The sequence below is a fragment of the Amblyomma mixtum genome, chromosome 1 (genome assembly GCF_055824585.1).
Source record: "Amblyomma mixtum isolate Tamu chromosome 1, ASM5582458v1, whole genome shotgun sequence".
NCBI lineage: Eukaryota > Metazoa > Arthropoda > Arachnida > Ixodida > Ixodidae > Amblyomma > Amblyomma mixtum.
The window spans coordinates 273,783,731-273,855,819 of NC_143012.1; positions in this window are offsets into that span (position 1 = coordinate 273,783,731).

A 72,089-nucleotide genomic window follows, 5' to 3' on the forward strand; every position below is an offset into this window, starting at 1 on the left:
CGCCCCCCACCTCGATGTGTGACCGCGAACCGTGTGCACGTGAGACAGGGTATGACCGAAAAGGATGAATCACACGCCATTTGCCATGCGTGCTTCAACAGCAAAAAGATGAGAAGGAATAAAATGCAAAAAAAAAAACTGAAAACCTGAGCTCCCTTAGTAGTGGCATTCCCAATATGGGGCGTAGGAACGGCTTTTAAATTCAGCTGATAGCGCTCTTCTTCCGGCACTGCCCAGCTTTGGGCGCGCTGTGCATGCGAAAAAGAATAGCGGGCGCGGTTCGGAATCTCCACCGTGCGTGGCCCCGACGGCTGCGGGGTGTCTATGGATCAAATAATGGGCATTCGTCCCAAGGTAGCTGGGAGCACATGCAGCAGCAGACTCGCCATCAATCACCGCGATCTTTGTAATCACTGGCATTTCTGAAAGGGATGCGAAAAGGGAGAGTTGGAAGGAGACCGGAAAAGTGCAGTGTCATCCTGTGCCTCTACGTGGTTGAGGATGCACCGAGCTGCCTCCGATAATGTGTCGCGCCACTCTAAATATTCCCTCCTTCATTGCTAATGAGAAAAATTCCACAAAATTTGAACGTTTGCGAATTATGAGTTTGATCAGAATTTCAATTACACACGACAATTTTCTTACGATTCGCAGTGGTACCAGAGACAGAACATTGAAACTCAGCTTACGTGATCGGGTTAATGATGTTCATATTTAACCCGTTCAGGTACTTTCCGAGGCTGCAGCTTTTTTTAGAGTTTGCTGCAGCTAGATGCAATTTTTTTTTTCCAGATGAGTACATCGCTCTTCATATCGCAGATAGTGTGCTTTGCATGCTCATAGCACTGGTGTATTTTCGCCGATTCCAAAGCTGCCCTCCAAGGCTTACAAGCTGCTCTTCGCCGTGGCGCCCATGAACGACTGGTCGCGGAAATTCGGCAACTGCAGCACTTTGCCATCAATTCAGGACATGATATTGTCTACCAATGGCTACCGGGGCACAGCGGCATAGCAGGCAATCGTCACGCGGATGAGGTCGCGCGAACTGCTCACCAGGACGGCGATTTTGTGTCGATCCCCCTTTCGAGATCAGACGCAGCGGGCAGGCTTCGCGCATTTGCGCGGGACATCACGATTGCCGCGTGGAATTCCGGCCAATTTTCCAATTGACGTTTAAAATCCTTGGACCCAGATCTGAAGCTCCGGCTTCCATCCGGCCTACCACGACGTGAAAAAACTTTACTGTGTCGCCTGTGGCTTGATGTAGCTTTCACCAACCATTACTATTATACGAAGCATACTACTTTAGCTACCACTTCAGCCCTTCACCGTGGTTATACGCCTCCAAATCACGTGATACATGACGTCACACCACGTGACATGATGACGTCACGACAGTGGAGAAACGGGGGCCCACCTCGCGCCGTCGCTGTGGTTGTGCGCCTCCAAATCACGTGACACGACGTCACACCACAGGACACGATGACGTCACGACAACGACGTCACACCACGTGACACGATGACGTCACGACAGTGGAGAAACGGGGGCCCACCTCGCGCCGTCGCTGTGGTTGTGCGCCTCCAAATTCCGTGATACATGACGTCACACCACCTGACACGATGACGTCACGACAGATGAGAAACGGGGGCCCACCTCGCGCCGTCGCTGTGGTTGTGCGCCTCCAAATTACGCGACACGATGATGCTTCGCATTCTCCAGGCTTAACCAAGTTAAGCCTCAGCCATTTTTTCTTAATCGGAATGACTGATAGCCCAGCCTGTGCCATCTGCGGGTATGACGAGACTGTATCCCACATTCTTTGTGACTGGCCTGCCTACAGCGCCGAAAGGCAGTCTCTCAGCCGTGAGCTGGAGCGTCTGGATCCACGCGCACTGACGAAAATGAAGATTCTCGGCCACTGGCCGCGCCGATCGTCGGTGGCGAATGCCTCCAAGGCACTGCTCCGCTTCTTGCGAACTTCTGGCCTACATGACAGGCTGTGACTTAACGAACGCCGACTTTCCATGTGACTTCAGTTTTCTGTTACTCACCTTTCTCTTTCATTTTTTTATCCTCTAACCCCCTTCCCTCATGTAGGGTAGCAAACCGATTATTCTTCCGGTTAACTTCCCTGCCTTTCCTCTTATTCCTCCTCCTCCTATAGCAGATGCGGCAATTAATAATTAATTCGCTAAAGAGTGGACCCTGTGCACCCAGCAGCGGCAGGCGGAAATAAAAACGTCGGAAGGAACAAATACACAGAGGATATGACAGGACGGGCGCTGTGTATTTGTCCTAAAAGTTAGCGCTGCTTAAATTTTAACGAAGGAAAATGCATAGCCAACTAGCCCCGCAACGTGTTTTACGAAGGAACAAGGTACGTAGAAAGAAGAAATGCGACCAGACATGCTACACGATCTACGATGGCTCGCTTTAGCACGAAGCGAATACGGGCTCCAAGAAACGGCGCTTTACGCTCGCGCGCTCCGGATTTTCTTTCCCGCTACCCGATGTCGTTTGTGAACATAAAGGCTGGTTCTCGACAAAGAAAAGTACGTCAGACCCTGTGCAGCACGCCAGCGCACAATGCCATTGGAGTCTCGGGCATTAGCGTTCGCTCTCCAGCTACCCAGTTCAAACGCATCCACTTATCTTCTGTACGTTACAGTGGCATTTAGTGGGCTTTTTTTTTAAAATACATTCATTGAGCGACATTCTCTTGCACTCGCTCCGATGCGGTCTTGGCGAAACACTCTGAGGGTGGTTCTTTCGAGAGAGAGAGAGGTGAAGGAAAGCGGAGCAGAGGAGGAGGGTATGTCTCTGCACAAAAGCTGGTCCACTTTATCGACACCGCTCTCCTGTCAAAAAGAGGACCTCGTCTTTGTTGCTGCTGTTGTTTGTCACCGGGTTTTCCGCTTTCTTGTCGGAGCCCTTTCTGCCGGGCCTCGGGCATCGCTTGATGCGCGACAACAAAGGCATCCCGCCCGCTCGGACCATCGCGTCCGCCCGCGCTCGTTCGGTCGCCGAGTCAAGCGAAGGCGCACAAAAGCTGAGCGCCTCATTGGCGCTTATCATCGATACTGCGGCCTCTTGTGCGGGTTCACGCATATCTCGCGCTGGGGCTCAACGACGGTGTGCTCAGGTGAAAACGCCGGTCGTTTGCGCCTACTTCGCTCCTCGCCCCGACGCCAGAAGGTTTCGGCGAGCTCTTCAATTTCCTTGCATGTTCACGGCACACTGCGGAGGGCTTCTTTTGAGGTAAATTTACTTCTAGCGAGCACTGGCGGAAACGCTCTTGGACTACTTCCTTAGTAATTATTTCATCTATGTGGCCGCGAGAATACGCACCTCTACGCGTTCAGGGAGTTATTCGATTTTATTACATGCGCCCATGAGAGATTCCGGACTTCTTTGTTTACTTCGTTTTTTTTTTTACGATATAGTGTGAGTCATTTGTTATGGTCTGGCCTATACCGGAGACCCTATATAACCTCATGAGCTGAGAGGAAGCCCGTCAGTCACAAGTTACTTGAGCTATTTATTCGTGAGGCTCATTTTCCATATACCATTTTTTGGGGGAATCAAGTCATTGCTATTCGCCACTGGCATCTAAGTCATTTTAAGTACGGCTCGTGGTATGTGAAGATGAGTTTGCGGAAACGTGACAAATCTGCGATGGACACATGCTCAGCTGTTCTTACATCTATAGATATGATGCCTTCGAGATAACCGCAGTGTGCGCGACTTTGTTAGCATATTTGGGAGTTAGGCTGGGAATAGATCAACGATGCCAGATTAGTTCAGAGCAGGGGAATTTTCGGTCACTTATTTCTGCTAGTGTTGTCGTAATTACGGCATTAAACGTTTACCATTGCATAACACTACGAGACATGTTCCATGCGCAAAAAAAAAAAGAGAAACGTACGTACACGGGCAGAGAGAGCGAGGGTGGACACCACAAACCACCAACCAGCTCACCTGTGTACGCTTGTTGTAGACAGGTATGTTGCAGGGTGACGTCTGTCAGCCGTGGATCCGACTAACCACCTCCACTGCTTCCATATCTTGTTATCTTATGCTCGTCACATCCCTCAACATATTTCTGCGGTTTCATCCGTCCGTCCTGCTATTGTCCTAATGTCCTAATCCTGCCCTACACTTGGCGGACTGCTGTTCTGCTGTTGTCACAACGTTGTGAAGTTGTCAAGCGCAACACATTTGGTTTCTTTTTTAAAGCAATGGCATTAGCGTTGCCGTCACACCAAAACGCCGCCGTTGTCCGGTGTCACTAAGTTCGCTCATTGGCTGAGACAGGTGACGCGACTTTGCGACGTCATCATAACCTGTCCTGATGGGCCACCCTGATTGGTCGAGAGAGGTAACATGAGCTCGTGACGCCATCATAAGCGGCCCACCGGGCTATGTGCGACCTAGTTTTAGACAGTTACCTATAAAGCATTAGAGTTCATGTCGGGAACCACCCGGAGTTGTGCGGTGTCATAAAATTCGCCCATTGGCGGAGAGAGATATGACGTCACAAGGTCTCGTTATCCCAAAGGGTGCACGACGCAGCGACAAATGTGACATCCCGCGCTCTTGATGTGACGCTGAGCGTCCCCATAGTTTGTTCATTTGGTGTAGAGGGGTCTCCAAGACCAGCTGACTGATCCTTGCCACGCCACTTTGAAAAGGCAGACCGAGTGACTATTCCTCCTGCAGACATGCGGCTCCTCTATTTATAATTAATAACACACTTTACGTTCTGGATGGCCATGCACTACCGCTGCCAGTGACACAAAAAGAAATGACTGAAGGCGCCTTGAAGACCTGTACGTTACAGTAGGTGCTTGAAAAATACGGTCCGTTTCATTGCTGGTTGGTCGGAGCTTATTTCGACCTAATTGCTTTGAAGATAGTTAGCCACTGTTATAAGTGGGGCGCACGATGTCCATCCGTGCAGCGCAGAATGTCGCACGACCTCAACAGAGGGAGCTCGCCGAGTCGTGGAAAAACGAGAAAAAGGAATAAAAATGATTTGCTTCTCAAGCTTCGCATAGCGCTGGTACTCTGACCATATACCTCTTGCACGTTTAAAGAACGATGTGGCAGTGCTCGTACACCTGCCATCATTAACCCTCAGCACAGGGCTGATTTAATCAAATGCACTGTGTCGGAGGGGAATCAGGGAATATGAACAACATGGTAGAGCAGGAAAACAAAGAAAACTTTTGCTGTCTGATTCAATACTCAGCGGAAACACGCTGTTCTTTCACGAAACTCTTAAGAAGACATTTTTGGTGGCTTCCGTTGATAGGCCCTGCTAATTATACGAGATGTGTTGTGAGGAAACATGCTACCTCACTAATTATTAATAAGGGTCCTTCTTACGGGTCGCGGGTCTGTCCGCGAATGAATTTTAAGCTGCGTTTGGCAGCTCGCATACTATTTTGCACACGAGCTCAAGTGCTGCTCCTCTGCCCATAAATGCTGTGGAAACCGTGGAGCTGTCAAAATACAGGTACACGATCACAAACTGCAGCTACCGATGCGCAAAACGTGCATCATGGCCGGACTGCGGGATCCAGATTCGCGATAAAAGATTTATTGCTGCACGATGGTTCAAAGGAAGTCATTGAAAGACATGCGTGCTCTATCCCAGCTAACTGGCTAGCGAGACGACGCTGAAATATTTTTTTTTTTTCGCGATAATCCGAGGTCCCAAAGAACAGCTGGCAGTCGCCTTGTTCCCAATTTGAAGGAAGCAGGCACCCCTGTGACAGTAGTGCGTGAGTCGAGACTAGTGTGCAGACGGGACGATTTCCTCGTCGAGGTCAACCAGAAGATTTAGGAAGAGCGCCCCTCCCTTCCAGCTAGTGGCTCTTTCTTTTGGGTGCAGACGTAAATGAAGATCGCCCTTTGTCTTCAAGATAGCTCCCGAATGTCATCGAAAAGCAAGCGCAGAAAATCATTCATTAGACTAAGAAGCATCAAAGTAATCATCGACATGAAATCCAACTGGTTGCGCAGAATTTTCGTATCAGATGCCTGATCGTCCAGTATATTTTTTTTTTTCATTTCTGGCAAGCCATTGGAACGCATTGACGAATTCTGTGTGCGCGCACTGCTCCACGCAAGCGCAAAAGGGGACGGAAGACAGTGAAGCGGGAATGGACAGCAAACCAGATCAGTGCAGCTAAAAGTTGTGCTGAAGTCTGCCGCATGTAGCTACTGGTGACAGTAGAGCAAGCTGACTTCTCTTCTGAATAAATGTCGCTAAAAAAGCTCGGCGCCAATAACTAACGCATCATTCTCACTTGTCGAGCCTTAACTGGGACTGAGAGATGGGCGCTGTGACGGCACTACGTGCTAATGTAGCACGTACAGGAGAGTGGACATAGACTCCGCCACAGGTGTGGTACCCAGAATCCCCTTATCGCGCTGGAAATCATATGTAGGTCAAATTGACCCCTGCATTACTCACTGGCTACGAAAGCACGGCAAAAAATGAAGAAAACAACGACGGAAACAAAAATCTTGTACTGCATGTTGCTTCGTGTGTCACCATTTGCAGGACAAGATTTGAGAATACCCAGATTCTGGGCAGGCGTGGAAATGAAAACGCTGTGCTTCTGCTATAGGCTTATCATATCAAAACCTTGTCTGATCGTTGCATGAGTGTGCTGTCTGTGCACTTTCATTGTGCTGAATTTTTATTTTAAACTTCTTTTTGTTAAAAACCCCGGTTTCTTGATATGTGTGCCTCAACCGACCCTCTCCTTGCATGTTCATCTTTCACTTTATACATGTTCTGTATGACAACTTGAATAAACGGTTGGTAGTAGCGCCGGTGAATGTCTAATGTATTTTCTCTTCAGTCCCTCGCCCTGTTTTCACGCTGACTTGAAAGTAGCACATTTTTTATGAGTAACTTTAGATCCCTAGCTGCCTTTACAGGGCGCCTGAATAGCGGCTCATGACATCAGGACAATAAATTCAAATTCATTCATTTTCCTTTGAGAAGGAAGCTGCCTGGAAAAGCTACCTTTCGAGGCAGCTTGACGGATGGCCGCCCTTACAAGTGATGGCAGAAGCTGCGCTCACGTCGAGACGAAGTTCAAAACAAGCATATGTATACATACAGTTCAGAAACTGCTTACGGATATGCCTTGTACGCACTGATAAATGAAATCAAATAGAAAAGTGTTATACATACATAATGTATTCAAGTACGCAAACTGAGAACAATGTATGCTGATAAGATATTTGAGAAAGCAACAGATCATCACACACAAGTAAGAGAGAAATGGGAAGTGGCAACCATAACTTAAAAAAAAAAACACAAGCTTTAAAACAATTACATTGCAAAAAAAGTATTTAAAAGGTCTTCCTTTGACAGGCCGTAATATCAGTTTTCATATGTTTAAAATTATTTGACATTGATGAAAGAGTATGTGTTAAGGACTGCAATGAGTAATTTTTACGGAATGTAAGAACGTGTCAGTACTCGCGATTTCCCAAAAAATAATTAACGCCATAATGTAACTTCCTTGCTTACCATGACAACCACTGGGTTACAATTTGGATTATAACGCATAACGCTGAGACCCGAAAGGCGAGAAGTAGAGCTTAGCGCTCTAAAAATGTTCCAGGTCGGACCGACTTCGGTGACCGGACATTGAGAAACAGCGGCCGGAACGACTTCAGCAGAATCGTACTCACGGAAGCTAGCTGCTCGGCACCATGCTCTCTTAATACCTTTTTTCATCCACATCAATTACACCAGGCAAAGCACTTTACCAAATCCAGAGTCCTTCAACTGCCTGTTAACAGATGACGCCGCAGTACGATGCTCTTAAATCTAGAGGCCGATTCAACGAGCTATTTTTTGTTTTTTAATCGTAGGGTCTTCGAAACTGGGGGAAAAAAAAAGGAGTTTCGTTAGCGCTCAGTGCAGTTGCTCCTGCAGCAACAGTAGCTGTTCTTACACAGCACCAAGTGAACCAGGGGCGATAGCGCAGCCCGCGCTCGTTCCCCCTTCCCTATTTCCCCAATATGCGCTCTCGGAATGTCCTTCCGTCCTCTTCTGCTGCAGCGGCGACGGCGGAGGAGCGGGGTCCCTGACCTCGCAGCCCGGCCCGGGCACGGGCCGGGATCCCAAAGTTGGCACTGCAGGCGCAGCCGCGGTCGTCCTTGACGGCGATGCTGCGCCTGTTTGGTTGGTTGGTTGGTTTATGGGGTTTAACGTCCCAAAGCGACTAAGGCTATGAGAGACGCCGTAGTGGAGGGCTCCGGAAATTTCGACCACCTCGGGTTCTTTAACGTGCACTGACATCGCACAGTACACGGGCCTCTAGAATTTCTCCTCCAAAGAAATTCCAGCCGCCGCGGCCGGGATCGAACCCGCGTCTTTTGGGACAGCAGCCGAGCACCATAGCCACTGAGCCACCGCGGCGGCCCTGTTTGAACAAGCGCGCCTTTTGCAGCGTTGTCTTTCACGCCTCTTAGACGCGAATGCCTTTAATGTAGTCGCAGCTGATTGGAATCCTGCGTATATAACCAACCTGGAACGGAAAGAGCAGTGATGTTTTTCTCTCTGCAGCAAATTCTCCGATTTATTACTTTTTTTTGTTTGGAAAAATAATAAGGGAGTAATTACTCATTGACATCCACCCGAGCGCAGCCATACGGCTACAAAGGAAAGCTATACAGCTTTCTGAGAAACTTCGTAGTTAAATAAAACTTCATCCTGGTCCGGGGTTCGAACCCGGGACCACCGCTTCACCGGAGCAGTCGGGACGGCAAGCTTATGGTAGGGCGAGAGCGAACTGATCAATAACTCGAAGTGGGAGCTGTGTTGGTCAAAAGTTTTAGGGAATCCCCCAAGGTGGAGTAGATTTGTAATAAGGGAGTAATTACTCATTGACATCCACCCGAGCGCAGCCATACGGCTACAAAGGAAAGCTATACAGCTTTCTGAGAAACTTCGTAGTTAAATAAAACTTCATCCTGGTCCGGGGTTCGAACCCGGGACCACCGCTTCACCGGAGCAGTCGGGACGGCAAGCTTATGGTAGGGCGAGAGCGAACTGATCAATAACTCGAAGTGGGAGCTGTGTTGGTCAAAAGTTTTAGGGAATCCCCCAAGGTGGAGTAGATTTGTAATAAGGGAGTAATTACTCATTGACACCCACCCGAGCGCAGCCATACGGCTACAAAGGAAAGCTATACAGCTTTCTGAGAAACTTCGTAGTTAAATAAAACTTCATCCTGGTCCGGGGTTCGAACCAGGGACCACCGCTTCACCGGAGCAGTCGGGACGGCAAGCTTATGGTAGGGCGAGAGCGAACTGATCAATAACTCGAAGTGGGAGCTGTGTTGGTCAAAGGTTTTAGGGAATCCCCCAAGGTGGAGTAGATTTGTAATAAGGGAGTAATTACTCATTGACACCCACCCGAGCGCAGCCATACGGCTACAAAGGAAAGCTATACAGCTTTCTGAGAAACTTCGTAGTTAAATAAAACTTCATCCTGGTCCGGGGTTCGAACCCGGGACCACCGCTTCACCGGAGTAGTCGGGACGGCAAGCTTATGGTAGGGCGAGAGCGAACTGATCAATAACTCGAAGTGGGAGCTGTGTTGGTCAAAGGTTTTAGGGAATCCCCCAAGGTGGAGTAGATTTGTAATAAGGGAGTAATTACTCATTGACACCCAACCGAGCGCAGCCATACGGCTACAAAGGAAAGCTATACAGCTTTCTGAGAAACTTCGTAGTTAAATAAAACTTCATCCTGGTCCGGGGTTCGAACCAGGGACCACCGCTTCACCGGAGCAGTCGGGACGGCAAGCTTATGGTAGGGCGAGAGCGAACTGATCAATAACTCGAAGTGGGAGCTGTGTTGGTCAAAAGTTTTAGGGAATCCCCCAAGGTGGAGTAGATTTGTAATAAGGGAGTAATTACTCATTGACACCCACCCGAGCGCAGCCATACGGCTACAAAGGAAAGCTATACAGCTTTCTGAGAAACTTCGTAGTTAAATAAAACTTCATCCTGGTCCGGGGTTCGAACCAGGGACCACCGCTTCACCGGAGCAGTCGGGACGGCAAGCTTATGGTAGGGCGAGAGCGAACTGATCAATAACTCGAAGTGGGAGCTGTGTTGGTCAAAGGTTTTAGGGAATCCCCCAAGGTGGAGTAGATTTGTAATAAGGGAGTAATTACTCATTGACACCCACCCGAGCGCAGCCATACGGCTACAAAGGAAAGCTATACAGCTTTCTGAGAAACTTCGTAGTTAAATAAAACTTCATCCTGGTCCGGGGTTCGAACCAGGGACCACCGCTTCACCGGAGCAGTCGGGACGGCAAGCTTATGGTAGGGCGAGAGCGAACTGATCAATAACTCGAAGTGGGAGCTGTGTTGGTCAAAGGTTTTAGGGAATCCCCCAAGGTGGAGTAGATTTGTAATAAGGGAGTAATTACTCATTGACACCCACCCGAGCGCAGCCATACGGCTACAAAGGAAAGCTATACAGCTTTCTGAGAAACTTCGTAGTTAAATAAAACTTCATCCTGGTCCGGGGTTCGAACCAGGGACCACCGCTTCACCGGAGCAGTCGGGACGGCAAGCTTATGGTAGGGCGAGAGCGAACTGATCAATAACTCGAAGTGGGAGCTGTGTTGGTCAAAAGTTTTAGGGAATCCCCCAAGGTGGAGTAGATTTGTAATAAGGGAGTAATTACTCATTGACATCCACCCGAGCGCAGCCATACGGCTACAAAGGAAAGCTATACAGCGTTCTCAGAAACTTCGTAGCTAAAGAAAAATTCGTCCTGGTCTGGGGTTCGAACCCGGGACCACCGCTTAACCGGAGCAGTCGGGATGGCAAGCTTATGGTAGGGCGAGAGCGAACAGATCAATAACTCGAAGTGGGAGCTGTGTTGGTCAAAGGTTTTAGGGAATCCCCCAAGGTGGAGTAGATTTGTAATAAGGGAGTAATTACTCATTGACATCCACCCGAGCGCAGCCATACGGCTACAAAGGAAAGCTATACAGCTTTCTGAGAAACTTCGTAGTTAAATAAAACTTCATCCTGGTCCGGGGTTCGAACCAGGGACCACCGCTTCACCGGAGCAGTCGGGACGGCAAGCTTATGGTAGGGCGAGAGCGAACTGATCAATAACTCGAAGTGGGAGCTGTGTTGGTCAAAAGTTTTAGGGAATCCCCCAAGGTGGAGTAGATTTGTAATAAGGGAGTAATTACTCATTGACATCCACCCGAGCGCAGCCATACGGCTACAAAGGAAAGCTATACAGCGTTCTCAGAAACTTCGTAGCTAAAGAAAAATTCGTCCTGGTCTGGGGTTCGAACCCGGGACCACCGCTTAACCGGAGCAGTCGGGATGGCAAGCTTATGGTAGGGCGAGAGCGAACAGATCAATAACTCGAAGTGGGAGCTGTGTTGGTCAAAGGTTTTAGGGAATCCCCCAAGGTGGAGTAGATTTGTAATAAGGGAGTAATTACTCATTGACATCCACCCGAGCGCAGCCATACGGCTACAAAGGAAAGCTATACAGCTTTCTGAGAAACTTCGTAGTTAAATAAAACTTCATCCTGGTCCGGGGTTCGAACCCGGGACCACCGCTTCACCGGAGCAGTCGGGACGGCAAGCTTATGGTAGGGCGAGAGCGAACTGATCAATAACTCGAAGTGGGAGCTGTGTTGGTCAAAGGTTTTAGGGAATCCCCCAAGGTGGAGTAGATTTGTAATAAGGGAGTAATTACTCATTGACACTCACCCGAGCGCAGCCATACGGCTACAAAGGAAAGCTATACAGCTTTCTGAGAAACTTCGTAGTTAAATAAAACTTCATCCTGGTCCGGGGTTCGAACCAGGGACCACCGCTTCACCGGAGCAGTCGGGACGGCAAGCTTATGGTATGGCGAGAGCGAACTGATCAATAACTCGAAGTGGGAGCTGTGTTGGTCAAAGGTTTTAGGGAATCCCCCAAGGTGGAGTAGATTTGTAATAAGGGAGTAATTACTCATTGACACCCACCCGAGCGCAGCCATACGGCTACAAAGGAAAGCTATACAGCTTTCTGAGAAACTTCGTAGTTAAATAAAACTTCATCCTGGTCCGGGGTTCGAACCAGGGACCACCGCTTCACCGGAGCAGTCGGGACGGCAAGCTTATGGTAGGGCGAGAGCGAACTGATCAATAACTCGAAGTGGGAGCTGTGTTGGTCAAAGGTTTTAGGGAATCCCCCAAGGTGGAGTAGATTTGTAATAAGGGAGTAATTACTCATTGACGTCCACCCGAGCGCAGCCATACGGCTACAAAGGAAAGCTATACAGCGTTCTCAGAAACTTCGTAGCTAAAGAAAAATTCGTCCTGGTCTGGGGTTCGAACCCGGGACCACCGCTTAACCGGAGCAGTCGGGATGGCAAGCTTATGGTAGGGCGAGAGCGAACAGATCAATAACTCGAAGTGGGAGCTGTGTTGGTCAAAGGTTTTAGGGAATCCCCCAAGGTGGAGTAGATTTGTAATAAGGGAGTAATTACTCATTGACATCCACCCGAGCGCAGCCATACGGCTACAAAGGAAAGCTATACAGCTTTCTGAGAAACTTCGTAGTTAAATAAAACTTCATCCTGGTCCGGGGTTCGAACCCGGGACCACCGCTTCACCGGAGCAGTCGGGACGGCAAGCTTATGGTAGGGCGAGAGCGAACTGATCAATAACTCGAAGTGGGAGCTGTGTTGGTCAAAGGTTTTAGGGAATCCCCCAAGGTGGAGTAGATTTGTAATAAGGGAGTAATTACTCATTGACACCCACCCGAGCGCAGCCATACGGCTACAAAGGAAAGCTATACAGCTTTCTGAGAAACTTCGTAGTTAAATAAAACTTCATCCTGGTCCGGGGTTCGAACCCGGGACCACCGCTTCACCGGAGCAGTCGGGACGGCAAGCTTATGGTAGGGCGAGAGCGAACTGATCAATAACTCGAAGTGGGAGCTGTGTTGGTCAAAGGTTTTAGGGAATCCCCAAGGTGGAGTAGATTTGTAATAAGGGAGTAATTACTCATTGACACCCACCCGAGCGCAGCCATACGGCTACAAAGGAAAGCTATACAGCTTTCTGAGAAACTTCGTAGTTAAATAAAACTTCATCCTGGTCCGGGGTTCGAACCAGGGACCACCGCTTCACCGGAGCAGTCGGGACGGCAAGCTTATGGTAGGGCGAGAGCGAACTGATCAATAACTCGAAGTGGGAGCTGTGTTGGTCAAAGGTTTTAGGGAATCCCCCAAGGTGGAGTAGATTTGTAATAAGGGAGTAATTACTCATTGACATCCACCCGAGCGCAGCCATACGGCTACAAAGGAAAGCTATACAGCGTTCTCAGAAACTTCGTAGCTAAAGAAAAATTCGTCCTGGTCTGGGGTTCGAACCCGGGACCACCGCTTAACCGGAGCAGTCGGGATGGCAAGCTTATGGTAGGGCGAGAGCGAACAGATCAATAACTCGAAGTGGGAGCTGTGTTGGTCAAAGGTTTTAGGGAATCCCCCAAGGTGGAGTAGATTTGTAATAAGGGAGTAATTACTCATTGACATCCACCCGAGCGCAGCCATACGGCTACAAAGGAAAGCTATACAGCTTTCTGAGAAACTTCGTAGTTAAATAAAACTTCATCCTGGTCCGGGGTTCGAACCCGGGACCACCACTTCACCGGAGCAGTCGGGACGGCAAGCTTATGGTAGGGCGAGAGCGAACTGATCAATAACTCGAAGTGGGAGCTGTGTTGGTCAAAGGTTTTAGGGAATCCCCCAAGGTGGAGTAGATTTGTAATAAGGGAGTAATTACTCATTGACACCCACCCGAGCGCAGCCATACGGCTACAAAGGAAAGCTATACAGCTTTCTGAGAAACTTCGTAGTTAAATAAAACTTCATCCTGGTCCGGGGTTCGAACCAGGGACCACCGCTTCACCGGAGCAGTCGGGACGGCAAGCTTATGGTAGGGCGAGAGCGAACTGATCAATAACTCGAAGTGGGAGCTGTGTTGGTCAAAGGTTTTAGGGAATCCCCCAAGGTGGAGTAGATTTGTAATAAGGGAGTAATTACTCATTGACATCCACCCGAGCGCAGCCATACGGCTACAAAGGAAAGCTATACAGCGTTCTCAGAAACTTCGTCGTTAAAGAAAAATTCGTCCTGGTTTGACCAACACAGTTCCCACCTCGAGTTAATGACCAATTCGCTCTCGCCCTACCATAAGCTTGCCGTGTATTTGGCTGTCCGTTTCCTACTTGTTCGTTTTTCTCCTGAGTTCCTTTTTTTAGTGTCGAGGAAAAAGTTGTATAAGGATTTGATTAGTATTAGTATGCTCTTCCCCCCGCCCATGTACCGCTCTCTGTATTTTGGTTTACTGGGGCATGAAATACTCAAAAGAGTACGTAAGATGCCAGTCTCGCCGTGTACAAAGACCTTTTTCTTTAAGTTACACACCGGTACGTTGCCCGTTAGAACATGGTTAGATAAAAAAGGGCATTTTTGTGTCTACCGTTAATTCCCGCCTTTGTGATGAACCAGAAACAATTGAGCATTGTTTCATCAGTTGCAAAGATGCAGTACTCTTCTGGGATATCCTGCAACGCACATTTAAAAAAAGAATTCATCTGACTCCACATTCTGTTCGCTATCTCACTGCACTGCCATTTGTTGATGAACCCCTGGACATGTTCTTTCTGATTGGACTGCACAGCCTCTGGAAAACCCGCATGATGGACAGACACTGTGAACCTGTTGTGTCTACAAAGGATCACTTCAGTCGAATGGTTGTTCATCTAAGAGACGTGTATGCCCAGACTGAGTACGAACCGGAGTGGCACTCACTATTAGTGATGTGCTCTGCATTGCCCCTTTTCTAGTGCATGGTCTTTTGAATATGTATTGTTTACCACTGTTTTCATAATGGCTTGTATATAGTTCATGTACATAGAACATTACATCACTGTAATAAATACCATGTTGAAGAAAAAAAAAAGTCCCGGTTAGCTCAATTGGTATAGCGGCTGCTCCGGTGAAGCGATGGTCCCGGGTTCGAACCCCGGACCAGGACGAATTTTTCTTTAACTACGAAGTTTCTGAGAAAGCTGTATAGCTTTCCTTAGTAGCCGTATGGCTGCACTCGGGTGGATGTCAATGAGTAATTACTCCCTTACTACAAATCTACTCCACCTTGGGGGATTCCCCTAAACTTTTGACCAACTAAAGCTCTGATGCTCTTTTTACAAGGATTTGTTTTTTTACTTAATATTTCGTTTCTCGCGGGAGATTAACGGTGGAGTTTCCCACACCCATTCGAGTTTCATACACGACTGAGTGACTCTATTTCGTTTTCCTTTCGGTTGCAATAATCATTGAGTGCCGTCATTTCGTGTGAACGAGGAAGGAAGAGAATAAAGGATTAAGAGAAACGTTTGCAAAACCGCCCAAATTCAGTGCGGCGCACACTTTTTGTGCAGACGTTTTACCGGATGCTCTCAGTGATAATGGGTACTTTCAATAATAATGAAAAGCAGTTTTCAAGATACCGGAATGCTCTCGCCGCGATTGCGATGCCTGAACGCGTGAAGCTGATGGGTCTCATCATTTGGAAAACTGATGCTAGTAGTTAATTTGTTAAGCAATTGCAGTTAGGTTCTGAATTGCAACTGGAAGTTTGTAGCTTGCCATAGGGAATATACAGGTGCCGTCAAAAGTAAAAAAAATGGAAGGCAATATTCACGAAAAAATTTAATCGTTGGCCCCCCAATTCATGCATCCTTGAATGCATATATGCAGCCTAGTTGTGATTTTGCGAATTTCACTGTGCACTAACAAGCATGGACGATTATCCTTTAGATTTAAAGAAATTAAATTTTTTTGACCAAGTCGCCTTCCATTTACTTTTGACTGCCAGTGTACTTGTTAGTTTTGAGACTTTCCAAAAACTGATATTTGATTAATGAATGAATGAATGAATGAATGAATGAATGAAATAATGAATGAATGAATGAATGAATGAATGAATGAATGAATGAATGAATGAATGAATGAATGAATGAATGAATGAATGAATGAATGAATCCTTTATTGCAAGGAATGGGTGGCACTCGGCCGCTGTTGCAAATAATATGTTCGTATAAGACTTGAAAATCCTTTGCAGAAATCAGCAAAAATGGAATTCAGCATTACTCCAGCACTGTCCCAGTGAATCGTGTAGCCTTGGTGAATTTTACACGGAACGGCCTCATACATGAATGCATTGCTCAGAAAAACCATGCCAAAGGTCGGAACCCACATAAATGAACAGGCGCTTTGCTGACACAAGCTTTCCTGAAGATTAGAAAATATAACAGAATCCTACAGTGAACGATGCAAGGTGCTGTGGTGCAAGTGCGCTCATTTGTGGAATAATTAAAACGCAGATTAATTAAATCACGCAGTATGTGGCTGCACGAGCACAGCACCGCGAATTTTAACGATGCTGACAGTATGTCGCTTAAACGCAACAATTAAGGTCGTCCGTCTGCGCTGTGCTACCACAACTGTGTTTCACATTTGCATGGACAGCCGCTGGTGCAGACGGGTGACATGCGGCTTCCGGCAGATGCGATATCGTGCTCACTCTGACGGATTCGCAAATCCCCTGACACAGTATAGGCGTCTTACTGCCCGGAGTCCGTATGCAATATTGCGCGCTTCTCTTTCGTAACTTGCGCGCGCTGGCTAAGAACAGACGAGACTTACGCGAACGAGCGCCGTTGTTAACAAGTGCTACAGAATTTTCAACTCGTTCAATTTATTTGGAAATACCGACAAAGCATGACTATACACTGCATATTCGGGGCCACCTTCTTCAGCACCGATTGTCTTGAATGCTCAGGCAACACCGGCGGTACTTTCACGCATCGCAGTGGCTTGGGTCACGGCTTGCGCGGGAGGGCACACGAAACACGGAGAGGTGGGAAGACTGGCCATAGCTCTCAATCTACGTGGCTTGGGACGACGATAGGGGACGAGAGGCAATCGACGCCCAGGCGCGGGGCTGGGCTGCCCGAGAAAACGACGCCATGGGTGAGGCTCCCTCGGCGTGCGACGCTAGAGGAGGCATCGGACATCCGTCTTCACCTTAACCACAGGTCGCGGCCCTTAATCCCAAGCTTCCGACGCCTGCCTGCTCTTCGGAGAGGGCGGGCGTGGCCCCCGAGGCGGGAAGTGGACTCGGGCAGACTTACGCAGACGGAGGAGAAGAGATCGTAGGGAAGAGTGGAGTCAGCCAAGATCTGCAGTTGGCTGCGGAAGCGGAGACGGCGCCGTGAAAAGACAGGAGGCCAACGCTCACGCACGCGCCAAAGACCTTCGTGTGTGGTCGATGAAACCGTTTCTATTCGAGAAGCGCAGCAACTCCGCTTTTGTAGCTTTCTGTGCTCTCTACGTAAGCAAGAAAACCGTGGTCGAAGATCGTGCGTTCAGAGAAGGATCGGTCGTCGGACCTGCTTGGAAAACGAAAAGGGGTGTAGGCTTGGGACCCCGCCGCAAGAAATGTTTTGCTAAAGATTGGCTTACAGATGCCAAGCAGTATAGTTGAATATCATCACACCTGACTTAGTTGCGCTAAAACTGAAACCTAGAGCGTCTCCTTCGTCTCCACAACAGTTAGCCAGAGTTTGTAAATCTTCCTGGCTATCTGCTAACGGTAAAATATCGTCCGCATACATTAAACCCGGGGTCGCTGCTTAACGACATTTCCGCCTGATATGTACGACGGATTATAACGTAGATTACTTCCTTGTAGCCTTCTGTCCATATTTTTTTCACATAAAGCATGAAAAGCTGCTGTGATAGAGGACAACCTTGCCCTAATCCTTTGCGTACTTCCAGAGTTGTCGTACTTTCTATCCCTTCCCAAGTATTTTCAACAACTTTATTATCTCGGTAGATTTCCTATGGAAGACCAGTTACCTCATGACCGATACCTTCATCTTTTAATATGTTCCACAGGAGTTCCCTGTTCACGTTGTCGTATGCGCTGCTTACGTCCAGAACGGCTAAATACAGAGGTCTGTTTTCTTTTTTTGCTAGTCCTATGCATTGGGTAAGCACGAACAGGCTATGATCTAAGCGCTTACCCTTCTGAACCCGTTCTGAAATTCGCCTAGTATCCTATTACCTTCTACCCATGATTGCATTTTTAATTTCAGCGCCTGCATTGCTAGACAGTATGTAACAGATGGTATCGTAATCGGTCGGAAAGATTTTATGTGTATCTTATGTTCTTTCCCTTTATAAATCAAATTCATTTTACTGTGCCTCCAGCTGCGGAATTTGCCTATCTGTTATGACTGTCTACGATGCTTTTATCGGCGTTTCCTTGCTTCTTGGGCCAAGTTCTGTAATCAGCTTGATTGGAATTTGGTTTATCCCTGCGTGTATGGATTTAGGAATATTTGCTTCCGCCTTTCTACAGTTAAGACTAGTCAGTTCTAAGATGTTCTCTATTGTGCTGCCCTGTGTTGCTCCCTCACTCTTGGGAGATTACCGTGTCGTCGTTCCTAAATGACGCAGCTATAACTGATGTAAGGTAGTTCGCAGCGCCGTCTCTCTCTAAACATATTCCATCAGCATCTTCAATCTGTTCCTACTTTCTTTGATTGAATTTACCCAGCCAGCTTATACGGTTCCAGAATTTTCTTGGCCTCCTTTTATTTGCACCGCGAACTTCAGCCAGCCAGTGATCAGAAGACTGCTTTATTTTAGCCTGGACGAGGACCTGAAATTGCTGTTTCTTTTGTCGATAAAGTTCCCATTTCTGGCCTATTTCCTCTTCAGATAACTGCGCACTCTTTGCTTCTCTGTGCTCCCTTTAGGTCACCCGTCGTTGTTCGATGGCCTCCTTAATTTCCATACTCCACCAGCTTCGTGGCTTCCTCTTTCCTTTCCAGCGGTTGATTCCTTTTACTTATTTCATTTTTGTACTGATGAGTAGTTCTAACTGATTATAATCGCACTTTTACATGAGGCGTTTCTCTATTGCTTCCACTATGTGGGCTGCTATTAGCGCTATTTGTTCGTCGTTTAATTTTGCGTTCTCTTTTTGGTTTGTCTGCGTTTCTGTTTTAATCGGGGCTCCCAACTGTCGACTAATACATTTATGATCGCTCCGTAGGCTGTACTTCCCCTCTTCAGAGTGCTGGTGTCACTCTGAAGCGCTACCTGACGGTGGCAAATACACTTATCCTGGCAATAAAATTTTTCGTTATTAAAAAATTTTCTCTTGATTTTTTTTTTTGAGAGTTCTAGCGAAAATCGCGCCATGCTACGCTCCATACTTTCCGAATCCGTTAATTTTGTTTTTTATCATCTGTTAGTTTTGGATTACCCAGTGGATACTCTGTTTAATGTTTTGTTATAGACACTGATACAAATATCGCTGCCTTTCCTTAGTTTCATTCTTTGTGCAGTATTGATTAACTGTGCCGTTCTCTGGCTTGCTCCATTCTGCCGAGCACTGCCCCACAAGCCCATTGTTGGCTTGGGCAGGCTCGTATTTGTACTGTGTAATTTTTCAAATAAACAATTTTTATTATTATTATTATGTTCGTGATGGGCTTAGAAACAATGGTAATGATCGTTAGCAGCCCATTAATTTTCAAAGGCAAATTTCCTCTTTGACGAAATCTTTATTACTTCACCAGCTAATGTTCAACCGTTAGTCTTAGAAAGCATGAAACTCTCACGAAAGAAAGAAAAATTGCCAGACTATGTCGCAGTCGAGAGTAGAAGTATGCATGAAATGCACTGCAGTAAATACGTCCTGTAATCCAGGACGGCTCATAGAAACTGATAGCCGCACTCGAGTCTTGATGAGCGTTCCTCACCAGCCGCTTTACCTTCCTTACTGTGCGATGTCAGTGCACGTTAAAGAACCCCAGGTGGTCGAAATTTCCGGAGCCCTTCACTACGGCGTCTCTTACAGCCTGAGTCGCTTTGGGACGTTAAACCCCAATAAACCAAACCAAACCAAACCAAACCTTTAGCTTTTATCCGCGAACGACAGTGTGCCCGCCTTTCTTTGCCGCTTTTTATGTATGGCGACCGGCGCGACCAGCACTCGCCACGTGCCGGAGGAGAGGGAGGGGTTGGTGCCAACGAGTGCTACGCAAAACGCTGGGACATTATTCACCGCGGCTCTACGCCGCCGTCAACGCCTCCGCCGACCACCGCGTTGAACAAATTAGAGCTAGGTTAATCACTGGCCATGCTGACAGATGGCGCCACGGGACCTGTGTTCTAGGGTTCGCGTGCATTACGTAATGACGGCAACTCACGCGGCGCTGTGGCCTAGCATGTCAAGTGTCCCACCAAGACAGCGCTTGTGACTTTCAGGCTGCAGGGCAGAACTTGGGCTCCTTTGCGGCGCTCGATAGCTTCGCTCACAGCGGGACCACGAAGATGCGGGTGTTCACGCATGCTCCAGTCGCACCGCAGCATAGGCGGACTGAAAGTTTCCCCAAAGTTCGTTTAAGTACGCCTCCGTGTTTTCTTCGTTCTGGCGACGTTGCTCCGATAACAGGGCCGGAAAGTATTCCATCAATTCCATGCTTAAAAGAAAATAACCCGGCACAGCTCCTTCATTCAAGAACCCTTAAGGGTAACCGCAAGCTCGTTTGGAAAAGCAGTGTCGCTGTCCTACGCAAGCAACCAATTCTGCGTTCAAGCAACGACGGCGATCTTCGGTGGAGGCTGTGCCGGCAGATCAGCGAGCAAAAAGCGCCCCAGGGAGCAACCGCTGCGCTCAGACCCTAGCAGCAATATCTTTCCTGCTCTCTCTGTCGCTTTTTATTAAATATTTGTGCTAGAACTTAGTCTGAGGGACCCCAGCACAAGTCTTTTCATTACAAAGGTAGCAATACACTGCGCCTTAGTGACTGCTGCGGGCATCAGCCGCCTGAACTTAAATCTGGCACGAGGTGGGTTTCGAAATAAACGGATTGTTCCGGTCGGCTCTGAGGCTTCGAGTGTAACGTTATACCCATGTTAAGGTGGGGCACGCCCCCCTCGTTCGTCGCATGCTTATCGGCTTTTTTTCTTGTTTTGCAAGCCATGGATAGCACCCGTTCCCTCCTCGCAGGCGGCCATTAAAAACCTTCCGCGGTAAATAAATGCGCAGCTGTTGGTACATAATTAGCGTGCACTGAGTATTCCTACTCCGCTGCGTTTCCTGGGGCAATCCTGCTAGCGGAGTACACAAAGCAGGGACAGGAGGACTGTGTAAAAGCAAAGGAGCTTTGCGCAGAGCACGACCTGCGAATTGTGAACGCCTCCTGAGAGACGGATCGGCAGAGACGAAGAGGCAAAAAGCAATAGTAGCGGGACCAATGCCCTGGCAAAGTCACAGAAGCCTCTCGAGATCGGAAATCGTATAGGAGGTATTCACTGAGGCCGCGCTACAAGATAGCGTGAGCGTCGCCGCTGCAAGCGCGCCATGTTGACTGCCATTTCGCGCCAGCTCGTGCAGTGTCGCGGTACGCTATGACGTATCCGGCATATAGTGTTATCGATCCGTAACATCTTTGCACGTTGTTAAATGTGTAAGCGTCTGCTTTTACATGTGGAACGCTCTGTGTGCGTGAAGTATGCAGCAGAATTCTTCTGTGAAGTAAAATAACCGAGATTCCTATTCAGTGTTTCAGTTAGACCGCCACCCTATATATGCCACAACTCGGCAGGCCGGCTGCACTGCATGCTAGAATGTACACGACGTGCAGCTTTTAATATGTTTACAACTGTCCACTACTCATGCACGACACATCGTGGACGAAAATTATAGAATATGATTAATTACCCAAATACCAAAATTGGCGTTGCAGAAACTCATATTTTACAGTTCTGTAGCCGGCAAGCTGCTCAAGCTACACAAACGTTGTTTCAGCAGACAGAAGCGAAGCGTCATAGCTGCCTTATTTACACGAGAGAACGTTCGAGCAAATACTGCCACGTGCTCGCAGCATGAACTGCAGACCCAGCGAGAAAGTTTTGCAGTTCTTACTGTAGCAACGTAGCGCTGCTTGGAATGCACTTACCTGAAATCTGGGCCGGTTCGCAGCAACACGATGTGCAGCGATTCCGCTAGATTCAGTAGTAATACGTCGGTTTGAGCAGACAGAGGTGACAGTCAAGCTAGCTAAACGAACAGACACGTTCATTTCTTCACCTCTCTAAAAACAGCACTTCGGCCGTCGGCACGCCTTTTGGGCTCACCCACTTGTCGAGCATGTGCACCCTCTCACATTTGTATGCTTTAATTTCTAGGCCTGCCGGTAAACTTAAGCCACGCTCAAGACGGGCCTCATTATCGGTGAATTCAACGCGCGGCAGCAATTTTGTACGTCGCACAACACGCCGGCGCCCCGCTTTCTTACGGGTCGGCGTTTTCACAAAGTGGAACCTTTTCAGCGCGCCCGCTCTTTCTGTCTCTCGCAGTTGACGGGGTATCCACTCAGTCACAGGGTTTTACGGGTCGGACAGAAATTATCTACGACGAGACGCGAAATGCACTCACATTTCACAAGTCACCAGCAAGTTAAATGATGCGGCTGGCTGCAGCGGCCGCGCGCGCGACCACAAACATGGCGAATGCCGCGCCAGCCGCTAGCGTCCCTTGCGGATGACGTCACGTAGATTTCTGATACAGCGAGCAGAAACCAAAACAGATGTCTGCAGCTGGCATTACGTTATGACGCCCCGGCGCGCACATGAAAATCGACGTAACTTTACCTCCTTCGATGCTTCTAGGAAATATGCTGGCAGTACGATGACCGTACTTGGATCAGATGCTTACACACTGTTGCCGTTGCTGCCTCTCTCGTGTCGCCATCTGTGTGGCGGAACTTCCTATCGCACGTAGCCAACGTCGGTAGAAAACGTGCAGAAGCATTTCTTTATTTCTGTGCGCATTTGCCTCTGATTCTCATAGGTGCTGCTTTGAAGATTTTGCAGGGAAAGGGTTTCCGGGCCGAGTCTGTTTTGAAACAAGTTCGTTAAGGACTGATTACATTAAATTCACGTAGATTTCTGATACAGCGAGCAGAAACCAAAACAGATGTCTGCAGCTGGCATTACGTTATGACGCCCCGGCGCGCACATGAAAATCGACGTAACTTTACCTCCTTCGATGCTTCTAGGAAATATGCTGGCAGTACGATGACCGTACTTGGATCAGATGCTTACACACTGTTGCCGTTGCTGCCTCTCTCGTGTCGCCATCTGTGTGGCGGAACTTCCTATCGCACGTAGCCAACGTCGGTAGAAAACGTGCAGAAGCATTTCTTTATTTCTGTGCGCATTTGCCTCTGATTCTCATAGGTGCTGCTTTGAAGATTTTGCAGGGAAAGGGTTTCCGGGCCGAGTCTGTTTTGAAACAAGTTCGTTAAGGACTGATTACATTAAATTCACAGTACAGTAGCTCACATCACTAACGATTGCTCGGAGATGCAGATGTCTGCTCTCGTGTGAGTTACATCGTTATGTCATCCAAGGGAGTGACTTTCTGGAAGCAAATTGCACCATCGGAAGAAAGTTTATAGAACCGCACCTGATTCTCGCTTAGCTGTGCTCGACTTGACAGGCACCAAATATCTGGAGGAGCGATATCGAGCGTCTTCACAGGGACAAAACCTACAGTGTGACTATGGCATAATGCAAGCTGCTGACACGCAGTAGTGCGCATGCTTTCGACGCAGCGCCAGCGCGGTATAACCCCACTCATTTGTGTATAGCAGGTTCAGTCCACTTACTTTGCGCGCACCCTAACCTTAACAAGTTTGTTGCAAGAAAGAGAGCTGCGGAGAAGATTCCGGTTTCTCCTCAGAGAAACACCGCGAGAAGTCGTCGCACTAGGCGAAGAAAGGCACAGAAGGAACGCCTTGCTTCGTTTAGCTACCCGTCGTTTAACTCTGTTCATTTTAGGATTAGCCGTTATCAACCCAGCCAATGCTCCATCTTGGTGAAGCAAACCGGCGCTCATCATCTTAGAGATATGACACAAAATAATGCATGTTACATTTACCGAAAGTCGTTTTACGGCCAGCTTGTCAAGAGCAGCCCAAAAAGTGGAAGTGTCCTAGGGTAGGCGCAACGCTTCAATCTCGTGCTGTTTGGTGCTGGAAAGACACAAGAACAAGCATCCCACTGCCCGCCTAGCAATCCCCTACCGACTCTGGACACTGTTCCCGGTATCTTGGCTGTCTTCCCGAATGACAACGGGCTACTGCAAGCGCCGAAGCGTGCAATCAAAGCAAACGCTGCAAAACAAACCTCTCTGTCGCCGGTTCTATAGGTGCGCCGTTCCTTCCCTGTTCCGTTCTCACGCCTCGATTCCGCTCCCTATAGAGCCGTATCGTGTCTCTCTTTGTTGGGAGCGTTTTTGTCGGCGTGCGCAAGAACGGTGCTTGGAGCTAGGAGCGGTCGCGGAGTCAATCGCTCTCGCACATTCCAAATGATGGGCTGCTAGAAGCGAGAACGGAGACTCGCGCCATAAGGTGCAAGAAGACAAAGCAAGGGGTGTAAGTAGGCATGCTCATTTCCAGACGATGGAGGGCCCCTACCGCGCCGATTTTTGTTGCGAAATCAACACTAGTGCACTGCACGGGCTCGGGCCGGCCCAAAAGCCCGGGCCCGGCCCGCGGGCCGGGCCTGGGCCGGGCCCGGGCCTGAAGTTGCGGACCCGGGCCGGGCTCGGGCTTAAAACTGCGGACCCGAGCCGGGCTTGGGTCCGTATAGGAACGGCTGGTGTCTGACTATTCATTCACTATTGCAGAATGAAGTACACAACTGCGGCATTGGAGCAGCGACACGGATGAGCTATTGGTTATAGTAGGCGCTGAGAAAAAAACTAAGCTTTATTCATTGACTTATTTATTTCCTTATTTCCACGCCGCGGTGGCTTAGTGGTCAAGGCGCTTGATTACTGAGCCGGGGAACCAGGGTTTGCTCCTAGCCTAGGCGACCGCATTTCTATTCAGGAGGCAAGCATGACAGCCATGTACTTTGTAGTATCATTGCTCGTTGAAGAAACTCAGGTGGTCGAAATGATGCGGAGCCCTCTGCCTCGGTGTCTCTCACAGCCTGACTCCCCTTGGGCCCTTAAGCCCTAAAACGTAGCTTTTATTTTATAGCTGTATTTTTCTCATGTGTGAAAATTCACAAACTAAAGTGCGTTTGGTTTTCTTTTTGATCAGCTGACCGGAACGTCTCGTAAATGAAATAGCCACAAAAGCTCGCGAGAGTTTGTAAATCTCATCTCATCACCCCATCTATCGCTCCTTGCTTCTTCAGCCTGGTTGACATGACAAGTGTTCTGCCCTGTAAGTTATCACGTGGTTCGCGCGCTATCTTCTGCTCCACCAGCAAGAGTAAAATTTAACCGGCCTTAATTGGCCATTGATCGCTCGTCATCCCAAAACATACCTATACACTATTAGAAATGCATTCGGGAAGGACATATTAGTTTAGGACGCTTATAGTCTTCAAAACACACCGTGAAATACTCAAGCCGTTTAGCTGTTCGATTCTGCTGAAAGGCCACCAATTCGGCTGTGAGTTCAACCTGTGAGATCGCGTTCACAATAAAAAATGTCATCCTACTGCTTGCTAGGCAGATTTAATGTTTATACTTCGCGGGCGGCAAAATATAACTGATTAAAATCATAGGGGAATGCAAAGTAGTCTATTACGCGCGTATGCAGCCCTTTTTATTTGGCTCTCGGAACTTCCGAGTTTATCTTTGCGCACCTACACGAGACCACTGTCAAAAAGACGGGCCTGGCGAGCACTACAATTAATCACTTCCTTCTGGGTTAAAAAGAACCAACTTTCTGCAATCCAAAATGTGGTTTCAGAACCTTTGTCGGCCCGTTTCTTATCGGTCTAGTAGCAGTCTACTTGCTCAGAGTGAGCAGTAAATCTCAAGCTTCGCTTGTGAAACGGGCCGGGCCCGGGCTGGGCTTCACTCCGCGATTCACGAGCCGGGCCGGGCTCGCTAGAGCGATAATTTAGCGGGCCTGGGCCGGGCCCGGGCTTGAAACCGCGGGCCTGGGCCGGGCTCGGGCTTCAGGTCTCGGGCCCGGTCGGGCTTGGGCCTCAGATTGAGGCCCGTGCAGTGCTCTAATCAACACTACTGGAGCCCAGCTCGACTCGTCGCGTATGCTCGCGGCGGTGCGGCTACCAAATGACCTTGAGTGCCGTTGCCTAGCAACCGCTTCAGCTGCGCTCCAACAGACGGCGCCGCGCCGCTGTCGCCTACACACCCAGAGGGCACCACCCTCGCACAGGCGCTGGTTTTCACAGCTCATGACGGCGTCGTGCCGGTCAGGGAGCCGGCACGAGCTAAACCAAACGCTCAACCACAAGCGAACACCACAGGCGTATTTGCAAGAACGGCACGTACGATCTTGTGCCGTTGCCTAGCAACCCGAGTTACTACCCTAGCTTACACGAGTTACTCGGGTAAGTTCGGACGAGCGTCGTGCCATCTGCGCGAGAGGTTGCTCGGGAAGAGCAAAATCCCGACGGGTGGCTGGGATAGAAACAGCCACCTGATAATGCAGTGACGCATCGCTTAACCGCTGCGCCACTGCGCTGGTAGTGGTATATGACGGCTCGCCGCTATCTATGAATCTTAAGTAGGAATTACCAACAATTCAGCATACATGGGCATTAACCCACTAAAAATATCATGCCAGACCCCCTAAGGCGGAGGTGCCCCCTCCAATTGAAGAATGAACACCTGGTTTCGCAGTTCTACTCAGTTTAACTACGTTAAGCCCCTGTCAATATTTTTTTATTTCCTCGGGCGTTGCACGCCTTGATAAAGCGCTGCTCCGTGCAACGCACAAGGAAACAACATGGCTTGACCATTATTGCTCTCTAGTTTGCTGTCGACGTAATCCTCAAAACTCGTCTTTTGCGCGACATCCGTGCAGCGTACGCAAACTTTCGGCACTGCCTTCTACAGCGTATATAATAAGCATGACCCTAAGCAAGAAACGGCAAGTGCAAAGCAGACGGAAGTTATAGATTGCGCTCTGTTTGTTTACGCTACCAGGAGGATTTTTGTTTTCGTCCAGCTACGGAAGACTCACTGTCATCCCTCTTATGCAGATTACTTTTTTTTTATTGCGACTTTCGCCATCCAGTGGGCCTCGCAAAAACCGAAAACCGGCAACGTCCAAATGCGGGGAATGGACACTATTAAAAGTTGGCAGCATTGTTAGCGGCTGATATATAGCGAGGAATGCGAGAATTACAATTTGACACCGATGCCTGATTGTATACGTGGTTTGTTTTATGTGTTTTGTCTTAAGCATTCATGTCAAGCAGTGATTCCCTGCTAAAAAAATGCCAACGGAGGCCTTTTGCTGCGTGGAGAACTGAATTTCTTGGGAACAAAGCTTCTTTTTTGAATCTGCGAGAGCTGCTAATTCAGTCAGAAATATGCTGCTCATGGGGGAATTGTTAATATAAAAAAGCCCCGTGTTTAAGAGCGGGACAACAAAGATATAGCGCGCTACTTTTGCCTCGTTATACCGACACACTCGTGAGAAGTGTATTCCATATTGGTCACTGAATGGGACGTAGGTCCAAGGTGGTTCGTTCCTCCTCATGCACAGAATGGAGTCAGGCTGAGGCAACAAGCTCAAGACCGGAAATAAGCGCGGAGGGCGTGGCGGCCGGAAATTAATTGCGTCGCCCCTCGGCAGGATACTGCTCGCACTCAGGCTATGCACGTGACGCATCCCTTGTGCAACACAAGGACGGTGACAGTACGCTGCTGACATGGCGGAAGTCCTCCTTGGGGTTGATTTGCTTCCATCTTCAGAAGGAGGCACTCATGCCACCATCACCGTGTGCATATCGTGACGGAACCTTCAGCGTCGTGCGCGTTGCCGGTGTATCGAGAGGCCGTCGTTTATGTTCTCAGTATTGGAAGTTGTGTTCAAGGAAATGACGTGTCTTTGCAAATAGCTTCTTGGGTATCGCGTGCGAGAAGAGCGTATATTATACGCGAAAAGATAGTTCGTCCACGGTATAACAAAGCGGTCCATAAAGAAATCATGAATGAGCTCTTCCGCTTCGAAGCTCCCATAAACGGCCGTGTATTTGATATCTTGTTTCTACTAAGTAAATTTGGAGGGGAAACTTAAGCTCCGCCTTGAAGGTATGACGCGACAGCTTTAATGGGTTAATGCCCTTATATGCGGAACTCTCAACTTTTGTAGATCCCCGTGAGTCCTCGTACCACTCCTGGCGCAGTGGTTAAGCGATGCGCCACTGGCCTGCAATGGAAGGTGTTGCCACCGGTGGGTGTTCTGCGATCCAGGTGGCTCTTCCTCAACAACCTCCCGCGACCACCTGCCACGGTGGGCAACTTGCTCACAATCCGGTGCGAAGGTCACGTGAGTCTGTGGCGTCATCCCCTAGGTGGCCCCCCTAGGTTCCTTCACCGGAGATTTTTCGGTCACAGCGCCGACGACTACACCGCCCACTTTTCTACAGGACGGGAGCCCTAACGCTGCCGCGCTAAAATTTTCCTACAAATGGATATAACGAACCTGAAATGAACCACAGTGGCTGTTGCGAACTGGGTATACCGTTTTATAATGTTGCGCAACTGTTCCATAGCCATTCGGTACGGCAAAATGAAAACTGCGCTGAAGCCACTCTGTAGAGCACAGCATAAAATATGCGCATAACCTTCCTCTAGCGGTGTCCACGTGTAGCGTTCATCCGGGCGTTTTATTGGCGCTGGCATCGCCGCTACAAAAATGGGCGAGGCACTGATGAGTCCACCTTCGCTGAAACTCGAGTACGCGGCCAGCTGAGCGACGTCACGTGGCCCGGTCCGTAGAACCTGCCGCGCCTCGACAGTCTTGCCGAGACAGGCCCCTGTTCGAGCTCATCGCTGCTCGCTGCTGTCGGCATGGCCCGCTGCAAGCGCACTGTGCTCCTCAGAAGCGATGAGCATATATTTCCGGCTTTCGGCGCGTGGATGTGACCGCACCGCAATGTATTTGGTATGCCTGACAGCATTGACGCCCTGGTTTCACATGGCGAAGGTGAATGACAGCGTTGGCGATCTGAAGTGCAAGACGACTTTTGTTGACCCGAAGGAGGCTATGATTAAAGCCTTTGGTTCGCAGCGCTAATTCCCCACCACGACTCTCTCTCCCCTATGAGATGAAGTTGATTAGTGGCACTTTTGTGACTTGAGCGATAGTACGGTCGTCATGCGGGGAAGCCAACCAGAAATGGGTACTACTCACAATGCAAGGAAAAGGGCTATGCCTATCTTCCTCTCTCTTGCAGCAGTTTTCCTGTAGGTGGTAACCCCTCATACGGACCGCGGGCGAAACGATTTTGCTTTGATGAAGCTGAGGTGGTGGACTCATAATCGGCCGCTTCGGGGGCGCTCAGAGCGCTTGCTTAGGGCTCCCTTAGAGGAATTACGTTATACAGGTCAGAAAAAGACAGCCTCGTCTTCCAGGAGCGGAAATCGATACGGGCCGCGGTAAAAACGGGCGCGCCTCAGCGATGCTACCGCGAACACTGGTTTAGGTGGCTTTGGTTGAAGCACTCGTTTTCGATGGACAAGTGCGCTTGCCGCCATGGGACCAGCGCATATTTTTAGACTGCAGTTATGTTGTACTAGCTCTGCAAATGAAGTGCTCGGTAAAGCCGTTTGCATGCGATTGTTGTGGCTATGACTTGTAATGAACGAATGGGAGGACACTTCGACTTCGTTATTAAGAGGTACAACTGCATTGTGTATTTCGTCGCTAAAAACTTTTCTGAACAAGACAATAATCAACGATATCAGTAAAACTTTATCCATGCGGCTGGCTTGCGTAACCTCTGACAAAACATTCCTGTACTCATGCAAGAAATTATTAAGGACCCTATTTTTTTTTATTCATTCTGAAGCACTAGACATAGACTGTGACACTACGCACTACGTTGCCGGTGTTCTGGCATCTGCTCATTAATGCCTTCTTTCACGATTTTTTGCCGCAGTGGTGTCCTGGTGGTTTGAGCGCCCGCCTCGAGTGACGGGGTGAAGTCGCGTCAACCTCCGCAGCTGTAGAAACCACGTGACGCAATCTCAAAGGTGCCTCGGAGCCTGTCTAGCTGTTCTGTGTGTCCAACGAAAACATACTTGTTTTATGCGTCCAGGAAAATCACTATTGGCTGGAGGGCAGTGGCGTCGTCAGTCACGTTACCAGAGTGGGGAAATCCCATTGGCTGTTTGGACGTGAAGTCACCAGACCGGCAGTGATGTCATCAGTCCAGGTTTGTCAATGTGACCGGTGTTGAGGAAGAGCTCGGGAAGAGTAACCTGGGTGTGACAAGCCCCACCGACGCTCACTTCGGCATGACCTCACCTGCCGCGATACATGGCGCGAGAAGAAACGCAGGAAAAGACACTATCGAGCGGGATTCGAACCTGCAGCTGCGCGAAGAGATCAGCCTTGCCTGCTGTTGCTGCTTTAGACCACTCGGCCATCAGAGCCTCTCGCGCTGTGCTTTAGCTATCGTCGCCTTCAACAACTCTCAACCCCTTTCAAACGCAGAGTGCAAAGAAGGAGCCATCTGAACGCAAGCGCCATCTAACGTACATATAGCGGAGCTGAACGGCGGGAGATTTCAACTACCGCAACAAACAACAAGAAACACAGAAGGCAGAAAGTGCAGGCTGTCGCTTTCTGCCGCATTACTACAATAATCGTCCCCTAATATTTTGTACGATAAGATACATCCAATGGCATGCGTTTTCGCTTGCATTTTAAGCTGACCTGTCCCAACATAACATGTACAACCCGGTGTGCGCACATCCTGGTGTCAACGATCCCGAAGAGTGCGAACAGACAGCAGATGGGAGCTTCCCGTCTAACAAAACGCCAAGGCGATAATATCACGCCGCTTTCTCACGTAAACACGAACGAAATCCTTCAGCGTGTCATATCTCTTAGCAGGTTCGGTTTAACAGGCTGCCAAAGCGCATGCGCGAAAGCCCGGCGCATCCAAACTTCTCAGGTCGCATGCTGCAGCAGCCGTTGTCGGAGCTCTTACGCCAATCAGAAATGCTGTCTACTGATTACGCGAGGTAAGTACATCGTCTGACTAAGGTGTCAATTTCAAAGTTTATTTTCAAACAACCCTTGGCTGCAGAGGGGGCGACAAAAAGGCAAACACAGTTGCCTGGTGAATGCCACCCCCTTTTCACCCTTACACTCACATCAGTGGGCAATTTTTAAACAGAATTCATGACCTGATTCATCCATATGAATCGCACACAGAAAGCATTAAGCGAGTGCACATGTCAGTATAGCACAGATGAGTACAAAAAAAAAATGCTGAATAAACCAACGTGAACAACCGATATGGCTAAAAGGCGCTGTACAGGCGCGGAAAAAAGTAAACGGAGCACGCAGCTGTCTTCGAATAATTTTCACGCGTCACCTAATTGAAATTTCATGAAGTGGTGCACGCATGCTGGTGGCGGAGGTTGGTAGGCTTTCTTGTAGACAAACAGCGCTTCTTCATTACCAATGGAGAAAGCGTGATTGCACTTTGAATGCAATAGCGTGCTCCGTTTACTTATGGCCGCGCCTGTACATTAATACACACTACTTAAGACAATATGGCGAGCAAAAAAAAAGGAAGTCTTTGTACTATCAGGAATAAATGAAATGCAAACAAGATCACTGAACCACCAAAAGAAAAATAATAAACTCCTAGCCAAGGGAAGCTAAATAACAGCAAATGGCAATTTCACCTTGAGACCGCGATAGCTATTCTTGAGAAGTGTTAATCAACATCAATTGTATTTTATCTCCAGGAGCTAATATTTCGGTGTTTTTGTTTTGCCACCTCAGTTTTCTTGTTCGCGTTTCATTCGTTGCCTACAGTACATAAACACACAACACTTATTATAACATGGGGTGTACAAAAAAAAAAAAAAAAGGAACGCCATGTCTTACCGAGGAGAGGAAAAAAAAAAGTGGATTTCTACCAAAAGGGAGAAAAATGAAGGATATCGGTCATATTTTGTTTGTAGGAAACAGCCTATTTTGATGGAAGGGAAAAGAAACCGGTAATTATTTTGCTGAAAGCCCGCATAGAAGCGCTGTCCTCTATTGTTTCGATATATAATATCAGAATATTTATTTACAAGATCATCTTTTTGATGCTTCAGCGTTTGTGTGCCATAGTTTGTGCGTACCTGTTCTGTGTATCTGGAGAGGTATCAAGAGAGGCTAGTCTGTGAGTGGGTCTGGCAGCGGCATTCGATTCATTTCGTTTATTCAACATCTTGAGGATGTTTGTTGCACCGACAAAAAGCCAGAAGAAGGGCTTGACAAAGGTCGACGCACCGTATACAATGACTTGACAGCGGTAACAGGATAACGAAGCACGTATACTTTTGTAGATTACCATAAGCCTATCTGAACCGTGTTTCCTGTTAAGCATTCCGTCTTTGACCTGCCTCACGACGACTGCGTCCCCAATGGTCCTCGACAGGTGGCATCGAACACTTGAACCGCATTCACTCCTCTGGACTGCGCATGGCAGAACACCAGAACGACTTCGACTTGGCGGAATATAAAACCGACGCTTAGGCCGATCCTCTTCAGTGGGTCTGGCAGCGGCATGGCGAACGGTTCCTGGAAGCAACAGGCAGGCCGCAAATATGCTTGCGAATGTTCTAGAATCTCTGACCACTTTCTGTTGCCGCTGCCAGACCCTTAGCATTTCGTGTGTATTTTTTCTGACCTGTCCCATTCTTTGAAAATTTTGTTGCAACAATCATGTGAAGTCGAGACTAATCCTGGAACGTAACCAAAGGTCGAAACTATGCTGACGGATCTGCTAGCCGGACAACCGCGAATCACTGAGGAGCTCTCTGCCCTCAACTCAAGGATCACTTCTTTCGAACAACGTTTAACGAACATAGAAGCATTGGCTTCTACTGTAAATGACACCTTTCAACGCATTAACGACTTGGAGAAAACTGTTGCGCACCGCAAAAAATTTATTAACAAACTTGATCTCAAAATTGATGTTCTTGAAACCAGATCCCATAGTAACAAGCTTATAATTCATGGTTTCGATGAACCAGCAAGTGAAACGTCTGAGGAATTGTTAGCTTCTGTATCACAGTTGCTGTCTTCCAAGCTCGGAATCCAATGTGAGGGCACTGAGCGCTGCCAGTCTTCGTAAATGAAATAATGAAAAGGCGAGGCCTGTCATTTCAAGCTGCCGGATTAAGAACCGAGCTTGCCATCCTTAGAAACACCAGTAAACTCAAAGCATCTGACGCATGCTTCCAGGAAGACAGGCATTTTCGAAAGGCTCTGTGGAGGCACTCCGTTGACATTCGTAAACAAGCAGCCAAATTTAGACTGCGGTGTGACTCCGTGATAACCGACAGTGTTCGTTACACGTGGGATGACGTTCGTAACGCGATTGTTGAAGCTCCTCGAGCCATGATTTGTAGGGACACAGACTGACTTACGAATGAACAACACTTTTGAATATGAATGCACGAAGCTTGTTAAATAAAACTGAGGATTTCAATTGGCTGGTAGAGCATTGCAGTCCTCAATTATTCGTGTAACCTAAATGTGGCTAAACAACTCCGTATCAGATATTTGAATTTTTGCCTCCAGGTTGTTCAGTTCTAAGACACGACCGGCAGTCTGGTAGGGTGGGGTGGGAGGAAGGACAACAGTTTTTGTAAATAAATAATGCACTTCAGTGATGAATGGGAAGAAAGGGTTCCTCTTGGCTGTCGGAAATCCTGGATTGTATGTTGGCAGCTGCTCGGAGCATACGGTGAGTTGCAAGCATCATGGCGAGCAGCAGCTGGGAAAGCATGAGCGCGCGCGGCACCGCGAGTCAGGCAGACTCCGCAGAGCCTGCATGAGAGGCATTGGGGCGATGCCCTTGCGTGAATTATACAGTCGCTGCAACCGAAGCCAGAATGAGGAGCCTAGACCAACGCAAGCGAAGTCCTCCTCGCTGCCTCGAAAAGAGGCTGTTGTTTTCCCCGCTAAGGCCGCAGCCGCGAAAGTTATTCCTAAATTACACGAATGCCGGCCCTTTCCTTTTCGCCCTTCGCTTGTCTGTAACTACACTTTCCCCACCCTGGGGACTCTTTCCCCGTCTTTCCTGTCTTCCTTGTGTACCTGGTTTCCTTTTCAAGCCGCCCGTCTGCTAGCATAGTCGTCACACTTTGCATAGCCTTCGCAATTTTTGTGTTTTTATTGGTGCATGGTCTTCCACTCTTTCAACCCTCTTGCTTTCTGTATTGCGATGATCTTCCTTCCTTCCTTCCTTCCTTCCTTCCTTCCTTCCTTCCTTCCTTCCTTCCTTCCTTCCTTCCTTCCTTCCTTCCTTCCTTCCTTCCTTCCTTCCTTCCTTGCTTCCTTCCTTCCTTTCTTTCTTTCTTTCTTTCTTTCTTTCTTTCTTTCTTTCTCTCTTTCTTTCTTCCTTCCTTTCTTTCTTTCTTTCTTTCTTTCTTTCTCTCTCTCTTTCTTTCTTTCTCTCTCTTTCTTTCTTTCTCTCTTTATTTCTCTCTCTCTTTCTTCCTTTCTTTCCTTCTTTCGTTCTTTCTTTCTTTCTTTTTTCTTTCCTTCTTTCCTTCCTTCTTTCTTTCCTTCTTCCTTTCTTCCTTCCTTCCTTTCTTTCTTTCTTTTTCTTACTTTCTTTCTCTCTTCCTTTCTTTCTTTCTTTCTTTCTTTCTTTCTTTCTTTCTCTTTTAGTGTGCCACCTACGCTCAAAGTGAGGGATCAATCTTTCCTCTACAGGCGCCCCCACCCATCCACAACTGCAAAAGTAAACAAGCAGAGTAAGCCAAGCATTTTGTCGAAAAAATAAAGGCGTTTATTGTGGTCGTTTATTAACTACACCGTAGGCGGGAAGCGCAGCCAGGAGAAAACCAGGCAAGGTTGTAATTATGGTTTGGTTTGGTTTGGTTTATTGGGGTTTATCGTCCCAAAGCTACTGAGGCTACGAGGGACGCCGTAGTGAAGGGCTTCGGAAATTTCGACCGCCTCGAGGTTCTTTAACGTGCGACATCGCGGATAGGACTGTAATGAACGCAACAAAAGAGACTCGGAACACACATCGGTACAAATAAGCTGAAATACAAGACGAGGCCTCCTGCAGCTGTTGCGGATGAAGAGAAAAGAAAGTGACAATGGGCAGGAGGCAGAAACGCAACGTCCTGTTTGCGCGCAGGCACCACGAAATCACAGCACTAGGGCAGCAGAGCGTCTGGACATAAGAAAACGCTCACAAAAGCGCCGTTCTTCCGTTTTTGCGAGATGTGTTCACGCCATGGGAATTTTTTAGCCAGGTACATTTTCGGAAAAGAACCAACGCCTTGCTTTTAGTGCGTATCATTCATGCGCGTAGAATTTCATGTCATATCTGCTACAATCAATCAAATCGCGTAAAACAGGCAGAAAGCTTGCGGCAACTTAAAAACATCTGTCCGAACAGCAGGGGCCTTTATCTTTTAATTTTAGATTTTATTTCGCCTGTGTTGTGAAAACCGCTAAATAAGAATTAATTTTAATTTCATAAAATATCTGCCTCTTCCTATGTCTTCGCGATATACTTTTCACATTTAGCCAATCCGCTGGCTCGAACGATCTTTCCAAACGTTCATCGAAATTTTTGTTTTTACTTGAAATTTTGTCACGGAAGTTGTGCGAAAGGGCAGAGTGGCAGAGATGCTAAAAAATCATGATTGTATATCTCGACACTTCATGTGCGGCTCACGACCCTACCTAAAAGCAAAGAAAAAGTAGCCATTCCAATCCAATATTCCTGCAAAACCAAAACAGAAGCTCCTCGCTGCCCAACGAACATTCTCCAGCAGACATTATTAGTGGCATCTTATAAGGGCTCGACTGAAGCACTGTCCTCTTGTGTATTTGCATTAACCGGTTTTCTTTCCTCTGAAATATGATGCTCCTTTGACCACAAAAGAATTTATTAGCGATATAAGGTCGAAGAAACTTGAAGAAGCGGCTTTGTGCAGCACAGCGTGTGCGGACACTTTTGTTTGTCTCCTAATCTCACCAAAATCTTTAAGGGACGTGAACAAAAGAGGCTAGTTTTCACTTTGTTCGTTGAGTCCTTCGTGTATCCCTTAGGCATCCCCTTCCCCTCCTATCATTCTTTTTAAGGAATTTTAACCTTTTCTTGGCGACATTCTTGGCGACATCTAGACGCTTTGCAACTACTTCGTCGCGCGAAACATTGCTTAGCACATACGTATTTTGCGCACTACTTCTGTGCATGCCCCCCTGTTGCCGGCGCATACCATATATCGGAGTGAGAGGCGCTGCGCGCGCCTTGCTCGAGGCTATTTTCCTCGTGGCTGCGAAAACGGCGTGTCCCTGGCTCAACCAAAAGTAGTCGAGATCATCAATATTTGCTGGCGATCTTGTATCTTCGTGATGCTCCCAAAGATGGATGCTCACGTGAGCAACATTGTCCTTGAGTAGCGCATGACAACTTTTCGTTGTCAAAGTAACTGCAAGTGTCTGTTATCGACGAAGCATCTGAGCGTCCACATCCGTACAGAGTGTCAAGCTAGCAGAAGGAAGCAGTGATTTTTTACTGCACCGCCGGATTAGCTGCCGTCGTTGAGCTACCAGGCGCGAAAAAATCAAGGCGAATAAGCCGGCGGAGGCAGGAGGACATCGCGGCATGGACGAGTGATCAGCAGTGGATTGCAGAACACATCCGGAGGTACGCCAGCAACATGCGAGCCGTCATCGTCCCTCTTTTGAAGCGAAAAGCTTCACTAGGCAAGTCAACACCGCGCTTCGCGTGAGCCACACTACAGATTCGACACTTCGGCGCATGCGCGAAACCAAGTGACGTCACGCACTGCGCAGACACTCGCCATGGAAGGAGAACAAGAAGCAACAGTCGGACGGCGCAGAAACAACAACAACAACAACAACAGCAGCAACAACAACAACAACAGAAACAAGCAGAAGTGCCAGTGCGACCAAGGTCTTCACGGCAGACTTTGTGAACAATCCGTTCGGCTACGTGTGTGACATTTTTGAAAGACTATGGCATTTGCGGGATCTTAAGCCGGTAAGTGATAAAATGCGGCAGACATTGAGCGTAGCATCTGTTCAGTTGAGTGAAACCGTGGGTAGGGTGTGTGCCTCATGTAGGGCATTTTTAGTCAAAGAAAAAGACCCTCTGTTCAGCGTTTGATCTTTCGCCGCAGCCGTGCGCAGTGCGCATTTGAAAGGAGAGGTATAAAAGGCGCGCTTTCCCATAGAACAGGCGCAGACACTCGCCATGGAAGGAGAAGAAGAAGCAACAGTCGGACGGCGCAGAAACACCGATCCAGAAGTGGTAGCTTGGGAGTTGGCTGAAAAGCAGCGAGAGCTTTTCGCTTCGAGATATCCAGGCTTAACATTAGCTAAGCCACAGCCAAATTTTTTTTTCGTGCGCATTTGGCGATTCACTTGAAAGCCTCCGGGTGGCATCTGGAGTGGGGCGAAAATATTTGAGCAAAGGGAGCTTCTTTGTAGGAGAGAGAAAGAGCTGCTCTGCATTATCGGTCGCTATCTCCTAAAAAAGAAGCAGCAGACGCGAGCTCTCAAAAGAGGCACTACCTCGACTGTTCGCTACCGCATGGATCGCTGTTTTTGACACCCCCAGAGCTTGAGGTGAAATAACAAAAAAGAGCTGCAATCTGCTAGTGAGAGGGAGAAAAAAAGGAAGAATTTGGAAGCGGCTCCTTTTGTGCGCGTGTTCAAAAGAAAACGGTGCATTTTGTTTCATGTGTAAAAGAACGGACGTACCAAATGGTGTCTCCTATAAAGCTATGCGAGCGGAATAAATCGTTTCGTTCCGAGGGAGAAAGTTAGACTTTGCACGGTTCTCAGAAATTACTAGGGCTGTGTTCTGTGTTACTATTCAAAACTATCGGATGCGAATCGAATATCATAAAGTATTGTGCGTATTATATCCGAAAGTTAAGTCACACGTGTATTTGAAATATTTGAGACGCATCCAATATTGGGTAGTGTTCACGGGCATCAGATTTCTTGTTCGCCGGCAAAGCTTGACGAGGTTCATAGACAACGATGCAGCAACCAGGCGGCCTCCTATACTGACCTGCTGGCCACGCGAGAACGATTAATTATCGCTTAGTGGTTCACGGGAATTGTGTTAAATAACAGTTTGCTTCTTAAATTCCGATATGTCAAACTCAAGTAGCAATGCCTGCTAGCTGAGTTGTAGGAAGGGCAGAGCATTTTCATTGTTTCCAGAAATTTTCGCACTCCTAGCAAACGTCTCCTACTTTGTCAAATTAAGAAGTTCTTTTAGTTTGCATGGTAGTGCCATAATTACAAGCCCTTGTTATTTTGGAAGAGTTAGAATTTCCTGTTTGTGTAAGCATAATTAGTAGTAGTAGTAGAAGATGACCTTTATTCGGCCAAAATTTACAGGCCGAGCATGTCGACCGCCTGGGCGACCAGAAGTCGCTGTTCTTCTTCCCCTTCAGCGCCAAGCCAGTCGAGCCAGGTGGTGATGGATAGAGAGGGTGGGGGGTAGGAACCCGACTGCTGAGCAGCCGGTCAATAGAAAAGGCAATGGGCCAGGTCCGCATAGATACAGGGGCAGTTGGGGCAGGAAGGGTCCGATCGATAGCGATAGACCATAATTAATTGTGCTTAAACCCGAAAGAGTTCCTTCAGCAATGCCGTTTTTACGTGAGACAGGCCGACATGCTCGCCCTTGAAGTGTGCGTCTGTGCTGTGCATAGCTTACACGATAAACACTGTGGACACGCGTGAAAATACTCGCGTGTGCTGAGTCATGTGTCTGAAGATGTACGCATGGGATAGCGCGTACCAAAATGAGCCAGGACGTGTGTACATAGAAGCTGGTCTCTGAAGGATGTGCGAGTGATGTGCGTACTTGTGTATGCAGGATATTAGTGTGTGCTGGGCATTAGAATCTATGCGACGAGTGCAAGACACTGTGTGCGTGGACATCTGCCATGTGCGGGTCGCCCTATGCAACTAAATGTTTCGCATCTCCTATCACTTGCACTCCACCTCTCCCTATCCTTTCCTTCCATTGTCCCACAGTAAGGAGTGGAAGGCCAGGGTCACCTTTACTGCATCAGGACGTTTGCTGATTTGACAGGATAGACACTGGGTTCTTGTAAACAGGAATTTTTCATCTAAACCTATTATACGCGTATCACTAGTCAGAACTAGGCTTATAGCGTTCATACCCACTCACAAATCTTCAAAAATATTCAATTTCCACCTTGTCAGCGTAAAAATCGTGTTGTGCAAATTACATCTTCAGTTCATTATTGGATTTTAAAACCTAACTGTTAATATTTGAGCCAAATTAAAACATTTTGATACCTGCCTGCACACCCCTGTAAATTAGCCGAATACTAAAGCTTTGTACTATCGGTCGGGCGAGGGTCTCATGAGTGTACTCATTCTCTGAGACCCTCGCCCGACAGATCATGTCAAGTGCAAAACTGTTGAGTCCACTTGATGGTTTTATCTCCTGAACCGCGTTGTATATTGCTGTCGCGTTGAGTTCGAACACACGAAATGCGCAGGAAGTCGCAGCACTTTTAGAAAGTAAGCAGGCTTCGGATAATTTGCGCTCTAGTGTGGCTCAGCCTACGCCGGCTGAGGCGAGCAGTACGGAAAATGTGGCGAGGAGGTGTGCTCCACGAGATATGGAGCGGGGAGGTAATTAAACAATGAAATAAACCTGGGCACAACACCTAAAAATTGGTCAAATAATAGAAATCGAATTGATGAAAAGGGTGGTAGGAGTGGAAAGGGAAGGAGTAGAGGTACTTTACCTACCACCTGCGCCCCCCAGCCAAGAGAAGACCCGGAGATCAGGGGCGTTTATTTAGGATCGCTCTTTTTCATATCTGAAATGTTCTCTTCGGTTGTTGTCGCACTGAAGAAGAAGTTGACTTGTTGAGGGTTGATGTGGGGTTGGTTGATATGCTGCTATGATGAAGTGGTGAGGCCGTTGCCTTGAAGGGGAGCTGACTTGCTGGTGTGATCAATGATGGAAGATAACTCGAGGCTGTTGTATGCATGATGATGAGCACTTATCTTGCTGCTACGGTAATAAACGAAGGGTAACTTGAATAGTAGCGATGAAGAGCTGTCTTCTGTTTAGGTGATGGAACAGACGTTAAGCGCGAAAAGGTACTCTGGCGGTTGATTCTAGAACATTTTGCGTGCGTGCGTGTGTTGTGCTTGGTATGACTAAACCTGAGCTGAACTTTTTTTTCTCAAGATTGCGACAGCATAGAAGCCCCATGTCCCCACACTCACCGGTGGTACCACACTTCAATAGGGCAAGTGGCATCTAGGTTGCCAAACTGAGGAGGCAGCTGCCACCTGCCACTGTTGGTAGGTGGCAAAGTGGAGAGAGAGAGAACTCTCTCCACTTTTATGGTGTGTGTGGTTGTGCATAGTAACTCACAACGAGGCGCTTATGATCTCGCATGGTCATAGGTAATAGCGTAAGTTTTTCTCCCACTCTGCTATTCCTCAGTCCATGAACGCTTTTATTGTTGCCAAAAATCTGCCGATCTCCTCAATGTCGTCCCCCAAGGAACCTCTCCGTCAGCCCATCGATACTTTCCGTTCTTTTTCAGGACCATGCGTTGTTTTGCTTCGTGTGAATGCGTTCTTCAGCATCGCTGCTTTCGCTGTTGTGAGCGTACGTCTGCAACACAAATGAATAACGTTTCATACAAAATGGCACTGCAGTCTTGTCGAATTCTGATGAAAAGAAACCGCAAGCACAAAAGCTAGAAGATGGCAAAGAAAGAAAAATTTTGTTTCAAGTGCAAACGTCAGACAGATAGCACCGGCTGCAGAAGGATGGCGACAGAAATCAAAGTTCACTTGGAGCGCTCAGCACCAGTAGCTCCCTCCGAGCAATTCCATAAATTCGCCACCATATATTGTACAAAGGCAGAAATGCGAGAGATCTACCAAAGTGGGCACAGATGTGCGCAGCTTTAGACGGTGATGCGGCGAAGGTCGAGATGAGTGTCGACGCGAAGACTGCTCGCAAAGGAAAACGCGCCGCAGCAGTCTCGTGAATGGAAACATTTTCTTTATTTTTTTTTCTGGCGATCTCCTCTATCTTGCGGACGGCGTTTGGTATAGAACATCTTCCTGCCCCCGATCCATTCACCCTTCCTTTCATTCCGACTTGGCTGCGCAAGCTCCTTCCGGGTGTGCGATATATATAGCTGCTTTCATCCCGTCCAGAGAAACGAAACTGCCGGTCTTATTCTTCCCCTCTCTCTCTCGTTTTGACTGAGTCGCCTTTTGACGCCGCCAGCTTCTCTTCAAAAGGAGCCGCGACCGAAGGCAGCTTGAATTCACCAGGACACCAGCTAACGCTAGCTAGGGATCGCCAAGGAACATGCGGTGGGGGCCCGCGGTTTGTTTTCCTGCGCGGCTACTGTGCTGTCCGCGGTAAAACACTTCTATCCTTCATTCGTTCTGTCGTGGTCGTGCCTGCAACGCACCATTTTAAGCTGGGAGTTGGAGTCGTCAAGGGGGAGGGGGGGGGGGGGGGGGGGGGGATAAGACCATGGACGCAGTGTCTTTTCACTTAGTCGATAAGTTTGCATCTGCCCTTCTCCGTAAAAACTTTTATGTTGCTTTCTGAGCCGTCCTTTTGTTCGAATTTGGCTGTGCAATGTTTCTTTTAAAACCCACCAGACGGAACAGAGGCACTCAGTGGTTGTTCCTTTCTACGTAACTGTACTAATTTTAGCATGTGTGCACAGATCTATAAGGATCATGCGTCCTCGAATTCATGAAGTCGCGTACCTTTGGATGCCCGCTCAGCCGCGAATATCAGCGCCTGCGTTTTTCTTCGACACTTTCGCTTCAGATAGGAAACACAGGCATTTCGACCCAAGATTCGGCCGCTTTCTATAAAAAAAAATAAAGCGACGTATCATGTTTGACGAAGCGTTCATTTTCACGATAATAACGTTTCCGTGCCAAAATCACTGCGTAGCTCGTCACCCACGGCGGTCATATTGGCGCAGGCAGGCAGAGGCAGCCAAACCGGATGAGCGGCATTTCTCCGCTGCTGTTGGCTCGCGTCAGCCGCCGCTTCCGGTCTCACCGAATGCCGGGCGTCAATATCTGGCGGGCCGAGATTATAGGCGGCGGGCGTTTTCCGTGACGCCGGGCGTCGAGTGCGCGCCGTCGGGCGAATATCGCCGACTTGCCGCCGTAAAATCCAGGCCTCTTCAGGAGGCCTGGATTTGCTCTTACGTTTTAAGGTCGCTGTTCGCCGTCTTCCTGTTGGAAAAACAGTCTCCTACCTTAAAGGGCATTCTTGTCTCTCTTAAAGGTGCAGTGAAGAGGAATCTGAACTCGTCTTTTTGCGGCGGGAACTCAATCTACACGCTCCGAGCATTCTTAGAAACTTCGATTTATTGCCCTGTGTGGCTGATTTCCCTAATTAAATCGAATTAACGTCCGGCTCCGGCCTTTTTTTTTTAATTCTCCCTCGTACGGTGGGCGGAGTCGACCAACGCGTGGAGTGCCTTTCAGCTAGCTCCGTGGAGGCTAGCCGCTCTGCCATCGGCGGAGTAATACGTAGTAATCCGTAGTAGCAAATAGTCCGCGCGTATTTTTATTTCTGCGGGCTTATTTTGCGGCTGTATTATCTGCGAATGAAACTATTTATTCACGGAAACCTAAAAAAACGAAATAAAGTGAAAGCAAAGCCTCCACGGGGGCGGGCGTCCGCAACGCGCGGCTAGATGCGTTGCGTTCTGCGCATGCGCATTCGTTACCCGCGGTGTCGTTGCGTGCGCAAGCTCACTGCGTACGTCCAACTAAAAGTGTCTAATCTCAGCAGCCGAAGCCACCGAAGCAGCCCGGCGGGTGCGCAACCACTCCACCATTGACAAAAACGTAACCGAAATTTGCACAGATTGCCAGGCCGCGTACCGCCACTACCTAAAGGGCGTGGCGACGCCGGCAACACATCGTATTCTTGCCACAGTCACCTCTCTCGACCGAACGGTTACTCTGTCGTGGGTCCCTGGGCATGCCTCGATCCCCGGTAATGAGCGCGTTCATGCGCTGGCCCGAGAACTCTCCTCCCGGACCCCGGATGACCAGGCACCCAACCCTGCGAAAGAGGCTACATCGGTCCTGTATACATATAATCAAATTACAACATTCTACAAACTCAGCCGCATGACACTGCCACCACCCCACAGTACCTTGTCGCCCTCATCCAGCGCCACATGGCGACAATTACAGACAGGCTGTTTTATTTCCCCCCACCATCTCTCATGCTTTCACCCCACCTTTCCTCCTGATTGTACCACCTGTGGCGTGCACAGATCCACACTTTTCCACTACCTTTGGGAATGTCCTTCCCCAAAGGCAGTGCCACCCATCCCCCATCCCACTCATTCTTCCTGGGAGGCTGCTTTACGGACCGCTCAGCCCGCCGGCCAGCAGTGGCTGGTGGATCGGGCTTTACGTGAAGCGCAAGCCCGTGGACTCCTGGACCAGTAGGGGACCACCCTGGAAGATTTTTTTTTTTGGTGTAATAAAGTTGTTTCCATCCATCCAAGCACGCAGGTAGGGTTGGGTACTGTGCCCTGAAGTGTCGCGCCCTCTGAAACCTCAGCGTTTCTCACTAACCCGAGGCCGCGTTGTGCTTACCAGGAAGTCCACAAAAAACTTCGCACTTATTTTCTGCCTTCGCTGCTCTTGTAAATCTGGGGCGCGATTACGAGTCGCTCAAAATCGTCTCAATCGGAAAGTGTCTCATTTGCCCCGTTCCTATTGGTCGGCCGTGACCAGCGGCCATATTGTTTATTTGCGTCACCGGCCGACGTCATAAGTGTGCCAGAAGTGTTGACGTTGCTCACCTAATTATGCGAGCCGATTGAGACAATTTTTCGGGATTGGAACGAGCGGTCTTAAACCGCTTGAGACAGAAAATGGCGGTTGTTTACATGGCCGGTGGCCGCGCGAGCAACGGTGTAAGAGGGTGCATGAAGACGGTTTTGACGTGCCGGACGAGTTGTTTCGACGTTTTGACATAGGAAGGAGCCCAACGGCTGTGCGACGAACTCGCCGTTGAACTTGGAGGAGTGCGGGTGAGTGCGCGGTCAGTGGGCGGCAAGTGCTGTGCGCGCCTTCGCCGCCGTTGGGTTTCAAGGCACCGTAGGAAATGAAGTAAACGTCGGCGTAGCCCAACCGACTGTGAGCAAGTGTTTGCGGTGAGATGCGGAGACCACTGTCAAAGTTAAGTCGCAGAAGGTGCGCGCTTTCCGGCGAGACCCCCAAGACAAGGCGGCGGCGAAGGAGGACTTCCTTCACATAAACTTTCGCCACCGCAGTATCCCCGGCGGCGTCATCCGAGCATCATCCGAACGGAACGGCAACAACACCAACAAGAATGTCAAGTGCTTAACCCGAAGCGGGTGGCATGAGTGATTGTTGGCGCAGTGACCGGGCGTGCCGGCTCTTAATTCCCGCAGTGAGATTGCAAGCTCCCAGCAGCTGCACCAGTCTGCTTCCGTATGTCGGCAGTTGCTGCAGTGTGATTATTCATGGTCGCCTGGTATTTTCTGAACAAAAATAAATAGAATCACGCATCGCCTTTGGAGCACATTTGCCATCGATAGCAGGCTAGGTGAGTTCACACTGGCGAGTCGCGGAGGTCGCGCGACAGGCTTAAATCGATTTGTTACGCTCCCTCCCCGCTTTACATGTGCTTCGCAAACCGTAACTAATTGACCGAAATTGGTCGCCTAGAATACTAGCGCGACGTTTGCAACTCGCCAGTGTGAACTTGCCTTAAAGCTGCCTTCGCCGGTTTTCGAGCCAAGCGCTCCTTGCAAATTGATCTCAGGAGACCCGTAGCAATCACTGCCTTTAAATAGATTTTTCCGCGCACTTAAGACGTCCGCACAGTACCTTGATTCTATGTAGTGTGTAAAAAAAAAAGGACAGCCGTCGATCAGCTGATGTTTTTTTCTGGCTGCCATATTTGCGATGGCTGAGTATGTGCGTGGAGGGATAAGGCTGAATCCATGGCTGAATTCTTTGAATCAGGCGGCAGCTCACGCCACCTAGCCGACGCTACCGACGCTTTTCTAGCGTCAGCGCACCCTCGCGGCAGCAAAAGTGACTGAAGAGCAAACATAATTGCAAAATTGAGGACGCTTCTTCTTTTGCTTCATGTCGTTGAGTTTGAAACATAGTTTGTTAGCGAAATAAAACACTCTTCAAATTATTAACGGCGTGTTTACAGCAAAACTTTAGCATACGGTCCCTTATTGCGCAACTAAATGCTTCCTGGGTGGAACCCTACTATTAGACACCACAACCTCGCTGCTAATTGGTTGATTCCGCGGTCAACGACTCGCGTTGTCGTCATTTTGACGTCAGAGTCTCAAAAATGAGACAAAAACTCGTAATACCGTCCCTGTATTCACAGTCTTTGTACAGTTTCCTTCAGTGGGGCCGATGCCGACAACCCGAGGCCGCGTTGCCAGGCACTCCACAAAAAACTTCGCACTTATTTTCTGCCTTCGCTGCGCTTGTAAATCTGCATTCACAGTCTTTGTACAGTTTCCTTCAGTGGGGCCTGTGCCGACAGTTAGAACCATAAGGCGTTTGTAGGAAGAATTTCAAAAGGGCATAGCGAAAAGGGGGCAGCTGACATTTAGAGAAAGAGGCGACCAACGAATACTTGTCGCCTATCTAATTCTTCGTCCCTAATGTTGGTTGTCAGCTTTTCTTTTCTTTTAGTGACGAGAAACTTTTACTTCTTTTTAGTGTATAATCTGCAACAAGAATAACCGAGAATCAGGCTCAGTCGTCCAACTTCACAATCAGCTAAAGCACGCTTTATTAAGCGCGGCGTCGTTACTATTGGAGAGGCGTTCGTCTTCAAACAGACATTGTTTCTCAATTAGACAGTAAATACCTGCTGCGAGCCACTGACAAAATCTCTTGTATTACCCGGAAAAGTTGGCTTGCGCGATCAGCTGCTACAGCCCGCGCCCTTTGCATGCGGGCAGCGGGTGCATTCTGCCTCTTTTTTTTTTTGTATTCTTGCTGCCTTTCATTATGCCTCTATTCTTCCGATCGGTTCACCACTGCGGCCTTCTCGTAGACGCGGCCTGCCTTCGACGTCCCGCCGAAATGCGTGCATGGCACGCTAACTCGCGTGGCAATGGCTCGTCGACGATTCGAGTAGTGCCACCTCCGCGTTCTCCCAGCGATCGCAAGTTCCTTTCTTCTCTCGTTCTCCTCTTTCCCCTGGCACCTGTTCATCTCCACTTTCCCCCTCAGCGTAGCGTAAATGTTCTACTTTTTTCTTTCCCCGCCAGTTACATGCAGCGCCGCGTAGACCGCGAGTGGTATAAGGTCGGTCATACAATGGGGCGGCTACAGCGTACGCGCAACGATTGTCCCCGTGCCCGAATCATCTCCCTCGAGTGAGATGCTCGCCTGGCGACGAGGTTGAATGAGAGGAAGCACGAAATTTCTTACAGCTGTGTATGCGCTTGTTTTGTTGTTTTGCTCTGGGTTATTAGCTCGTAACTCCGTAGCCGCAGCATGAAGCGCTTATCTCAGATGATCTTTCTTCCCATAATCGAGTCGCGAGCTTGCAGAAAGCGGTCTGATTCTCCCGGATAAATTATCACATGATTAAGACCAATTTCGACACGATGTTTTCTCGTTCGTAGATTAGTTTATTTGTTTCTGAATGAAACAATAGCTCTCTTTTTTAACCGATTTTAAGCGAAAAAAAAGCGCGAGAGCGCTATAGTAAATGCATCAAGTGCAATTTTTTTTTTGGTCTTCGTTTGTTGTACAACAGTTTTAAGTTAGCTTGACTCTTGGGATAAAAATTACAATAACATTATGCAAATATCGCGCGAACATTCTCGAACATAAAGATGTTAATGACACTGGCGGTGCACAAAATAACCGGCTCCGGATGTTTTGAACAGTGCAGGCCGTTTCGGGCGCTAATTTCGCCGCCGTCCTGAACGCATGGAAAGCAACGAGTGCTTAGCTGTGCCTCTGTTTTCTTTTTATTTTGCTCGCATTGTCTTATCTTTGTGATTGCCAGAGTTATCAAGGAAGAAAAAAACAAGTGGAATCTTGACTGGGACGGATTTTTTCTGCAAGAAAGAATGCTTGCGTCCGTTTTGAGAGATAATTTAGTGCTCCTTTTGTCGAAGAACCCCAGGTGGTAGAAATTATCTGAAGCTCTCCACTACGACATTCCTAATCGCCTGAGTCGCTTTGGGACGTTAAACACCATAAACTTCGACTTTTTGGGGGAAGATTTTACTGAGGCTGTGTACGTTGAACGGTGCGGCACACAACTCCGCGCAAAAACTAGTTTTGGATTTGGAGTTGCAGTAGTACTAGTTAGTACCATGACGCAGCACCATGTTGCTCTGACTCTGGGCTGCATGCCACTGTGAACGCGAAATGAGAACAGTACCCTCAAGTGACGCAGACGACGACTTCTTCGAAATAAACAGGGCGTGAGCACCTGACACATTAAATAAATTCACCGCCTAGTGAAGAGCAATGTACGGCAGTGATTATAAGTGTTTTTATTGGCATCCACGACTAAGGAAGCTTATCGTGAACAACATTGTGTTACCTGAATTTGTAAGAGCTAGAGGAGCGGCTATTCAGCAAGGCCAAAAGCACCATTTCTAACGAAGTACCCACTTTTACGAAGGCCCTTTACTGCGGCCCTTTACTTTTACTACGAAGGCCCACTTTTAAGTTCATTTGTTCCTGTGGCACGGTAAATTAAGAAATTTGAAGTGCTATGAAAAGCTTTGACCAATGAGCTGCTTGCTATGCATGACAAATGAAAAGTAATTTAAAATTAAAGGAAAGTGATCAATCCAAGAAGTATGCCCAGTTGCTGCGTCTTCGAGTGCAGCAACCGCCAGGAGTCCGAAAAAGCCCTTTCAGCCATTCCAAGTGGCAAGAGTGACGGCAAGCGACGAGCTAATTGGCTGCATAGGATAAAGCGGGGCACATCTGCACCCACGAACAACGCAGCACTCTACGATATAAGCGTTGATTAGAGCTTGTGCCTCATGGTACTCTGCATGTGAAAAAAAAAAAAAAATATAATGTAGGCAAGGTCACACAGACAAAGCTGCGTGGATTGCAAACATTGAACGTAATGCATGCCTCGTCTCAAACGAAAACATTCAACAAAAGTGTGTCTGGAGAGGGGAACGACTAATCAATGACAGGAACACCAAACAAATTTTTGCAAGGTCACAGGTTTCTGAACTTACCTGGGTACTTCGCCGTGGCTTAAATGCTGCATAGATTCAACTAGGTTTTTAAGCGACGGAACATCTGCGACCGCCGGCGTCACTGAACTCAACCCAAGCACATGGAGATAGAACCCCAGGTGGTCGAAATTTCCGGAGCCCTTCACTACGGTGTCCCTCATAGCCTGAGTTGCTTTGGGACGTTAAACCCTAATAAACCAAACCAAACCGAGCGGCCATGCAAGTAGGATCAGAGCCTCGAGGAAGCGGTTAACATTCCACTGCCTCTGCTGAATAGCTATGACTCATGCAGCAATCTCAAGCGCGTGTTTGCTTCCGTCTCCAGCAGATTAGACCCCTCCAAGTCAATCCTTTGGTCGCATGCTTTGCAATTGCCGGCTACCGGATACCTGCTTTGTGCTGCTTTACTCTTCGTCGTGAATTGTTGGTTACCCTCACGTACGACGCCACTAGGTATACTCGGAAGATGTAATGTTTTGGACGACAGTTTGGACCTATCATTTGGGTGGCGACCGTTCGGCAGAGGGAGGACTCATGCAATTCTAGCCAGGGACTTACTATTGTTGGCGCTGCTTCTTTCCTCAGGAGTTGGATGGCGTTATTGTCCTTTATTAATGTCCTGTTTGTTTACCTACCGGTCGCTAGTCGCGCATGTTTTCCGCGTTGGTTTCACTTCAGCGCACCTTACAGTCGTAGCTTCATTCCATAGCGCAAAGGGAATCTCACCTAACTGCGTATGTGCAGAAAAGGAAACGATTGTTATCTTAGACGTCCAGTTTGTTGTGAGGGTATCACGTGTTACAACGATGAATGCGCGATCAAAACGAGTCGCTAAGAGCTGTGGAGTGCGAGCAGCTGTCACAAAAATAACGTGAAATAAACTTTCGGAATGCCCGCAATGCTCACTGCATTTTTGCTCTCTCCTGGATGCGTATTCCTCCTACTGGCTTCCACGTTCCACGCGCACATTCACAAAATAACGTTCTCATGAATAGTAACACAACTCACTTTCGAACATTTGCACCATATCTTGTTTTTCATCGGCTTAGTTTATACTGCAGCACAGTGACCTATGAAATCAGACCCGAGTTGACTGAAATATGAGAAATCTGCATTTACTGTGAGCAGAACAATCCCCGTGAACTTAAAGACCGTAATAGGTAGTGCTCTAATTACATGCAGACACGAAAATAGGAGAAAAAGCTCCTCATTCTGGAGGCGCTGGTGCTAAAATTTCTTAAACTGAAGCCAAAGATTTTTCCTTCATGACACACCCCTGCGCCAGCAGAATTTTTTATTAAGTGTTGCAATATTATTTCTAACCACACAGGAAATATGGCCATTTGTTTCGTTTCTTTAATTGCACAATTTTATAGAAACTAAGTAGAGGTTTTTACTTCTTTCCCGCAATTTAAGCGGGGAATTTAAGGAATTTAAACATGTTGCTCGAAATTTTAGAAATTCGCCCACTCAAGGAAGTAACTCAGCCGTGATTAACTTGCTCAGGCGCGCCCGCTGCGCTGGAACAAATATGGCGACCGAGCACTTGGCGCCTGAGAATTTGGCCCGCCTTGTTGGTTCGGTCGATACAACGAACTCTCTGTCCAGAATTGGGTCAAAGCGGCGACGTTTCGTTAGAAACCTCGAACGCGGATGCACTGTTGCGCTATGCTATGCAAGGTTACTACGTCTTCGCCGGTATCAAGAAAGCACACACATAGCAAACGACACATCAGCTCTACGAGCTCGACCGAACCAAGATGGATACCGGAAGCTGCTGGCGCGGTGCTGCCAGACCGCCAAGCGTTTCGCACATCTCATATTGCTAATGTAATATAAATGCATGCCTGCGATTTTGGAGAAGTGATTAGCAATGTAATTTAGTTACTTTTCAAAAGTAATGCTGCCACGTACCTTGTCGCGCGAAGCTAAGGGATACGCCTTCAGATAGGCAAATGAGCATAAAACACAGAGCTGGAAGTAGTCAATGATTCTGCTCAGGCGCTGAAAAATTGAATCTGGAAAGTAGGTTCACAAAAACGCGAATCTGCGGAGGGAGTGTCTCGCTTGCTGCTGTGTTTCAACACTTCATGCCCTGCTACGAAGGGTGGCTCGACGCGCAAACATGGTGTGAGAATATTCTTTCAACTCGTTCGCTCAACTGCGGCCGTTGTTGATCGCATGTTTGACGAAGATGGACGGGTTTCGGCACCCTCGTGCTTCACAGTCACGTTGCAACCTCGCTTTCACTGTTCTTGGCATTGCATAGGTTCGCCCAGGATTACATGATGCACTGCTGTCACTTTTCCCGTACCCGATTAATTTCTTACTGCACCCCCCCCCCCCCCCCCCCCTCCCTCCTACGTGAGTGGAACTTTTTTCTTTCCTGCCCAGACCTACTTTGTTTTTTCGATGCCCCCATTTTCACCACGACACACTCTGTCACTAAAGAAGGTGGCCTCACTTTGATTTCTTGGCTGGTGTTGTTTAATTCCCTCTTATCGCGCGGCGCAATCTTCTCAGCAAGGGGAGTTATCAGATGGGCGGCAACAAGAGAAAGAGATAAATATGGGGATTTTGATCACACGGATGTGCTGGACAACCACAGTCAGGAGGCGATGAAGCGAAAGCGCAATTGCAGTGCTTCATAAATTTAGCTGGCGCAGGTGATTGATGGGCTGTTCGCTTGGATTATAGCTAGTGCAAGTCGCACATGGCAGATAAAAAAAAAATGAAATAAATAGAACGCAATGGGGATGCGTTACGAAGCAGACGAGCACGCTTCTTGTGTTGTTACCACACAAGCACTCTGAAATAACTTCGAGTTAGATGGTGCTTGCGAATTTTCGTACGCATTCCATGAAAGAAAAAAAGAAAGAAAGAAAGAAAGAAAGGAAGGAAGAAAGAAAGGAAGAAAGAAAGAAAGGAAGAAACAAGAAAGGACTGAAGGGAAGAAAGAAATGAAGAAAGAAAGACGGAAAGAAATAAGGAAAGAGAAGAAAACAAAGAAGGAAAGAAAGAAGGAAAGGAAGGAAGAAGGAAAGAGGGAAATGAAGAAAGAAAGAAGGAAAGAAAGAAGGAAGGAAAGAAAGAAATAAATAAAGAAAGAAAGCGTGGGGCTCTACGGTCCCTTTTTTAGCCATTTAAACTGTGCTCTCTCTTGTGTGTATGTGTGCGTGTGTATGTGCACGCACGTGCGTGTGTGTTTGTGTGTATGCGTGCGCGTGTGCGTGTGCATGCGTACGTGTGTGTGTAAGCCGGAGAATGTGGCAGGAAAACCCAATCAGGGAACTCGATAAGTCCCTCCGGATTATCTGCGATCAATAATTACACGCATGCTGCCTCCTCCTCCCGACTGACCCAATCTCCGACCACCGTCGCCTGGGGATCAAGAGGCGGGGATAGACGAGGTGCACGAGGGCAAGCGGAAGAAAGGTCCCACGCACACCTCCACCCATCAAGCAAGCTGCCTAATCCACTTAGTTCGAATCCAAGGAGAGGATTCGCCCGCGGCCGTCATGGCTTTCGTTGCTCTTTGGGCGGTGCGATAAGGATTGCCCGCTGTGTAATCTAGTTCCGCCGCCGCCTGCATTTAGTAGTTCCATTTGGTAGGTGTCCGCACAGGGCGTTACGCGCGTCGGCGTAGGCTCTCTCCATGCTAGCAATGACAGAAGGAATGCGCAAGCCAAGCTGGTCCACCTGAACTCGGCTTGACATGTTTTTGTTCGGGCTGTTTGTTCCCTTCAGCAAATTTGTGAGTGACATTTGGTCTCTCAATACATTCAAGCAGAAGAAGGATTAACTCACCGAACTGTGCCTTACAGTACCGCTGGGAATAAATTACTCTGGTGCCAACTTGCTTAGCACAGATACGCGGCCCAATTGATATGGTATTGCAAGTGTTCGATAAATATTCGATTCATCCTGATATAAAACTGTTTTTCTCAGCAGGGCGACCCTTCTTCGCGAGCTAACGGTTTGTTCACTTTTCATAGTACCCTTCGATACATGCGTCTGTGCCGTCCTACCTGGTGAGATACAGTAAGATGCCCCAAGGCACGCTGTATTGACTTCAATGATCTTCTAGTGCCGGTTGGAGCGGAGCTATAGCTGGGAGAAAATGACAGGCATTTCGCAAGCTGCTCCATCAATCGAGTCGACAGCGTCCAATTTTCTGCTCCGGCTAGTTGTCCGGTTCATTTGCGTTAGGGTGGCCAGCGCAGACAGGATCGGTGGGCTGTCGTGAGATCGCTGCCTCGCCAGCCATCGCAGGCATCGATTTATGAATACAGCTCAAAGTAAGCACATTGTGTATATTTCGAAGTGCCAAACAGTGCAGAGAGCGTTGCGAGTTATTCCCCAGAACACTTTTAACCTCCGCTGGTGTCTCAGAACGACAAAAGTGATCAATACTGTTTTATTCGCGCTGCTTTGATTTGTACGCTCTTCTAAGCTTCAGACTGTATACAGCAAGAGTGCAGAGCCTTTTAAACGAAGATGAAAACCAGTCTACCAGGAAATGCTGGAGAGAACCAAGTGAGGGGTGGTGTTCGTGCTACATTAAAGGCCTACTCTGCGAATGTAGTCAAGGCACGGAATACTGGAACACCTGAAAAGGCAAAGTATAATGGTATACTTGTAGGTTAACACGACTCAAATTTGTTCGTATGGGGAAAGGGCTCTGTGGTAAGAAAGGAGGTATTAGTATTAGTGAGAGTGAGTAGCCTGTCCAGACCAAGTCGTCACGGCAGAACGAAATTACCACGATAGGTGCAATGCGCTGAAATGCGTTTTTACTACACTTTTTTGTTATGAAAAACAGTTCTCCGGTATACCTCAAATGCCCCTTGGTGGGTATTTTCATTTTTATTTTTGCAATGCGGCCGAAGTCTCCCGGCTGATACCTCCGAAAAGTCCGCTTAGAGGAAGAAAAAAAAAATGACAGCCAGTTAATTATACAATGTGATGCGTCAGCAAGAGCATTTTGATTATCCAGTAATTCGATTACTGCAAAAGCGAGGCATACCGCCTGGCTGCGGTATCACTAGTAGAAGAACCGGAAGTCACCATCGTCACGACCACTAAGTTCCTCATGCTAGGGACGATGTTGTTGCAAGCCTCCGCCTCCAATAGCTCGCACTTTTCCCTCTCGCAGTGCTTCCCTGCGGTGCTGCAGGCCTTCCTCTCTCCCCATCTTCTCTCCCTTTCACCTTTCTTTCTCTCCCGTGTGGACTACACTACTTACGCAGTAAAAAAAAAGCAATGGGTTTCGAGCCGGTAACAAGACTTGATCCCACTGCGTCTTGCACATGCTCCGTCACTATACTGGCCATTTGTACCACTTCGAGGAAGCGCCTCAAGTAACATATAGTGGCAGAGTTGGTCAGATGTTTAAGAAAAAGTCCCAAGGAGGAGTAGATTTTGAAATCAAGAAGTGATTACTCACTGGCATCCACCCAAGCGCAGCCAAACGGCTACAAAGAAACGGCTACAATTGATCGAGTTATTGATCCATTCGCTCTCGCCCAACCATACGCTAGAAGCCCCGGTTGGCTAGGTTGGTAGAGCGACTAGGTATTCCGGGGCCTGAAATGGGAACAGTTTGGGACAAGCGTTAATGGAGAACACCTAAGCAGTCTGCGATTCGCTGATGACATTGCCTGGCTAACTCACACCGGACAGTAACTGCAAAGCATGATTAATGAGTTAGGCAGAGCGGAACGGTGGGGCTAGAAATTGATATGCAGAAAGCCAAAGTAATGTTTAACAGTCTAGCAAGGGAACAGCAGTTCGCACTTGGTGGAGAGGTGCTGGAAGTAGTAAAAAAAAGAAAAAAAGAAGAGGATATGCCTACTTAATGCAGGTAGTGACCGCTTATACGGATAATGAGAGGGAAATAACTAGAAGAATAAGAATGGGATGGAGCGCATATGACAGGTTCTCTCAGATGATGAATGGCAGTTTAACAACTAGTATATCCCAAGAGAAAAGTATACAACAGCTGTGTCTTACCGGTACTCACCTAGGAACGTGGAGGCTAACAAAGAGGGTACAGCTTAAGTTAAGGACAACGCAGCGAGCTATGACAACAAAAATGATTGGTGTAACGTTAACGTTAAAAGATCGGAAGCGGGCGGAGTGGGTGAGGGAACAAACGCGGGTTAATGACACCTTAGTCGAAATCAAGAGGAAGAAATGGGCTTGGGCAGGGCATGTCATGCGAAGGCAAGATAACCGCTGGTCCTTAAGCAACGGAGTGGATAATAAGAGAAGGCAAACGTAGCAGGTGGCGGCAGAAAGTTAGGTGGGTGAATGAGATTAAGTAGTTTGTGGTGATACGGTGGCCGCAACAGGCAAAGGACAGGGTTAATTCTAGAGACAAGGGAGAGGCCTTTGCCCTGCAGTTGGCGTCTTCAGGCTGACGATGAGAATGATGCAACTAGAAAAGTTTGACGGTCACTGTCGCTTGAGTTTCGACTGATAAAGACCCGTCATTTCGCATTAAAAATTTTTAAACCATGTTCAGATATAAATTTTAACACAGCTTCCTAACCTTGTGTCAAGGTGGAAAACGCAAACAATGAGGTTTCCGCACCCATTTTACTGGGAATCAATTTACCGAGCCTTGTACTATGAATGGAATGCATGTAAGGCATTCGGTTTGCAGCCTTCGGGCTGCGGCCGTGTATCTGTATTTTTCAGCCAGCGTCCGTTCCGGCGGACGCGGTTGTTGCTTTTACTCTGTCCTCTTATCTTTGAACTCTCTTCTATCTGCACGTGGCAGCGGTGGTGGCTCGGCTTGAGCCAGTGGGCAGGCCCGTGCAACTTCCTTTTCATCCTTCTCTCAGTCACAACACAGCAGGCATTCGGTTTGCAGCTTTCGGGCTGCGGCCGTGTACTGTTTCTTCAGCCAGCGTCCGCTCCGGCGGACGCGGTTGTTGCGACGCGCGGCTTTACTCTCTCTTTTACTCTGTCCTCTTATCTTTCAACTATCTTCTATCTGCACGTGACAGCGGTGGTGGCTCGGCTTGAGCCAGTTGGCAGGCCCGCGACCTTTTCCTTTTCATCCTTCTCTCAGTCGCAACCAGTCAGGCAGTCGCAACCAGAAATAAAAAAGATATTGCCGCGAATTGGTTTGTAATACGCGGCAGCGCGAGCAGATCAGCTTTGCAGGCTACTGCTCGAGAACACTACACTATCGAGGCCGCCGATCACGCCTCCTGTTAAACTTCCACTCTCTAGCACTATGCATTACACATCGCTGTCTTCATCAACTTCCAACTAGCCGCCGCGGTGGCTCAGTGGTTATGGTGCTTGGCTGCTGACCCGAAAGACGCGGGTTCGATCCCTGCCGCGGTGGTCAAATTTCGATGGAGGCGAAATTCTACAGGCCCGGGTACTGTGCAATGTCAGTGCACGTTAAAGAACTCCAGGTGGTCGAAATTTCCGGAGCCCTTCACTGCGGCGTCTCTCATAGCCTGAGTCGCTTCAGGACGTTAAACCCCATGAACCAACCAACAAACTTCGAACTGTGCGCCTAAGTTATGAGAGGAAATTAAACGCGGGCTGCATCTTGCGTCTGCGTTCACGCTGTGGCTGAAACGCAGCACTGTTTATTTTATTTATGATGGTTTGGTTTATTGGGGTTTAACGTCCCAAAGCGACTGAGGCTATGAGAGACGCCGTAGTGAAGGGCTGCGGAAATTTCGACCACCTGGTGTTCTTTAACGTGCACTGACATCGCACAGCACACGGGCCTCTAGAATTTCGCCTTCAAGAAATTCAGCCACCGCGGCCGGGATCGAACCCGCGTCTTTCGGGTCAGCAGCCGAGCGCCGTAACCACTGAGCCACCGCGGCGGGGCTATTTTATTTATAAAATCCATGCATTCACTAGATGCGCTTTTTTTCATGCTCAAACCCTGAGCCTTCGTGGCGGAGTGGTAGCGTCTCCACTTCAAATGCCAGAGTTTTTTATGCGAAGCATACTACTTTAGCTACCACTTCAGCCCTTCACCGTGGTTATGCGCCTCCAAATCACGTGATACATGACGTCACACCACGTGACACGATGACGTCACGACAGTGGAGAAACGGGGGCCCACCTCGCGCCGTCGCTGTGGTTGTGCGCCTCCAAATCACGTGATACATGACGTCACATCACGTGACACGATGACGTCACGACAGTGGAGAAACGGGGGCCCACTTCGCGCCGTCGCTGTGGTTGTGCGCCTCCAAATTACGCGACACGATGATGCTTCGCATTCTCCAGGCTTAACCAAGTTAAGCCTCAGCCATTTTTTTTTAAGTAGAGACGCCGAAGCCAGGGAGACCTTGCTGCGGAGCGAGGACCCCGCTAAGCAGCAACAAGCCATCCGCCTGGCGGCTGAGGCCGTGAAGAGACAATGTGTCTTCACCAGACCTTAGTTTGCGAGGCTCCTTAGTAGGGCTCCCTTAGGCCTGCGTGCCGGGGGGTCCAAAAAGGAGTCTCATTTTGGTGGAAATAAACGTTTTGATGATGATAATGATTGCTAACATTCCTTGGTCACGAGAGTATGAGGCATTAATAGGCCGCCGGCGTTCTGGGGGTTTATTGGCGTTGGCATTGACAACGTTGTTGACTCCGTTGATTTTGAGGCAACGAAAGACGCATAATTGATTCCCTGGGTCAGTGGACATAGTAGCAGTAGTAGTGGTTTATTTAAAAATAATTATAAACGGAAGGAAAAGATTTTTGCTAAACCCGCCATTTGCCATCGCTACGGGAAGCATCTGAGCTGTAGAAGCAGAAATATAGGGTTAGCAGGTTTGTACAGGTCCGTCAGTGGACCTCCCAATAGTGCTTTTGAGCTACGTGGCGATAGTGACAAAGAATAGGTTGGGGCAACCGAAAAGGAAATAAAAATAATAAGCCCCTACCTGCTGGCGATAGTGACAGATATTAGTTTGGGCTTAAAAAAGAAAAAAAAGTGCCCTGCCCCCGCACTGCTTGCGTTTGCGTTGACGTTTTTATTGCGAAAGCAATACTACTCGCACTTTCAAGCCTTCGCTTTACCCGGCCGCAGTTACGTTTGACCTTTAGCGGAGTGAATATGGGCGACCAACTCTCTCCTTCAGATAGCCCGGCTGCAGTTACGCCGCGCCGCGCACCTGTGGCGCTACTGCCGCTGTGACGTCATACCAGCTGTAGATCATGGCCGACCAACTCTTAGACTTAGACAAGCTTTATTATATCAGATAATCAGGACGGCGGCCTCGCCATCCCGTTCTTGTCAGACGGCCGAGATCCCCTGGGACCGGGCGGCTTCGAAGCATATCTGATGGTCTTTTTGTTCTTGGAGGTCCTGGCTGCGTAGCAAAACCTCCCCTGACTCCTTGCAATTCACTAAAGGTGTGGATTGCGCGCATGCCCACATCACATGGGGTAAGGTGGCTCGTTCTCCACAGTCCCTACATTTTCCGTCATTGAAGCCGGGCATGAACCTACTCAGCGTGGCTGGATTCGGAAAAGTGCCCGCCTGCAACTGCCGCCATGCTACTTCCTCCTTCTTGCTCAGCTTCTTTTGCGGTGCGGAGTATTCTCTTCGACTAAGCATGTTGAACTGTGTGATATCGCGGAAAGAGTAAAACCGCTCGTTTTTTGAAATGTGTCCATCCTCGGACGGAGTCGATGAGATCGGCCGGAAGGCCAGTCGTCGGGTGAGCTCGTGGGCTCCCTCATTGCCTTGAAGGGTTTGGTGCGCAGGCGTCCAAAGCAAGAGGATTGGACTCTCAATTTTTCCGTTCGACAGTATGCGTGCTGCCGCTGCTGATATTCTGCCTAAATCAAAATTGCGTATCGCTTCCTTAGAGTCGCTGATGACCACCTTTATGTATTTTTGTGTGAGCGCGAGCGCGATGGTCACCTTTTCTGCCGTAGTGACCGTAGCTCTTGTGATTGTGCAGCTGCTTACTAACCGGACGCCTACCTTTGCGACCACCGCTACCTTCGCTGTTCGTCCGTGGTACTCCGCCGCATCAGTATACACGACGTCCTGGCGCCCTGTATATTTGCGTTGCAACATTTCTGCCCTGTCTGTCCTACGTGCCTCATGAAAATCGGGATGCATATTCCGTGGCATAGGGGGGGCGGGGGGGGGGGGGGGGATTATTATTTTCTGCCTCACTTCAGCAGGAATTCCCACCTCAAGTTCTTTTGTCTGCGTGGGAGAATATCCCAGCTGCCTTCGGATATACCTACCCGTCTTCGTGGTCGTTAATCGATTAAACTGCGCAGGGAGCGCAGCTTCTATAAGCTCGTCTATGGTATTTGATACTCCTAAGGCCTGCAGTTTTATTGTCAGAGCCCACTGCTGAAGTCCCAGAGCTACCTTGACACTTTTTCTTATGATTAACTCTAAGCCCTTACGGTCGGAGACGGTGAGTTTTAGATACGGCACAGCAAACACAATCCTGCTTAATACAAAGGCTTGTAGTAGCCTAAGCAGATTTGCCTCCTTTACGCCTGCCTGCTTGTTGGCGACTCGTCGAATAAGCCTACTGGTGTGCTGCGCGCTACGTTGGATTCTTTCCAATGCTTGGGAGTTACATCTTGTGGACTGCACGTGTAGCCCCAGTATGCGCATGCAGTCCACCCGTGGGATTTCCTGCCCACCTATCTTAACAGTGATGTTCGGATTTTCCTTCTTTTTCCGGGCTTGTGCCGTCATCACAAGGATTTCTGATTTTTCAGCAGAGCACCGAAGTCCCTTACTTTGCAAGTAGTCTTCTATCGCATGCACCGCCGTCTGCAAAGCTTCCTCTATACAAGCATCGCTTCCATGGTTCATCCAGAGCGTGATGTCGTCCGCATAGATACTATGATGGAGTCCCTCTATCTCTACCAGCTTGCTTGGTAAGCCAATCATAGCTATGTTAAATAAGATGGGTGAGAGCGCAGATCCCTGTGGTGTCCCACGGGCTCCAAGTCGAATCCCTTTCCGTCTACAATTGCCAATGCTGATGTCAGCTGTTATGTTCGTTAGAAAATCTAATATAACTGTAGGTTCGGCTTCCGACCCCTAGCGAAGTGAGGTTGTCTAGGATAGCGTCGTGGCGGATGTTATCAAAGGCCTTCGCCACATCAAGGCCTACCACTATTCTGGTGTCTTTTGTTTGTGCCTCTATTATCTGATGTTTCAGCTGTAGCATGACATCGGTTACAGATAGCCCCGCTTGAAATCCTATCATCTACCAACTCCCTCCTTCAGAGAGCACGGCTGCAGTTATGGTGTGTGTTTGCCGCACTGCGCACCTGTGGCGCTACTGCCGCTGTGACGTCATCCCAGCTGTAGATTATGTTTTCTTTCTCTCAGTCGCAACAGCATCAAAAACAAAATATAAAAAATCACCGAAGACGCTTTGAGTCGTCGCGCAGCGGCGGCCGGTAGCCACGCGTGACCTGTAGACGCGGCGCACTGCGTTCCACGACGCTTTCAAGTCGTCGCACAGTTGTTGGTGGTGGAAAACATTTATGTACAGGTATAATACAGGAGGTTATGCATGAGCTCACCCAGAGGGGGCCAGCCCTTACAAATACTAGGTGGAGGTCCCTAGTTCGGGACCCCAGTGGCATCGGCGGCCGCCCAGGCTCGCGCGACCAAGGCCCGTTGGGCCTGCAGGTCAGAGCAGCCGAGCAGGGTCGCCTCCCAGTCCTCCCGGGTTGGGTTGGGGTGAGGGGGGATAGCAGGGTTGGAGGGGCAGGCCCACACCATGTGGTAGATGTCCGAAGACTTCTCCGCACAGTGCGGACAGCTGCCCGAGAAAGAAGGGTCGAAGTGTTTCAGAGCTGCCGGGCACAGCAAAGTATTAGTATACAGGCGGAGCAGAAGCCGCTCCTCCGCCTTTGAGAGACCTTTACACGGGCGGGGATAAAGACCATGGCCAGATTGATAGAGTAAAACGATGTCTTTGAAGGTGTAAGCTGGAATAAATTCGAGTTCCTGATCGTCAGGGTCGGAGGGGAATGTCCGGTGAGAGAGCGCGCGGGCGGCGGCGTCAGCTGCCTCATTTGCCTCAAGGCCCATGTGAGCGGGAGCCCAAACGATACGCCGGTGCGCGGGGTCACCGGTGTAGACGCTGTTTTGAAGAAGAGAGAGAGAGAGAAACAACTTTATTGCCATAGATTGGCGGGATTTAGGGCAGGTGGGCTTGGTGTGGCCCCCAGGTGGGGGCGACTTCCTGGGCCCACGAAATGAGTGCCAGTTGGATGCTCTTGTCTGGCCTTCTGAGGAGTTGGTTCCATCCGTCTTCGGAGGGAGCTGGCAGTAAGGTTCGAAGAACAGCGGCGGCCGGTAGCCACGCGTGACCTGTAGACGCGGCGCACTGCGTTCCAAGACGCTTTCTAGTCGTCGCGCAGCGGCGGCCGGTAGCCACGCGTGACCTGTAGACGCGGCGCACTGCGTTCCAAGACGCTTTCAAGTCGTCGCGCAGCGGCGGCCGGTAGCCACGCGTGACCTGTAGACGCGGCGCACTGCGTTCCAAGGGGCTTTCAAGTCGTCGCGCAGCGGCGGCCGGTTGCCACGCATGACCTGTAGACGCGGCGCACTGCGTCTTTTGGAGGCGCTGCGCTTTTGCTTTCGCAATCTACCAGGCTTAACCAAAGCTAAGCCACCGCCATTTTTTTTTTCAGAAACGTGGCACTGAAGAGATAGGCCACACCCGCCGGCTGCTGAGCTGCATTTGCAGGGGTCGAACCCAGGCTGTGCAGCCGCGTTTCGGTGGAGGCGAAACGAAAAGGCGCCCTTGTGCTGTGCGATGTCAGTGCACGTTAAAGATCTCCAGTTGGTCGAATTATTCGGGAGCCTTCCACTACAGAGCCTTTTCTTTCGCTCCCACCTTCCCTTCCCTTATGTCACAGTTCGGGTGTCCACCGAGATGCGAGACAATTACTGCGATGTCCGTTCCTAGAAAACCAATTTTCAATTGGTTAAATTGGCTGCTGACCGAAATACGCGGGATCGAACCCACGTCTTTCGGGTCAGTAGCCGAGTTCCATAACCACTGAGCCACCGCGGCGGGCCGAACACGATGGTTGTCTCCAAATTTGGCCCACGCCACACCGGAATTAGACCTCGGCCGATTTGGACCAAAATTGGTGTAACCTAATTAGAGTGTGCCCAACCCGATGGTGGTCCCATATTTGGCCCACCCACGCAAAAAACTCCCACCCCACCGCGAAAATGTGACCTCAGCCTGTTCGGACGAAAATTGGTGTTCAACCTAATTTGAGTGAGCCCAACAGTATAGCGGCGAACAAATTTAGCCTACCCACCCCAAAATTTGTCCCATTCCGCATCCGAAATTTGACATCGGCCGATATGGACCAAGATTTGTGCCCAAATTAGCTTTAATGTGCCTAAAACGATGGTGGCTTCCAAATGTGGCCCACCCACCTTCATAACTTAGCCCACCGCCATTCTCAAAATTTCACCTCGGCCAATTTGGGTCAAAACTGATGCGCAACGTAATTTGAGTGTGTCCAACACTATGATGGCCACCAAATCTGGCCCGCCCATCCCAAAGTTTGCCAAACACTTAGGTGAGGCTCGTGTAAACAGAATAATTAAGCCAAGTTAAAACGCACCTAACAAGCAAGACATAAAGACCGTGGTTTGTATTGAATCGAATGTCGTAAACATTCTCTGTCGTTTTGTTCATTCTTTCGTAACCACCGCTGAAAGAGTAAACAAAGTGACAGTACAGAACCATTAGGCTGCCGCATTAGAAGCCAGAAGCGAAACAGCAAAAGCAACGACTTGGCATCGTGATAAATGTCACATTGCCTGGCCGCCTAAAATAAAAGAAATGTTAAAAACCAATAAGCATGCTTTGTACTGTGTCCCTTCTTCCAGCTTTTTATGCCAGAAAATTTCAATAGTTAGGCTAAAGCATACAAACCCAGCCTTATTCTTACGGCTACATTACCGCAAAACAAACTGAGAGTTTATTGCAGTTCGGCTTTACCGAATAAGCGTTGCTCTACTCGTGGGCTCTAGTCTAGCGTCGATAAACTTTCTGCATTATTCTGTTCGTTTGATTCTTTGTTTTACACGAAAACACGTGCTTTGTGTATTGTCCCGCTCCACTCGACAACGCGCTTTCCTGTGGAGACAGAAAAACGTGCCGCTATTGTAGGACGCTGATCGAGCGTTTTAGTGGCCAAACGTGATTCTTATATTGTATATCTTGCAGCAGCGCGCTGTCTGAGCCCGTGTGTTTTTAGCGTCGTCAGCGAACGTGCTCGGCGCGACAAAGTTTGCCAGCGCACAGAAGACGACGTGACCGCTGCGTAGCGTTTATCGCACCAAAGTACAGCGGCCGTCTCTGTCTGCAAAGCCTTCAGAAGGAAAAAGGCAAAACCACAGCATGGAAACGATCCATCATATAGCAACTACTGCGCAGCAAAATAGCAACAGCAACTAGCTTAATGGCCACCGGAAAGTGGGTTACCTCTAGTAGAAAAAGGGTTGTGTTGCCCAGTTATGAAACGGGCAAAAAAAAAAATAAATGCTGGAGGTATGATCGTGTTGTTAGCGACAAAAACGCGAAGAGTAGCGGAACACAGCTATTAGCACGTCGTAAATGTCAAGGCAAATCACGACGAATGTTCCTGTCGAAACGAAACAAAGAAAACGAGCCTTTTCTTGGCCTAGCGGCGAATGAACGCGTTGTATGACAGCACCCGAGGGTGTCTTTACTATTACAGGAACCATCACGCAAGCGCATCGAAGTCCGCTTCGCAGCTAGACATACTTTCACCGAGGGCGCTGCTCCTTAGTCATGATGGGCACACAATAGAGAGTTTTAGTATAGCGTTAGCGTGATAGCGGACCTAAGGGAAATTACGTTAGCGTGCCGCAAGCAACTTATCCCCACAGACAGTTTTAGTATAGCGTTTTGAAAACGTTAAACGCCATCTGCTTGACATGGATGCGAATGGTCCTTCTAAAATGATCGACACGACCGCTAACTTGCCAAATTATAATATTTCCGAGTTTTTTATACGAATTATTAGTGCAGTGTTCATTTTCGTCTGCAAAATGACCCCGAAATTACAATAAAATGAAATAAAAACGTAAAACAGTGGCGCCATCTAGTAAAGGCAATGTTAACTACAAGCCGTTGGAGCAAGAATATTTGCCATCACATGACGTCTAATGTTCAAAAAACTTATGTAAATTTAATGTAAACTCTTTTTACATAATTTAAGTCCATAAAACATCGCGAAAAACCTCCAAATCTATTTTTGTCTCGTTCCAGACGTTTTTGCTAGGTTTCTGCTGCGTTTCGGGCCGTTGCACACGGTAGCAGTGCAGTTTGAGTTTCCATTAGGCTTGCGCGCTCCAGAATCGAGAGCGTATCTCAAAAACTGGGCTGAATTGCAGCTTAAACTTTATCGTCGAAGCAAGGTAAGTCATAGCGAAAACCAACAACACCAGTAGTTGCCGGTAAACATGCCGACCGGAATCGCAAGAGCTGCTGAATCGGCTGAAGCGGGCGGCTCTCGCTTGAAAGGACGCCGCCATGTTTCCACGCTAAGGGCGCAAAAGCCGCAACGCTAAATTCTGAAAATTGCGTGCGTACGCTAACGCTATTTCCCCGTTAGCGTTCTGCGCATGCATGCGCACTCTGGACCCGCTATTCCGCTATGCACGCAATTACGCAAAGCCCGCAATACTAAAACTCTCTAATGTCAGGAAGAGCCCTATAAAATGCAGTCTGTTGTCAGCTATCAGGGACTTTGCTACTGTAGCGTATGTTGGCGCGCAGCGATCCCGCATAGCACTCTCCATGGACCTGCCATTTTAGGTCAGTATTTGACGTCTACTCTCAAAACGCACGTTTTTTTTTTATATTTCATTGCAGACGTCAAAAAATTGGCAGTGGTTTAGCTCTGGTTAAACCTGGAGGATTGCGGAAGCAACGAGGAGAGAGATAGAGGCGATGGAGAGCGCGCGGCAGCGGCCCCGGCACGCTAACTATGCGCCGCTACTGCGCATGCGCAACTGGCGAGCGCGGCGGTGGCACCTCTGAGTCACCCGCGCAGCAACGGCGGCGGCGCGCTAGCTGTGCGCCGTATGACGTCACTGCTCTTCGTGCATGCGCAGTACGGCCTTTCGTCAGCTCCGCGAAATGGCTCGGCGACTCGAGTAGTGTTGCTTTCGCAACAAAATTCTTGAGAGGCAGCCGGGGAGCGGCCTTTGTCGAAGCTGTTTACCGTTATTTCTCTCAAGCTTGGAGAGCGCGCTCAAGAGCGAGGGTGCTTAGGCTGTCTGCCGCCAGCTGCGTAACGATTCGATGAAACCGCCATTCTCAAATGATAAGTTCACGTCTTCCGTTTCTAGCTTCGCTCCCGTAATTTCTGGTATATCAAAGTTTGGGGGCTGGTGATGTATGAACTGCCACCATGCCGCGTTTTTTTATGCGAAGCATACTACTTTAGCTACCACTTCAGCCCTTCACCGTGGTTATGCGCCTCCAAATCACGTGATACATGACGTCACACCACGTGACACGATGACGTCACGACAGTAGAGAAACGGGGGCCCACCTCGCGCCGTCGCTGTGGTTGTGCGCCTCCAAATCACGTGATACATGACGTCACACCGCGTGACACGATGACGTCACGACAGTGTAGAAACGGGGGCCCACCTCGCGCCGTCGCTGTGGTTGTGCGCCTCCAAATCACGTGATACATGACGTCACACCACGTGACACGATGACGTCACGACAGTGGAGAAACGGGGCTCCAACTTGTGCCGTGGCTGCGCTTGCACGCCGTGTGAATCCCGTGGTATGGTGACGTCACACTCCCGCGCATTTCGAACGCGCGTTCACACTCGGTGTAGGTGAAACGCTCGCTCCACCGGGCAGGCGGACGCGGCTTCCGTGGCAATCCAGGCGCTCACCCAACGCGCGTCTCGGGGTTAGTCGGCGTTCCGCTGTAGCCATGCCGTTGTCTTCCCCCACGACGAAGGCTTCCAGTGGTTGTATTAAAATGACCAAGTATTCAACCAAGGAAAGCCATGTATTACCAAGCCTAGCCATCAATATGCTTCGCATCTGACCAGGGTTAACCAAGTTAAGCCTCAGCCGTTTTTTTCTTTATTGTTTCCCTTTTCCTTCTGTTTTCTTATCGTGTGGTAGCACTAAAACTCACAATCACAGATTTCACCGATGTTTGCGGGTGCGAAGTCTCTGACAGGTGGCAACGTGCCCAGGAGGTTTTTGTGGACAACTATGCAAAATTTTTATGCCAAAACACTGTATGACCGCGAGTACGCGTTCGAACACGTGGTGGCGCGAGTAGATCAGCTTCACTGGCCACTGCATTAGACCACTACGGCTTTTTTTTCTCAACATGGTAATTATTAGAGTGATGCAATGTTCAATGTACACGAAGTATGTCGAAACCATTAGAAAAACAGTGGCCAACCAACACAATGCACAATACGACACAGCTAAGCAACCAAGCACTAGAATGAGGGCAATGATGAACATGGCACTAAGAATGAGTGCCACTACGTTTCGAACTCGGTCTGGGCACAGTTTCTTTGTATGAATAATCATGGTGTTTTCCAGAAACAACCAATTCACAATGTCGGTCCTTCATGCGTGTTTTCCACATCTTGAGGCTGTGTAGTCCAGTTATAAAGAACATGTGTAAGGGTTCATCAGCAAGTGGCAATGCAGTGAGGTATCATACCGAATGCGGTGTACTATTATTTTTTTTTTTCAGTGTACCTTGCATGACATCCCATAAGCGTATAGCATCTTCGCATTAGATGAAGCAAGCAATGCTCAATCGATTCTGGAGGATGAAAAAGTAGGCAATTTACCGTGGATAAAAAATGCCATTTTTCTACAACACTGCTTTTGCCGGCGATGCGTCGATGTGTAGCTTATCGAAGAATTCTTTTTACGCGACGAGAAGGGGAATTTTACGTAATTTCCTGTATACGTCAAGTCGCGGTAAACCAAAACACACAGAGATGTACTGGGGCAGAGCGAAGAACACAGAAATTAAATTATTGTGCTGGCGCTTCCTCGACCCTGAAAGCCTGGGCCACCAGTAAACCTGGTCCGCCAGTGCTTACAGGCCGGACAAGATTATCACGTTTCATAGATTCGAAAGACGACTGTCACACAAAATTAGCGAAAACTCTGTGAAAGCGCTGGATACAGAGTATTGTGCAATGAATAATTTGGCATACATAATAAACTTTAGTGACCTTCCGCTGTGGCTCGGTGGTTAGGGCGCTCGGCAACTGAGTTCGAACGCGTCCGCGGCGGCCGCATTTCGATGGAAGTGAAACGCAAAGCCAGCCGTGTGCTATGCGATGTCAGTGCGCGTTAAAGATCCTCAGGTGGTCGAAATTATTCCGGAGACCTCCACTACGGCACCTCTTCCTCTCTTTCTTCTTTCACTGTCTCGTCCAAAGTGGGCTAACGACGACAGAAAAACCTAATAAAGTTTGTTCCTCCTCCTCCTCTATTCCTCCCCTTTGGGTGTCCACCGATATCTCCTCATCTCAGGTGTGTAACGAGATGCGAGACAATTACTGCGCCGCTTTCCTTTCCTCAAAAACCAGTTTTCAATTTGTTCTTTTTTTTAGTGATGACAAATAGTTACAGGAGGTCGCCCTACCAGAAATCAAGAGACCGTGGGGTCTGAGCATAGCGCTGAGCAGCTGGCACGCAGTCTTTCCAGTAATGTGCACTGTGCTTATAGGCATTCAGAAGGACGTCAAGGTACTTGGGTGCCCTACGTGTCTATTGCATACAAGCGTATTCAGAAGGTGTCGATTCCAACGCGCCAAACCAGAGACCTAAACTATTAAAACGATAAATCCGAGCTCCTGACCCTCAACCAAAGTCCTCCGCTGAATGACTCACCGATGTTTGTCTTATCTGTGCAGAAAAAAGCTCAGCCATCTGCATAATCTAATACCTTCAGTTCTTGACACATAATAATACGGAAACCACTAATAGCTCTACTGCAAAGTGGCTCTAATTAAAGTGCGAACAGGAGCGGGCACTGTGCGCAACTGTTTCACCGAGGACAGAATACGGACTGGTTTTGAGGGTGGTGGTGGTGGTGGTGGTGAGAAACATGTATCTGGTATTTGACAGATAGGGGCTCATGGAAAGGCCCCTAGTGGGCCTCGCCCCTTACAGTATAAGGTGGAGTCCCTCATTCCGGGATCTCATTGGTCATGACTGCTGCGCATATCCGCTGAACCAGGGCCTGTTGGGCCGATAGTTCCTGGCAGCCGAGCAGGGCCTCCTGTCAGTCCTCTCGGGTAGGAGAATGGGTTAGGAGTGGAAGAGAAGGATTTTGCCTGCATGCCCAAACCATGTTTAAGGTGTCGGCCGCCTCCCCACAGAATGAGCAGAGGTCATCAAAAGAAGGATTAAAGTGCTTAAAAACCATTGGGCACAGCAGGGTGTTTGTAAAGAGCCTGGGGAGAGAAATCGTTCAGCAAAGCCGAAAGTTGGGCAAGTTGGATAATGTTCATGACGTAACAATTGCGCACAAGGAACACGAGGGACGGAAAGGAAACGACGCAGACAAGCGCTAACTCGCAACTGGGGTATATTGCTGAAGCACGCAATTTATAGAAGTCACTTTAAAAACACAAAAATAAAAACACGCAGCCTCTCCTCGGAAGCCCAAGCCAGAGGAAAAAACGGAATTGAAGCATCAGGTGCCGCTCATCGCAGTGGAAGAATCAGTTCAAAAATCCGTTATCAAAAAGGATGTCACTGCAGTGCTGAGGCTAAGAAATCGATTTCACACTCTGCCAAGGTAACAGAGGGCTCGCTGATACAGATTCTCACATTTCCTAATATGATATGCCTCCATTATTTCGCGTATGCGCTGATCCCGATGTCTGAAAAGTATGACGGTACTAGAAAAAACCGGTCTGCAATTTTTCCCTTCTTGCTCTTCTTTTTTGCTGCATTCTCGGCAATGCTCAGGAAGATTCCCGTAATTATCTTTTAGAAAATTACGGTGCTCACCCTGCCTAACGCTGATGCATCGCCCCGTTTGCCCTACGTAGACAGCTCCGCAAGACCACGGTATTTGTACACTACACCCAAGCTTCAGGGTACAATCGGGGCGTGGTGCCTAACGGTGCACCCACGCCTCTTTCGCTTAACGCCAACGCCTTCTTGCCTGTTCCGAATCTGAGAGCATAAACTGCTCAACTGATTTGGCCCGAAAAAAAAAAAAACCACCTGGACGCCATAGCGGCTCCCTACCTTTTTAGCCCATGTGCCATTCTATGCACGTAGGATACCACGCCGACCTTCTGGCGCTTCCGTCCAACATCTTGGGATTTGTGTCTCCCTTTAATCCATCGCACCAGTTTGCCGCAAGTCATCAAGATGACATGCATGGGAAACCTGGATTCCTTGAGCCTGCTCACCTGTGCAGAGACGCTCTTTTGGAAGGAGTGAATGCAAGATTTTGTGATGGCTGCCTTAATGCAGGACGTCGCGATACCATTCCTGACAATTTTTGAATGTACCGAGGCAAATTTAAGAAGAGCCTTGGCAGAACGAGGACTGTAAGTCCAGTAGATGTGATCCTGGCACATGAACAATGACATGTCTAAGAACTGTAGAACCCCTTCTTCGGGTGATTCAACGGTGAAATTCAACCCTGAGCTGCATTCTGTAAAAACCTTCAAAATGCCAGGTATGCTCAGAGTTAGATCTGACTGAAATGAAAACACAAGGTAGTCACCAACATATCTGCAATTTTTTTAACCAAACCTGTTGAATTACGTTGAATGTTTCGGCCCACCTGTGCGAGGAAAATGTTACTCAGTATGGGGGCTACGCACGAACCGATACAAACACCTGTACATTGAATGAAGAAGCCTCCTTCCCATCCGTTGACAGTTGAGGAAAGGTAGAAAGAGAGAATTTCCATGAAGAACTCTACTGAAACACCGCGTCTTCCCTTAAAGGTGACTTCATCATCATCATTCGTGATACACACCTTAACTCTTTCCATTAATCCTTCATGAGGCATCGAATAGTACAAATCTTCAACGTCTATGCTAAAAACACCACACTGTCCAAGGTTCATGGTTCTCAGAAAATTGTCCACAGTGTCCGAATTAGGTATCACGAAGGGATCCTGGACAACCTACAACGTGAGATGCTCTTGCAGGTAAAGGGCGACCCGACCAATTAAGCACTGCCAAGTACGACGCTCTGATACAATGGAACGAAAGGACATGCCGGTTTTGTGAGTATTTTCAGTGAAAAACACCGCGAACTGCCCACCGTATGCCTTCTTCATGGAGCTCGCCAACTTCTCCAAATGTTGACCTAATATTAAGGAAACTGCGTGTTCTTGAACCGTCTTCCTCTTGAAACCAATTCTTTTAAAGTCGTTAATGATGGCAGCTGCAGCCTTTTCTCCAAAGGGGATATCCGGCATCACCACGAAACATCCTTCCTTATCAGCGCATACTACTCTCAAGTGCTTCAGGCAAGGAAGTCAACGAGAGGGCTGGTGCACTTTACCTTCCTTTGTTGGCTTAGTGTCTTTTCGAGGACACCGACGCACTCCTCAACGCACCTGGGCCGAACGTCGACACGGGCAAGACGGGATACCGACTTGGCTGCTGCCAATTTTTTCAGCAGGCTTAAAGACGGTCTCAAAGCCGAATTTCGGCCCGAGTCTGAGTAGATATCTGTGCTCGTCTGGGATGTCCGTATCGCCTAGGATGACGACGTTCCCTCTTGCCTTGTTGTCCTTATTTCGTCGTGGTAGCGTTGGAATTACAGAATTCCATAACAACTCTGTGATGTCGGATGAAGTTCCGCACCAGCTCCTGAAGATCCTGTCCTTCTTAGTTTGGCCGCACGTGACTCGAAGCTTATCTTTGAAGAAACGGGCCTGCAGCCACCACTCAGACCTCAAGAGTCTGCATAACCTTCTGCGGTGACCCGCTGATGGCTCCACAAACCCGAAGACAGCCTGAACGTCGGATGGACACAATCCGCATCGAAGGTGCCAGGAAACCATACTAGCCTTGCAGACACACACAGAGATGAGTGCCACGTTCGCAGCAGGGTCATTGAAGTTAAGGCTATTGAAAGGAAAAAGGCCCAATGAACTAGAAATAACATTAAGCAAAGCCGAAAGTTGGGCAAGTTGGATAACGTTCATGATGTAACAATAGAGAAATCGTTCGCCAGCTTTACCCAGTCCCTTCATAGGAACCGGGTAGCGCCGGTGTTTGGCACGATAATGCTCAGTAATGTCTATAAAAGAGAGGGCTGTGATCTGGGTTAAGGTCCTCCAAAGGGACGCCTGGTGCCCTGTGAATGAGTGCGCTGGCTGCCTCATGGGCGGCTTCGTTACCTGGCATGCCTTGGTTGCCGGGGACCCATATGATTGAGCAATGAGTTGAATCGCCGTCACGAGTACTGTGGCGAAGACTTTTGTGAGCGAGTGGATTGATCCAACCGAACTCAAAGTTATGACAGGCTACGCGAAAGTCTCTGAGGATGAATTTAGAGTCGGGATGGGAGGCTTTGAGGGCGATCGCCACGTCCTCGGCATGCGTTCAGTTAGGCGCTCTGAACGAGAGGCCTTCCACCTGTTTTGCCTTGTAAAATTCCTCTAAGAGGCCGTCAGATCATGGTGTTTTCGAAAATGATAGTCGATCTATTGCATCTTCCTATTTTCTCAAAGTTAAAGGACCACTTTTTACCGCGCACTCATCCTCAGAAAACGGCTATGGAATGTACCTCGGGTCTAGTAGGCCTGCGTCGACATGACCAGTGGATTATTGTCTACAGACGGAAATCTAGAAGTGTATACGGCCATAAGTTATAGATGGTCTGTAGACTGTCCATAGACCTGTGTCAATTAAACTTTCAGCAGACTTTTCTCTATAGACTGTATATACATAAAAGTCTACTGAGAGTATGGTCATAAATCTATAGATTGGCTATAGACTAGTTCATGTTATTTGCCTATATAAAATTCATAGCCTTCATTGTCAAAGTCTACAGACAGTTCATTTTGGGTGGAAAAACAGCATGAAAGGGACGGAAGACAAAGATGAAGGAAACCACACGGATGAGAGCTGACTCACAGCTACTTTTATTCAGAAAAAAACAGACATTTATGGTTAAAAAACAGTCACATGACCTGACGTCGCCCGCGCACATGCCCAGAGTACAACAATCTAAGAAGTACATCGTGAGTCAATAATAAAAGCCTTACAACAAGATTTTTATCTTGTTGTAAGGCTTTTATTATTGAGTCATGATATAGTTCTTAGACTGTTGTACTCTGGGCATGTGCGCGGGCGACGTCAGGTTATGTGACTGTTTTTTAACTATAAATGTCAGTTTTTTCTGAATAAAAATAGTTGTGAGTCAGCGCTCGTCCGTGTGGTTTCCTTCATCTTTGCCTTCCGTCCCTTTCGCTCTGTTTTTCCACCCAAAATGAACGTATACCAACTCGCCCAACTTTCCATTCTACTGCAGTCTATAGAGAGTCTATCGACTGTCT